Source organism: Chenopodium album, chromosome 18 (assembly GCF_948465745.1).
Source record: "Chenopodium album chromosome 18, dcCheAlbu1.1, whole genome shotgun sequence".
Taxonomy (NCBI): Eukaryota; Viridiplantae; Streptophyta; class Magnoliopsida; order Caryophyllales; family Amaranthaceae; genus Chenopodium; species Chenopodium album.
The window spans coordinates 50,356,319-50,428,407 of NC_137851.1; the positions used below are offsets into that span (position 1 = coordinate 50,356,319).

The 72,089-nt window shown below is 33.9% G+C and overlaps 3 protein-coding genes and 1 long non-coding RNA gene across 22 annotated transcripts; 3 read left to right on the plus strand and 1 right to left on the minus strand.

Moving 5' to 3' along the window:
• Positions 1-9,212: 9,212 nt before the first annotated feature.
• On the plus strand, positions 9,213-34,251 carry LOC145592527 (uncharacterized). Of its 18 annotated transcripts, none has more exons than XR_014102442.1 (14): positions 9,213-9,352; positions 9,847-9,948; positions 10,086-10,181; positions 10,279-10,353; positions 16,140-16,203; positions 17,459-17,617; positions 18,952-19,071; positions 23,579-23,638; positions 25,339-25,449; positions 25,522-25,595; positions 32,247-32,337; positions 32,419-32,456; positions 32,585-33,465; positions 33,571-34,251. XR_014102442.1 is itself a non-coding variant. In XM_081649027.1 (13 exons), exons 9-12 carry the CDS (start codon positions 25,592-25,594, stop codon positions 32,701-32,703), a joined length of 252 nt encoding a protein of 83 aa, XP_081505153.1. In that variant the 5' UTR covers positions 9,218-9,352; positions 9,847-9,948; positions 10,086-10,181; positions 10,279-10,353; positions 16,140-16,203; positions 18,952-19,071; positions 22,697-22,759; positions 25,339-25,439; positions 25,522-25,591; the 3' UTR covers positions 32,704-33,465; positions 33,571-34,251. The 18 variants fall into 18 exon arrangements, 4 of the variants coding, with proteins under 4 accessions (XP_081505151.1, XP_081505153.1, XP_081505152.1 ...); XR_014102437.1 differs by lacking the exon at positions 23,579-23,638 and adding an exon at positions 22,697-22,759 and having other exon boundaries at positions 18,938-19,071; positions 33,571-34,250; XR_014102439.1 differs by lacking the exon at positions 23,579-23,638 and adding an exon at positions 22,697-22,759 and having other exon boundaries at positions 33,571-34,250.
• An 80-nt stretch (positions 34,252-34,331) lies between these two features.
• On the minus strand, positions 34,332-36,002 carry LOC145592327 (uncharacterized). The gene has a single exon (XM_081648770.1). It carries the CDS (start codon positions 36,000-36,002, stop codon positions 34,332-34,334), a length of 1,671 nt encoding a protein of 556 aa, XP_081504896.1.
• Positions 36,003-39,285: 3,283 nt separating this feature from the next.
• On the plus strand, positions 39,286-42,055 carry LOC145591038 (uncharacterized). The gene is made up of 2 exons (XR_014102233.1): positions 39,286-40,033; positions 40,123-42,055. It is a non-coding gene; the product is annotated as an uncharacterized LOC145591038 (long non-coding RNA).
• A 17,105-nt stretch (positions 42,056-59,160) lies between these two features.
• LOC145591039 (uncharacterized) lies at positions 59,161-60,695 on the plus strand. 2 transcript variants are annotated; one of them, XM_081647427.1, is made up of 3 exons: positions 59,161-59,641; positions 60,171-60,248; positions 60,338-60,695. In XM_081647427.1, exons 1-3 carry the CDS (start codon positions 59,477-59,479, stop codon positions 60,353-60,355), a joined length of 261 nt encoding a protein of 86 aa, XP_081503553.1. In that variant the 5' UTR covers positions 59,161-59,476; the 3' UTR covers positions 60,356-60,695. The 2 variants fall into 2 exon arrangements, with proteins under 2 accessions (XP_081503553.1, XP_081503552.1); XM_081647426.1 differs by having other exon boundaries at positions 59,190-59,641; positions 60,343-60,695.
• The last annotated feature ends 11,394 nt before the right edge of the window (positions 60,696-72,089 follow it).

Consider the following 72,089-nt stretch of genomic DNA (forward strand, 5'->3'; position numbering starts at 1 on the left):
TTGCAATTATGTGAAAATATAAACCAATCTTTCAAGCACCAATTACTACCAAGTAACCATGCTTAAAAAGGTTTAATATTGTAGAAAAATTAAGGAAAGAACCAAATACATAACCATCATAAATATGCCATTAAGATTCAAGATTAGAAAGACTTAAAAGTTTTCGTCAAAACAAAAAATCCCTCGAAAAAGCATTTCTGGTCGGATTTTGGCCAAAAACACAGTTCTAAAAGGGAAAAACCATTTCCAGAACACCTTTCCACCCAAAATTCACTATTTTTGGGCGAAAATCTAGGTTCGAGGCTGAAGTCAGCTCTAATACGGGCTTAAAAATAATAAAACCGAGCTACTAATCTAATTAGCAACATAAAACAAGAAAAATTAAGCCATAAAAACACCTTGAAAATTATGATTATAAAAATAAATGAGCAAGGCTCTGATACCGCTGTTGGGTTTCGATGAGTCTAACTCACCGCGGAAGAAAAACCGAGCCAAGGCCACACTCACAATTAATATAATCACAAGACATAATTAACTTAAACAATAAGAATTAAGGAAAGATTAATACCTTTGACGCGTGCTTCTCTCACTATAAGAGCTCTTACTTCTGAAAGCTTTTAGCTTCGCTCGCACGAAGACCTCAAACGGAAGTCCACCCACAACACGACCCTGACAAAGGTCCAATGCTTAGAGGTTAGCTAAGCCTGACCTAAAACTCGAGTAATTATATGTGTTTAAAGGTTTTCTCAATGGAGATGCCTTTTCTAACACCTTACTTTAGTGAACAATCCCAAGGTATGCCTTGGCTATTTATAAGGAGTGCTTCCTTGTGAATTCCACTCATCTTTCAATGTGGGACTTTTTCACAAAATGATCCCACATAGAAAGAATGTTGAATTCAATCCTTAGTTAAATAAACCAAGTAATAACAAAGTAACAAGTGTCACATGGTTAGGTGAGGACCACTTCCTCACTTGCTCCCAAAGGCAACTCACATGCAATGTGAGCTAACCATGTGCCACCCAACCTTGAGCCCCAAGTTGAGTTTGGTTAGGCTGCCACTTTTAGGCCCGCGTCCATGACCCGTCACCGGGTCATTGCCACGTGTGCTGCCACATGGCATGCTGCCATGTGCGTTGCCACGTGACGCGCTTCCCTAGCCTTCGCGTGACCAAGGTTTTTATTTGTTACTTGAAGCATTTTCCCGTCTCGCCAATTCCTAAATTTTGGCTCAACTTTTAAGATTCGGTTCCGACGCTCTAAGCTCAGAATCCGACATCTTTGTTAGTTGCTTATTAATTACTTTCGGATTAATTCGTCGCGTCGGATCGTTAGTTGCTTGGGTGTGACCCGAAGGGTTCAATCAAGATTAAGCTGTAATATTAATTACTCATTAATATTACTGATCAGAAGCGGCCTCCACCTAGGCATTCCGATCACTTGACCTCACTGAATAATTAGCTTTTTAATTATTCCGAACCCTCTATCGGAATAATATACTTATTCGAAGGACATCATTCCTATCATATGGTGAATAAAAAAACAAAAAACAACTCAGGGTATTTGGTGAAAAATCCAAAATTTAAATTGTGGGTAAAATTGGATGTTCGTCTTCATTTTGTTCTTGATTTCTTCTTAAGAAAAAGTAACATATGTAATACATCAAGAAATGCTTCCTTGATTTATAGTATTTTATATTCCTCAAACCAATACCTTGTTATACTTATTGTGAGTGTGACCAATGTCGTTTATGACATTTTAGAGGCTCGGGCCAAATGTAAAATGAAGAGTCATTTAAATTATTAACTAACAAATTAATATCAGTTAATAAATGTAAATGATTTTGTAATAAATATATGATTTCACGTAATTTATTAATTTATAAATAATTTTAATGTAATTTGTTTCCTGTAAATCGTAAATAGTTTCATATAATCTGTTAATTTGTAAATAACTCTACCTAAGTTGAAGATGTCGACACCCTCTGAGGTTCGCCTCTTCAACAGTTGTTCGGGAGCTCTCCAACCAGCTGTGCCGCTTCCTATATAAAATTGAAGAGATGATGGGTTTAGGGAGAAAAAATAAAAAAAAACCAAGAGAAAATTATTAAAGCAGCTTACCAGAATGGGTCAGACTACCCCCCTATTATTAATTTGGAAATGTCTAGATCACTAATTTTCAAGACAAAGTCACCCCCCAACCTTCAGTATTAGGATATTCTGAGGCTTAAAATCCCTGTGTATGATTCCACGAGTATGCAGGTATCTTAAGCCGGATACATTACCTCTAATCAAATTAATCATCCGAGAAGTTGGAGTATTGGCAGGAGTCCACAAGTCTGATTGACGAAAATCTTTGTCTTTCTGTTGAAATTCAGTAGAGAAGATCGAATTTGTTTCCTTCGGTGACGTTAGTGACCATATATAAGGTCCGACAGATTACAAAAGCAACGTTCAAGGCATACATAAGCAAACCCGTGATCAAACTCTTTTCCAAAATAGCGCACTCTATGTAATGCATTGCCCTAGGTCATTGCATTACATGTTTTATGTAAAAAATGAATTAAGCGAATTGTTGAACTATGGAATAAGATAAGATATATAGTATTTGTTTTGGATCCATGAAAGTAAGCTACGAATTAAGCTAAGCCAATAGTTGGCCCCTCCCTTCAATCTTAAGAGGTTAAAAGTTGCACCTTACAACAATTATAACATACTACTATACCCTTGCTCATCATCATGTATATGGATGATAATTGTTTACCTTTTCACTCTTGCATTGGTTGTTTAGACTCTTCTTTTATTGCTCTCTATGCAATCTTTCACTCCATATATTAGTCGTTCTCTTCATGATCTCTCTCCTCCAACAGTGGAAGATGGCATGTCTATAGTAATATATAAAGAGAAAGACCTTTTTGGTTGATAAATTAGTCTTTTCCCAAAATATCCTTTTCAATTTGCAAAATTACCCTTCTTAAATTTCAAAACTTTTTTTTATTTTTTTTTATTTTTATTATTATCAGAAAAATTTCATCTATATTTACCAATTACACACCAGCGTAGTATACCACAACTGTTCCCAATCAAAATTTCCCCTTAACTACTTTTTTTTTATAAATTAACCTAAAAATAGGGTGCACTCCGTAACAGTTTAATCCTGAATCCCAAATAATGGGGTAACTACAAATTTAGCCAATCATCTCCATATCATCAACTATCACACGTAATTTCAAAAACATGCACAAGACTCATGAAAGAGAGAGAAGATGGAGAGAGCAGCATTGCAAAAGAGTTATAACCATCTATATATACCCATGGTCAAATTCTCCCAAAAATAAATTAATACACCAATTCAACCTGTATATGTTGGATAATAAAAAGTTCCTCTTAATTCTTTCTTATGAAAAAAAAATTGAATTTGTGGGTAGTTTGACAATTGACACTTGCTCTTCAAAAGCCAATATCAATTGATTTTATTTTGTGAGTCCACTATTCTTTCTCCAACTATTCTATAACCCCTGATTATGGAGTAGTAGTATGCCTTTTTTTTCTTTCTTTTTTTTTTTTTTTTTTTTGTTTTGAAGCATGTTACCCATGTTTTTGCTAATATGAGATTTTAGGTGTGAAGAACCATACAGACTACATTTTTTGTATCAAATATTATATGAGTATGATTAATGTTCATAAAATTGTGCCCGGAAATAAGTATTACATACGTCATTATACCTTCTTTTTTTTTTGGTTTGTTCAGTTTGACCGACTTCTGTATATGGGTAGTTTGCATAGGTAATTGTTTTGATTCCTGAATAAATTTCTTATATTGTACACGCATAGCGTGTGTCTCTTAACTTGTTCTATATTGGGGTGATTAGTAATGAAATATTTGATAGAAATGGAAGATTTATATAAAAGGGTTTAGTGACAGTAATGAAATAATTAATTGAGATTGGTACTTCGTATGAAGGTGAAAAGTTGAATATATTTTCAGATTTTATTCTTGGTCAGTTACAAACTTATTAATTAGTATGAAAATAATTAAAAATTAGCCACTCCATATATAAAAACTTAATTAGTATGAGAATAAATAATTGACTACTCCATCTATGATCATGAACTGAATTATTTAGCATAAATCAAGGTAAAAATTAAATTTATGATTGATGAATCAAGTAATGACTTGTTGGTGGTAAAAATTGCTATTGTTATCACACTGACAAATACTCACTTCGTTCCTCAATTAGATTCCTATTTCTCCCTATTATGTCAGGAATAAATGCTAGAAATAGAAATCTAATAAAGAGACGGATGGAGTAATTGCTTATGTGGCGCTTGCCAATTGATAGGGTGAAAAGTTTGATGACATGGCAATTTGATGATATGGCTAAATAAGGAAAAGAAAGTGACACATGGCGGATTAGAACTCCTTGCCTTTGAGTTTTAATAATAATATTGATTACATCAATTTTACATGTTTTTATAAAGATGGAATTTTTATATAAAGGTTATAATTATGTTTCTTGAAACGATTTTTAAGTATCCATTAACTGGGGATAAAAGTAAGGGTTTTAAATTAATTTTTAGCTTATTTTAGAGGGTTTATAAGTGATTTAAAGAGTGTATATATTGTTGAAAATTTATATTGAATAGGTATTAAAATCTCTTTTTAATTTTGGGTTGTAGAAAACTTCCAAGTGAGTGACTTTATTTAGTCGTGGCCAGTGACAGATCTTGACAATTTTTGTTTTGGGGGACCGAATTAAAGTTTAATTTCTAAATTTAAACCATAGTAGATACTAATAACAATATAAAATAGTTTAACCTTATTTTTTTAAAAGTAGCTATTAAAAAAACAAAAAGAATTATGAATAACAAATACAGTACATAAATATAATTGCTAATTGCCTAATTCTTTAAAAATGAATAACCTAGTATCTTATTATTGTTTATATAGAATTAGGTTCTTTTTTTTTTGGAAATAAAATTAAAAATTTGTACTTGACTGCCAATAATACTACCATCTATGTATTGAAAGATGGGCCAATTTGTCATATGTCAAACTCACATAGGAGTTTATGCCAAGTAAAAACATATAGAGGAATACCGAATACTACATGGTACATAAGGTGTTTCTGAATTTTAAGTCCAATGGGTTACAAATTAGGCTTTTTTTTTTTTTTCAATTTGCTTCTTAATAAATATTGGATTAGACCTAAGGGGAGCCAAGCCCAGGTCATCCCCTTAGAAGATCCGCCCCTGGTCGTGGCGATTTAGATATCATATTTGAGGTACATTCGCATACTCGGTAATTATTTAAGTGTATGAAAGCATGTTAGGCTTTGTGTAATTAATTCCATGGTAGTATCATGATAAGTATGGATTGGAATTGGTGATTGGATTGATGTTGGTGATCGATTTATGATGTATGAATTATTTATGATAGATTAATGATTGGAATTAATCATGTTGACGTGTTGAATATGAACACACTTTTATTATTGGTATGATTGAGAGCATATTTAATTAAACTAAATGTTTGAGTTGGTTTGGAATATAAAAAGGGAATTTTATTATAGTTCATATAATTTTAATTGATGCTTTTAAGCATGAGGATTGAGCTATCAAATGTCTTAGTACACAAGGATAAAATATATTGCGGTTCCTATGTGCACTTAATGTGTTCTAAACACCGAGGGAAAGGATTTTACGGTGCTTTATACATTTAGGGTGTTATTTAATGCCGAGGTAGTTTAAAAAGGGTTCAACATAAAATTTATGTGGTCACTAATTGTTCAAGAGTTAAATTGGTATGTTTGATTGCTTGAATGATGTATTATGATTGATTGTGTTACGGTTTAAGAAATTAAGAGTCATCACCAAGTGTAAAAATATGTAAGTAACTTAAAGTGAAAGAGATTACGCACCAAAACTCTTGAAACGTATATACCTTGAGTTTGAACATATGGGGGAGTTATGGGGTTTTAATTATATTTAACCATAGCTTCTAATGGGAGTACAGGACATTGTATTTTCATTTTTATTATATGCCCAGGACTTTCGTCACTTCATGTGACATTTGCCTACCCAATTGGCTCTTGGTGTAGTTTACCCCAATTCTTTGGGGCAGGAATTTGGTGGGAAACCCATTCGATGCGTAATCAAATTAAATAAGCAATTTATTTATCTATATAATGGTTGGTTGTGTTGTGTGCTTGTAAACAGGTTCAATAAGGTAAGTCATGTGTTGATAGGTTTAAAGTTGTTAGTGTGTACTATTTACGCTTATGTACTCAGCGTTGCTGATTGTGTGTTGTATGTTTGTTTGACTTTGTCTTTATCTTGGCCCTACGACGACCCATTTCTAAGGGCGAGTAGTGGGGACAAAGTGAAGAGAGAACCTTTTCAGGTGATGAAGCATATTCATGATGGGCATGAGTGAAGAAAGAATCATGTTTAGTTTCCATAAGAATATGATGTGGTTTATTGCTTTGATTATCGTATATTTTGCTTGTGAGACTAATGCAAAGGTTTTAACTATTTAATTCGGTCTTATTAAGGGCCTATAATGGTTCCAAGTTATAGGTTGACTTTGTTTGACTTTGGTTTGACTTTACTTTCGTTTGGTTTGACTTTACAAGTTGACTTATTTTGAATGGTTTTTAAAGATAGTCTTGCGTTGTGTGTGTTAACACCGCAATAATTCTCCCTTTTCCAAACCATTTACTTTAAATAAAAATAGAGGAGAACCATTGGCATGTTACCGCCACGTGTTAAAACGTTAAGGCTTTATCAAAGTATCGCAGCGGAAAATCCAACTTAAATATTAAATTAATATAGTAAAGAAAATCAGTAAGTCAAAGCTTACAAACTGGAACCATAAAGGTCCTTATTTAAAATCAAACCAATATTCAAAATTCCAAAACATAAATGAAATAGTAAAACATAAATAAGTTCAACACAAAGAACGAATACTCTCAATCACACCAATCCATTGACAATGCGTATATCAAATCCCCGAACTTCACATCATCAAGCTAACCTGTGCAATACTACTCCCCAATAATACAAGTGTAATAATTGGATCATCATTGGGTCATTGAAAGGCGAAGACCATGACCAAAAGAAACACACACAAAAGCACGCACTGAGCAAAGATGAGTACATACAAGCTACTACGTACCAAACCTAGCATGCTCAATTAATTAAAGATAAATAAACATACAACACGAATTCATTAGTCAAGACTCCACACTTAAACAATTTAATTGCCTCAACTTATATACTTACTAACCAATTCCAAACACTTGACTCTTTATATTTAATTTGATTAATTTAATTTGGAGTAAGCAATAGACGAGGTTGTCCAACCCACCAAATCATTTTGGTCCCAAAAGACCATTTAAAATAAAAGTTTAGCGCAATACAAGAATGGGCGCGACTCCATTCTCACAAAGTTAGTCTAGGATCCCATCTAACTTTCTTATAAAATAAAATGTAAATAAATACCAAAAGAAAAGAGGACATGTTGATAGAACAAGCCTCGAAAAGCCACGGGCTACCACGTGTACCCCAACCCATAATTGTCAATACTCTAGAAGTGCACGCTTTCCAGAGTTTTATTGCCCATCCATGTTTCACTTTACGTGATTACCAATTTAATTAATAGCCGGCTCATTCAAGTAGACCATTCATAATAATCATAAATATAATTCACTTTTAATCTTATTTAGGACAACAATGATCACATCACAAATTGACCTTTAATTCCATTAGATTCCAAATTATCCAAAATTGTTGAACCTAGCCATTTCGACTTAATCCACTTTTACTCAATATACTAACAAGTCATGCTTGAGTAATAAATAACATAATAATAACCTTGTGGAATAATTAATAAATTCATTCCACTTAAACCATTTAATTCCAATCCTTCAATAATCAAAATATGGTTAACAAATCAGTCCAATAAAAATATGCTTGTATCAACATTCCATACAAACAATTAATCCAATATAATTCAATATGCTTGCATCCATAATTCCATACAAACATAATCAATTCACCAAACACATGTCTCATAAACATTAGCACATGAATTAATTAAATGTATAACCAAACAATTTCCATCTAAGTGTTCTCTAAACATGAAACTAAGTTCTTTCCTTTTTGTACCTAAACTTGATACTATTTACAACGAAGTAGACATGTACGTACCTCGTATAAACAATCATTTGTGCCACTTTTAATCACTTAAAAGTCTCCTAGGGAGTAATCACTTCCTAGAAAACAACCAACAATCATAAATTAATGCTTAAAAAAATTTTCAGCAATATAAATTTGATTGAAACTCCTTAAAACTTCCTTTAAAACATGTTTTTATGCTTAATTAATCAATAGAAATTGAATAGGAACAAAAGCCCCAATTTAATTGCTCATTAGAACCTTAAAATCCCAATTTAAATAAATTGAAACCCTAGGTTTTAAAATCACCAAATCTGAAAATTAAAACAACATTATATAATTTGAAAATGTAAATTTAAACACCAAAAATATAATTTTTCTCACTAATAAAACTAATTTCAAACAATTAAATCAAAAACCCAAAACAAATTAATTAAGTACTAAGCAAAAGAAAACAAAGGAGGAGGAAGGAGAGGGAGCCACGGCTGGGCTGCCTGGTGGTCGCCCGCGGTCAGAGGGGTGGCGGCAGGGAGGCGCGCCGATGGTGGCTGGCGGCAATGAGTTTAACTCACGTAGGAAAGGAAAAAGGAAAAAGAAAATAAAGGAAAAATAAAAGAAAAATAAAAATAAAGGAGAAAGAGAATAAGACTAACCTTTTGTGTGGGTAAAATTTTGGGGATTTATGGGGTATTTATAGGAGAGAGAGTTGTACGGTAAGTAGGAATATTGGGCCTCATGAAAATAATGAGCCAATTAAATAAATGATATGGACTAGGCTTTGTGTGTATGGGCATAAATTATAGAAGGAAGGTTCATAAAAATTTCTTTATAATTTGAAGCTTTTGAAATTAAATTCCAGAAAAATACAAATAAATATTATAAATAAAGTAAAATTTCATTTATAAAATCTGCACTCTTTAAAAAGAGAGAAGATATGCGGAACTATTCATTATGAACAGTAGGACAGTGTGACACCGAATATACCCTTGCTTTGTTCAGTTATTTACGGTCTTGCCATTGTATGCTGACTTTTATTGCTGTCCACCTCATCTCTGTCCTTTTTTTCCTTTTCTTTTTCCCTGAAATCACTTGTCATCACTCATTTTTCCCATCTTCTTTTCTCTTTCCTTTTTTTTTTCCTGTTTTGTCTCCATTGAAGTGTTTCCGAGCATCTGGTGAGTTTTGATTGTAGATTTGTTTACTTTTTTGGGTTGAGCTAATATATAATTTCGTGTAGATTTGTTTAATTTTTTGGGTTGGTTCTTAAGTTTAGTTTGGCTACTTCGATCTTTGGGTTTTTGTTCGATTTCGTGTTCACTCATTTTTTCCATTTTCTTTTCTCTTTCCTTTTTTTTTTCTTTTTTCTGTTTGGTCTCCATTGAAGTGTTTTTCGAGCTTCATCTGGTGAGTTTTGATTGTAGATTTGTTTACTTTTTTGGTTGAGCTAATATATAATTTCGTGTAAATTTGTTTAATTTTTTGGGTTAGTTCTTAAGTTTAGTTTGGCTACTTCGATCTTTGGGTTTTTGTTCATTTTATTCATTTTTAAGTAGTACAAATTTCAAGTCAAGTGAAGAGTTGGTTGTTTTAAATTACAGGACGCTGATTTGTGTTGTTGTTTAGAGATTTCCGAATCGTTTCTGATAATTGTGTTCTATGTTGCATGCAGTTGATCGGTTTGTCTTTGGTGAAGGTGTTAGTCATCTGGATTAAAAAAGAAAAAAAAAATTGTGGTGCAGATCAAAATCTCTTTTGTTTGCTAATAATACAGGTATCACGAAATCCAAACAAAACCCATTTTAATTTTGCTAATTAATTCTTTCATTTATTTAGTATTACATTTGATTTTTTTTTGTTTGTTAAATTTTGCTGTTTTTTTTTTTATTATTTTTTTTTAAACTACAACAGCTCAAGTTGGAAGCCTGTTAGATCTATCTAGCAACTTTGAGAAATTTATGATTTCTTCTCATTTTCTAGTGAAATTCAACACATTGAGATCCAACGGTTTGTTATTACTCTTCTAAATTTGGATACTTATTTATCAACTAATTAATTAGTTAATGGTTATTTCTGGTTTAACTCCATTAATCTCTGGGTGCAGTGAAGCAGTTATTTCAAAGAGTGCATTGTTACTTTTAAAGAAGAGAACACTCTGGAAATCGCCTTGGTATTATTGGTATGTTATATTTCCTTCTTTGCATATTAATTTTGAATTCCATTTAATATCTGTTGTGGCACTTGTTGATGGGTAAGTTAAATTTTTTTTTTTTCAATACAAGACAGTTATTCTTGTCAATGTCACCACTCCTAAACCTTTGAATTGTTGTTTAATGATGAAAATATGTTTATGAATTAGCTGCTCAGTGGTTCTTATTCCTCCATATGCCAATATATCTTAATTTAGCAATGTTTTGCTGCCAGTAAAACTTCTTTTTAGAGTAGATTATTTTCTCTGCATTTGAATATTTGATAGCTCCCTTACGATAGTTTCTGCAAGTTATCAATGTTAAAAACAGTCTTGGATTAGCAGATTAGTGAGTGTACTCAAGTTTATATCTGTTGATTCATCCTTCCTTTCTCTTCAATTTGGTGAATTTTTACAGAATTTTGAATGAAAATTGAATAATTGTTTGGGTTTTGTGAAATTCTTGTCATTTTCCCCTTTAATTTAGGTTCAGAGTTCTCCCATTGAGCATGATAAATTTGGTTTTTCATTTATTATTTTTTTATTGGTCAAACCGTAAAATTGCCTTTCAGTTCTTTTCCATTTCTTTACATATATCTGCTTGGTTACACAATACAGTTATGGAATTTAGGATTCCCCCAAGTTTGTAATACTTATATGGGCATTAAATTTAGTCAGTGTATATGTCGAATTGCCCATACTTGCTCAAAGGCTCAATCTTTATGGAATTTAAGTTCAATCTTGATGGTTTATATTCTAATGTGTGAACCCAAGCTTAGCTATTGAAAAACTCTGTAGGTCAAAGTTTTATCTTTATACAGATTCACAATGTGTAATGTGTGCTTAATTGTGGGGTTTGTTCTTTCTGCTTAATATTTTTCCCAACTTGCTATGTTGAGTCTCCATTGTTTCAAACTTTCAATGAAGAAGGTTTTAACTACAGATATTTTTTACTCAGAGTTCTTTTATCTCTGTATATAGATGTCTCTACCTCTTGCATTCACTGCCAAGTTATGATATTAGCTTAATTCTTGATCTTCTATGGTAAAATATGGTCTTTGGTTTCGATTGAGTTGAATGCACAAAGGGTAGTCAACTCTTTCTTCCTTCAACTATTGTCATCGATAAACTACCATAATTTAGATTTTTTTTAATTACGAATTTGGTATTTGGGATGTAGAATAGATCAGTTGCAGGAGTAAAGGACCAAGGAGATAGCTTTTGGGATTTCCTATCTTACCTTTTATAATTTGTTGTCTCTTAATAGTGGAAAGGTTTGTCTTTCCAATTCGACCTTTTTTTCTTTTTTTTTTTTTTGGGACAATAAGATTATGGGAGCAAATTTGTCCATTCTCTTTGATATTTAGTTTCACAATGAATTTTCCCCGTCTTCCCAATTTAAAGCCATGATGTTGAGGTTTATCTCAACTCCGCCAGTGGGTTTCCCGCTGCCAGTCCCAAGCCTGGATAAAGAAGGAGGGTTACGGTAGGCCAGTGACAGCCAGTATAAAACTTCGTCACATCCCATGACATGAGCCAAACAGATATTTTCGTGGGGGCGTTCCCTACTCAGCGACGCGCTGCACTTCCTAGACCCGGGTGTAGTGATAAGTATGCAAGGGTTGCTAGGTCGTCGCCCAGAAGCGACGCGCCACATTGCCCGAGTGTGGTGTCAAATGAGCAAGGGCGTGCCATTGGGGCGTTCCCTACTGAGCGACGCGCTGCACTTCCCAGACCCGGGTGCAGTGATAAGTATGTAAGGGTTGCTAGGTCGTCGCCCAGAAGCGACGCGCCATATTGCCCAATTGTGGTGTCAAATAATCAAGGGCTTGGAGTTGGGATCAGGAGGGAGCGTGGGAGAAAAGAATTTAGTTTGCGGATTGGTTCTTGGAATGTGGGGTCTCTTACGGGAAAATCAGCAGAATTGGTAGAAGTAATGAAAAGACGACGCGTGAACATCATGTGCCTCCAAGAGACAAGATGGACAGGAGAAGGAGCTCGAGGCTTGGTTTTGGGGTATAAGGTATGGTATGTTGGGCAAGAAACGAGCCACAGAACAAGGAATGGTGGAGCTAGGAACGGAGTTGGTGTGGTTCTCGATGAGAGGTTGGCAAAAGAGGTGATCGAGGTCTATCGGAAGAACGATAGGTTGATAAGGCTGAAGTTGCTATGTGGCAAGGAGATTGTGAATGTTATCAGTGCTTATGCTCCCCAAGTGGGTTTAGATGCAGAAGAGAAACGACAATTTTGGGAGGACCTAGACGAGGTGGTGCAGGGTGTCCACCACTCAGAGAAGTTATATATTGGAGGGGATCTAAATGGGCACGTTGGGGCGAGCCGAGATGGCTATGAGAGTGTCCATGGAGGCTTTGGGTATGGGCAGAGGGACGCCGGTGGTGAAGCTATTATGGATTTTGCCCAATCATATGATTTAATTTTGGCTAATACTTGGTTTAAGAAGAGGGATTCACACTTGATAACTTTTCGGAATGGAGCAAATGCAACTCAAATAGACTTCCTGCTCACAAGGAGCATAGATAGACAAAGTTGCATAAACTGTAAGGTTATCCCAGGGGAGAGTGTGGTCACCCAACACCGGCTATTGGTAATGACTATTCGTCTGAAAGAGAAGGCGAAGAAAAAAGTTAGACAAGAAGAACCAAGGATAAGATGGTGGACCCTAAGGGATGCAAAAGCTAAGGTTTTTACAGAAAAGGTAATTGAAGAAGCGGATTGGGATGGAGAGGTGGATCCGGACATGACTTGGGTACGAATGAAGAACTGTTTCCTAAGAGTGGCCAAAGAGGTCTGAGGGGAAGTAAGGGGAAGAACTTCGGTACAGAGAGATACTTCGTGGTGGAATGAAGAGGTGAAAGCAGTAATTAAGCAAAAAAGGGAATGCTATCAAGCCTTAGGAAAATGTAGGAGTGATGAAACCTTTGCAGCGTATAAGGAGGCTAAGAGTAAGGCAAAGGCAGCTGTTCGCCAAGCAAAAGAAAAGGCATATCAGGAGGTTTATGAAAAGCTTGATTCCAAGGAGGGAGAAAGGATCATTTATAAGATGGCAAAGAGAAGACAAGAGGCAAGGAAGGATATTGGCATGGTGAAGTGTGTCAAAGATAAGAACCAAATGGTCCTAGTGCAAGAGGAGGGCATCAAGGACAGGTGGAAGGGGTACTTCGATGAATTATTTAATGGAAGTAATGGAGTTGTGATAGGAGATACCTCTATGAGTGATGAAGAAATCAACATGGAGTATGTGCGAAGGATTAGGAGAGTAGAGGTGGAGATTGCACTGAGGAAGATGAAACCTAAGAAGGCGGTTGGCCCTGATGGGGTACCGATAGAGGTGTGGAGGTGTTTGGGTAAGATTGGTATTGATTGGTTAACAAACCTTTTCAACAAGATATGGACGGCTACAAGGATCCCACAAGATTGGAGGAAGAGCACCTTGGTCCCGGTTTATAAAAACAAAGGAGACGCTCAAGATTGTTCTAACTATCGAGGAATTAAGCTTATGAGCCATACTATGAAGTTGTGGGAAAGGGTGATTGAACAAAGGTTGAGGGCATGCACAAGCATTTCAGATAACCAATTTGGTTTTATGCCTGGGAGATCTACTATGGAGGCAATCCATTTGATAAGACAAATGATGGAGTTTTATAGGGTAAAGAAGAAAGATCTTCATATGGTCTTTATTGATTTAGAGAAGGCATATGACAAGGTGCCAAGAGAGATACTTTGGTGGGCAATGTTGAAGAAAGGTATCCCACGAAGGTATGTAGACCTAGTTAAGGATATGTATCGGGATGTGTCAACAAATGTGAGGACATGCGGAGGGTTGACAAAAGATTTCCCTATTACAATCGGATTGCATCAAGGGTCTGCATTAAGCCCTTTTCTTTTTGCAACGGTTCTAGATGAATTAACTAGACCAATTCAAGATGAGGTTCCATGGTGTATGCTGTTCGCAGATGATATCGTTTTGGTGGATGAGACTAAGGATGGGGTTAATGCCAAGTTGGAGCAATGGAGGCAAAGGTTGGAATCTAGAGGGTTTAAGCTAAGTCGGAGTAAGACTGAATATTTGGTATGTCGTTTTGGCACTCAGAGGGGGACAAGCAATGAAGTGGTGAGTTTGGATGGAAAGGATTTGACCATGAGTGAATGTTTTAAGTACCTAGGGTCGATCATCCAGAAGAATGGTGACATTGATCAAGACGTGACCCACAGGATTAAGTCAGGGTGGCTTAAATGGAGAGCGGCCACGGGAGTGTTATGCGACCGCAGCATTCCCTTAAAGTTGAAGGGAAAATTCTACAGGACTGCCATAAGACCAGTGTTGCTCTATGGTACAGAATGTTGGGCTTCTAAGAAAGAGCATATTAAAAAGATGGAGGTTACGGAAATGCGCATGTTAAGGTGGATGTGTGGAAACACTTTAAGAGATAGAATCAGAAATGAGGTTATTCGCAAGAAAGTAGGTGTGGCGGGCATTGTAGATAAATTAAGGGAAAATCGTCTGCGTTGGTTTGGACATGTAAGACGGAGACCCGAGGGTGCACCGGTGCGAAGAGTGGAAGAGTGGGACCATGGAGGGATTAAACGAGGAAGAGGGAGACCAAAGATGACTTGGTTGGAAGGAGTGAGGAAGGATATGAAGTGCATGGATTTACGTGAGGATGAAGTTTTGGATCGTAAGGGATGGAGGAGAAAGATTTATGTTGATGACTACACGGAATAATCAAATTTGGTTCATGTTAGCCGACCCCACTTTTGGGATTAAGGCTTTGATTGATTGATTGATTGATTGATTGATGTTGAGGTTTATCTCCATTGTTGTTCTCTATCTTCCTTGAATGGAGAATCAGGAATTAAGTGATAACTGTCATTTAGTGCTTGTTATCGGGGGAGAGAATCAGAGGGAGTTGCCTTCTTGAAATGGTGGATTGATGGAGGCAGCAGCTAAGGTGAGGTGTGGTCTATAGGTTGGATTGGTGGTTTTGGAAGAGGTAATGAAGGCGTTGAGGAGGCTTTAATGATTTTGTAAAATAGAAGTAATAGTAGAACATTATTATTTTTGTAAAGAATAAATATGTAAATAACATGTAGGGGTGGTGATTTTTTTTTTATTTTTTTTTTGGCGAAGAGAGTAGTGATATTGTGATATGATTGTATATTTTTGTTTTGAGAAGCCTATTATCATTTTTTTGTTTGTCTTAAAAATTATAGGTGAGGAGCTAATATGTTATTGCTTAATGAGGGTGCACTTGTTTGTTGCGTGGCGTCTATTTAAACAAAGTGAATATTGTAGTTAGTATAGTTACTCGTGTGTTTGTTGGGTAGGAAAATGAAAAGTGCAAATCAAGAGTATGTAAATTTGCACTTGCTTATAACAAAAGGTTAATTCGTTAACTTGTTCATCTTGAGTTAGCAATGTAATCAAGGCTATTTCCTATAAGGATCTTCCCCGAGAAGCATGGTTAGAAGCTAGGACCTGTTTCTCTGTGCCCTGAAATATGCAGATAGGGATGAGGAGATCTCGCTAAGTTGTTCTTCATGGTTGATGTGAGAACTATATTGTAGACAGAATTTAATACGTTACCACCTTGGTATTTATGATATGATTTATGAAAATTGCTTGTCACGTGTTATGTCAGCAGTGGTCATGGTGTCAGTCTACCAAGCAAAAATTCCTGGTCGCATAAAATTTCTAATTTTACTTAATCTTTGAAATTTTACATTATGTATCTTGATTTTTTTTTTCATTAATTTAGGTCCTAAGCAAAGAGCAAGTAGATGCTTTATCAGCAGAATTGCGGGAACGTGCTTCGATCCCAGGTTCACTCTTTCACTAATGATACATTTTTTAAGTCAACCTATCTTTTTGCAGTATTGGAGTCTAATTTGTAGGTGCACTATGCTATATCTCTATGCATGTACACTATTCTGTGCTTCTTAAGCAATTTTTTTTTTCCCTAAACTGCATTTGTGTTTAATTTTTTCTTTTTGATTTTCATTAACTGATATAAGAGTTGTTTTTTACATCTTTAAAACTAGCAGTGAACAGGTTGCCAATTACTCGTATCTTTTTCCTATGCTTTGCCTTTCTTATCCATAGGATGTGTTATCAATACTTCATCAATTTCTTTTTAGTTGCATCACTTCTCTCTCTCTCTCTCTCTCTCTCTTTTTTTTTTTTTTTTTTTTTTTTTGAAATTTCATATTAGTTGCAAAAAGTGCAACTAATCTGTAATAAGTAACTTTGGATCTGGAAAATTATTACCTTTCCCTTACTTCACATTTACACTTGAATACCTTTAGTGTCTTCCTTAATACTGCTTGCTATTTGAAGCTGATGTGGTATTGGTAATGCTTTGTTTCAATTTTATGCTTGTGCGTACCACCATATTTAGTACACAACACCCATGCTGCACATGGAAATCATATCAAAATGAAGTACTACTAGAAGAGTTGTTCAGTGAGAGAACAACAAGAACATTTGATCTGTATATCAATTGGAAACCAATCCATATTCAAATTGAATGACAGAATTACTAGCAAATAGATTAAATTGTTAATTGACTAATCAATTAGGACTATTTTATTGGTGACTAATGACCTCAACTATATTTGCAATATTTAGTGCTAGACTAGAAGATAACTTATTGCACCCTAAAATGTGGTTGCTTTGTAGGAAGTAACTCGAAGCATTCTAAATTACTTGTGTTGAAAGAAGATCTTTTTTCGTGAACATTGTCAGTGCTGCGTGATAACTATTAGTTGCAAAGAAGTTCTTCCCTTCATTGCCATTTTTTGATCTTTTCTTAGGTGGTGGAGTTGCTTTTTCTCTATATTGTCGTAGCATCTGATTCAATGACACCTTTTGCCTTCCTCCCCCGCTCCCTCCTCTGCCTTCACCAATGCTTTCTTCCTGCCTGCCAACTTGTAAATCATTCCTCATAACAAGATTCTTGCTCTAAATGTTTTTGATAAAATCTTTGGGTATATTGTCGTAGCATTTCAATAGAGTATTAGTTTCTCCTCAGATTCTTCTTCTATTCTTTTGAAAGCATTCATCTGTCAATTACTGCAGAATACTATACAAATGACTGGATTTTGTTGAATTTTGTAACAATCGAATGCTCTGCTTTCATTGCTCGATAAAGCTTTGATCTCAGCAAATGTAACAGATTTGGCTGTCCTAGTAGTATCCTCGAGTTTCTTGGCTACAATTCACCTCATTTCTGTCACTGTAAGTCTTGTTTTCGTCTGTTCTACATCCGAGATTACCTTTAGAACTTTTGATCTAGTTGCTTTTCATGTCTCCATAAACTGGTCGGCTTCCTAATTTAACTCTCGTAGCTTTCTTGATATTGCTAACGGAGTCAATGATCCAATTTCTTTTCTGTTTTGCTTCATTGACGATATGCGAATTTTGCAATACCACCGAGGCCTTTCTTTGCCCATTTTCTTTCTGAGACCCTAAACAAAAATGCGGGGTTCAACAAGATCATTGGTGTTCTGATAATGGGCTTGGTTTTTGCTTGAATTGTTCTTCGTTCTTGACTGCTGAATTTTAAATGGAATCAACAAGATACTTCTTCACATATTTGACATTTCAAATGGATACTTGCCTTTCAAAAGCAATACTTTAGTTTTGAACAACCAAAAGAGCTTTAAAACCGTACACCTAACAAGAAAATCTAGATCATAGAAAAAGAGGGAGAAATTTCAGATGTAGCAGAGATAATTCATCATTACCTTGACACTTGTTAGTTCTACTTTTAAAACCAATTACAACAAAAATAATCAATAAATCAAGTGAATCGCTTCTTTATCCCATATTTACATAGTCCTTGGTTCATCAATATTGAAAATTTATTCTCTTCTATAACTAATAGTCTGACGTGCATTGATCATGAGTTTCGTCTTTCCTTATGACATGAAAAATTATAGCAAGTATTTATACATTAGGTAGTTATGAATTTACTTAAGGATAACTTAAGTATTCAATTTTTGAGTTATGTATATATGTATGTTCATTTTACGTATATGTTTATACTTTTATATTCTTTATTCATGTATTTGAATCTCATCGCTGTTGCGGGATTTAGGTATTTGGTTTTAGTGTGGGTCTTTGATATTGTTACCTTGACAAAAACATGATCTTGTTTTACGTGTTTTACCTTAGTTGCTCTACAATATGCAAGAAATGGTGAATTCTGCTTTTATAGATGGCTAAAATTAATTGATTTATTTAAAAATGGGTTTGGGTGCTACTCCATTCGTGTCATAACTGTAATATACACAATTATATTTAGACTCTTCTATTGTTGGCCACTCATATATGACATCAATGCTAGCTTGTGTTTTTGTAAAGGCTTTTCTTTCCCTTCTACTGTAAATTGGATTGTATGACTTTTCTTCTAGATATCTTTATTTATAATTTAGAAAAATAGATGAGTAACGTGATTTAAATATGTAATTTGTTGGATAAATTCAGAAAAGAGAGTACATTATGATGTGCATGCTTAGTTTTATATTCCTGGTAAAAACTGTAACAGTTCAGCAGCTTTTTCTTTGCAGACCATTTTTTCAAGGCTAAGAGTTGACCACAGTGTCTCAGATGGAGCTATAATTGAGTTAAGAGTTGAGCATGGTGTCTTAGGTGAAGCTGTAATTGAGTTGGGTGTACCTATTTTCAAGGTACTTGCTTCACTGATTGACTATTGCTATTATCTTCCTTTTAGTGCTGGATTTTTGTTGCTATTTTGTGTTGTTTCTGGTTATTTGAAGTGGTGTTGATTGTAAATGGGTGGTTTTAGACAGTATATGTTATAGGTGAGTAGAGGGTTCGAAAGTTGTGTTTAGCCATAGGAATGTGTGTTTCTTTTGTTGGATAAAAAGCTCTGTATTTAAAAGTGGAGATCAGGGCTATGCTAGGTGTTTAAAAGGAAAGATCAAGGCTTTAGTTTGGAATGGCCATTTAAATAGATATGTTTATACCAAGACTCAACATATCTCAAAATGACACGCATTTCCTTTTATTATGTTACTATAAGAATTTATATTCTCTTTATATAGGCAGTTAGGTTTAAAAAAAAATTTAACTTATTTGTTTTCATTGTATTATAGGATTCGTTACGTGCGTAGTTGTTCATTATATATAGGGATGGAAAATGCAAAGGAAATTGAAATTGCAATTGCGCATTATAAGAGTTTTTGTAGAGTTCATAAGCGTATCATGGAGGTTCTGAAACTGGGAGTTTTGGGGATGGAACAAGAGATTTATCAGAGGAAGGCTATCGTTGATTTGGTGTTGAAAAATGCAGCAAATGGAGTGCAGAGTGCAATTGCTTAAGCACCTATTGTGGTGGAAGACCTTGTTAGATACCTAAATTAGGTGGAGCGGGTTACTAATGAAGGTAGTTCGCAGTTTAAAAGATTAGAAGAAGATAAGAAGAAAGAAAAGGAGACACTTGATTCAGTTCTAATGAAGTATAACAACAGGGCAATTTATAGGAGTCAATGAACTATTTTGGATAAGTGGTTTGTTGTGGTAGTAGACAGCGTAGTAAATGTTCCAATTATAGTTTTTTAAAGGAAGTAATGTATTTTGTATTTTGAATGCTGTATATAGGAAGCTGGGAGTTAGTTATTTTGAAGGTGGTTGCTATTTAGATATTGGTAGGAGGTTAAATAGATTGCAACTTGTGTAATCTCCTGAATTTTGTTGTGTTTTTTAATGATAATTATGATATCAATGAAATCGTTATGGTTTCTGAAATTTGTAGTTGGATTGAAGTAAATCTTTTGATTGGTTTGTTAATAGAAGATACAAATTCCTTTTCTCTCTTTTCTTTATTCTGTAAAGAGTGGTAAATAATTACTAGAATGATATAATATAATAGATTAATAGATGCCGTTTAATTTTCAACTACCCGTATTGATATTACAACTGCCAATCTATTTTTGTTCTAGGATGAATGGTGTTATGGTACTCTAATTATAAATAGTGTTGATATTACGATATTCTGATTTATTTTTGCAATTTGATCTGAAATAAACTTCTATTTGTGCAGTTTGGAATGGCCATTTCCTTTTATTGTGCAATTTGATATTTCCATTGAATGAACTTCTGAGCTTTTCCTACATTGATGTAGCTAGCAAGGTCTTGTCTTGCAGCAAATGTTGCTCGAGAAATTTAGTCATGCATTTTCATGTGCTCATAATTTCTCACAATGCTACTGTCTTTGTTATTAGTTTCCTATTTATTCCAAACACCTGTTTGTCAGTTTGTCTGATGTAGGGGATTATACTTAGTAATAAGATCAGCTTAGAGCAGGATAAAAGCTGATAAACAGATCAGATTAGAGCAAGATAAAAGCTGATAAACGAGAGTTTTATAAACTGTTTTCATCAATCAAGTCAATCAAGTGGCAGATACCTCTTTCTACTTGATTGACTTGGTTGATGAACTATTTTAGAAACTATTAGTTATGAAATAGTTTATAAGTTAAAACCATATTAGTTAAGGTCATAGCAACACAATTTATAATCTTTTAAAATTTGTTCTGCCCCTTCACAGATACCCCTTGCTAGGTTACCCCTTTGCAAATACCCTTTCTTCAATTATCTCTTCACAGAATACCGTAATATATATGATGATAATTGTCCTTCACAGAATATTGTAACGTATACTTCCACTTATACAATAAGTAATCAAATACCCTTCTCCTTTATTGATTTTACCATTGACGGTGTTCATGAGTTTGATCATCTTTTTGCTCCAATCTCTATTGAAGCAGTTATGATGCTTCTTTTCTAACAAAATCAATTAATAAGGTTCTCTTTAGGTTACCCTTCCACCGATACCCTTTTGCAAGTTACTGCGTTGTTTTGCTCCTTCGTTGTTTGGATCTACGTGTTGAGTGATGTAGGTTACATTTAATGTAATAGATCTTATGTTACATTTTGCTTCGGGCTTTTAAATTATGATACATGTAATACCCCGTATTTTTATACGTATTTTCCTAAATTAATTAATTAATTATTATTTTCTAAAAAGGGTATTTTAGTAATTTAACTTACTATTTAAATCTTGGAGCCAAAACGATATTTGAATTTTGGCGCCAAAAGTATTTTAAAAACAAATTATTATTTTGGATAAGATTTATTATCCATTTATCCTATTTTAAAAATCGGATTATTTATATATTTTGGATATTTTAATTAAGGCAAAAGCTATATTTTATTATTATTTTAATAAATCCGAAAATCCCATTTATTTGGCTAATAAATTTCGGATTTTCCTAAAAGAAAATCTGATTTTATTAGTTAAATTATTTGGTGAATATTTGGTATTTTATTATTTATTACAATAAATATTATTTACACAATTATTTTAATTCCTTAAAACTAGCAAAATAATTTCCTAAAGTACTAAATAGGAGGGCCGAAAATATGAGCTTAGGATAGCTCAAAAATTTCGGCCATTCCATGTAGATTTTGGGAAAAATATTTTTGGTAAATTGTATTTTTAATTATCTCCTTAAAATCTCCTATTTTCCTTAAATCTAATTCTCCATCTTTTTAGTATCCAATCATTATATTTTCTTGCCATCTATTTTTCTTAATTATTCCCCAAGTAATTCCAATTTCCTTAATATTTTTCATGACAATCATACCTTCCATATTCAATTATACACAATCTCTTCAATATCAAAACTTTCCTTAAATCTTTACTCACTTCTCCAAGTAATCCCTTAAACCCTACTTACCATAATTCTTCCCAAATTCTCTTACCATAATTCTTGCATGAGCTAGCCTATAAATACCCCTCCATACCTCTCACATTCTTCACACCAATTCTCTTCTTTTCTTCTCCTCTTTTTACACAAATCATCCCGTTTATCTTTGAAGCCAATTTTCGGGCACTTCTGGTCAGTTTGGGGTATTGCTGTTTCACAGAATATTGTTCCTCTCGAAAAATCCTTGAGGTTAGGCTCAAGAATCACCCAATTCGGAGTTATATCGAAGGAGTTATAGCCTCTGCAAGTTCTGCCTATTCTTTCCAACGAAAATCCAATTCTTCTCTTTTCCTTGGTTTCTTATCTTTTCTCTTTCTCTTCTTTTATTCAATTATTATTATTATTATTATGGGGGATTTATAAAAATTATTATGAGTAGTTTTAATTATATAAATTAGATTTTTAATGATGTTTATGAAAATTAATTTAAAAGGTTCATGAACATATAGTTAGGGGTTTTTAATTTCATTGTTGTGATTATTTGTTAACCTTATATTAGTTAAGGTTATATTTATTTGTAGGGTGTTTTTGATCAAGCTACTTGAGAGTTCTTTTGAAGTGATTTTGGCTAAGCAAAGATCAAGGTACGTTTAGGTGGTTAGATACCTTTGAAAGTGATTGATTTGAATAACATGTTTTACATGAGTTGATTGGTGATTAAATTAAATTGATTTGAATTATGATTTTGAAATAAATTATGTTTGAAGGTATTGATTTTAATAAAAGTATTTTGAATGATTGATTTTTAAATCATGTTTTGAATGGTTTGGATTATGTATCATGTTTAAATAAAGGATTTGATTTTAAAAGGTTTGTTGAATTAAATAAAAGGTTTTTCAAGGAAGAGTTATTGATTTTGAAAAGTTATTAATATGAGATTTTATTCTCAAGTATCTATTTAAAAGGTTTTGATTTTGAAAGTATGTGGAATTATTAAAAAGGAGTTTGAATTATATTGGAACTATTGGATATTAAAAGGATTTATTGAACCATTGAATTATTGTTATTAATGCTTTATAAGCATGTTGGTAATCCCACTATGCGGATTTGGTTTATTGATAAGGCCTTGGACTTTGTATGACCGGGTCTTTTCTCAAGGATAGCCTTGTAACATAAGGAGACTAGCCTGGGGGTGTGCACACTTGGGAGAGGAATTGGTTAAATTGGTTTAATTGGTTTTAAAATAATTGGAATTGGTTTTATTGATTATTGGGATTTGAATATTGAGAATTGGTTTTGAATCATGAGATTGGAATTATTGGAATAATTATTGGAATTGATTTCAAAAGCATGTTTGCAAATAAATTGAATTTAATTATCTTGCACTTACCGTACTTAGCATATTTGCTAACCCGTACTTCTTATTTGTTTTGGTTCGCCCTGTTTACCGTAATGGTAAGCAGTGTTATTTCAGGTGGAGTGAATAAATTGATGCATTGGAGTCCCGGGATTGGTTTCACCAAGTTGGGAATCTTGGTCTTTGTATCTATTTTTGAGTACTTATAACATTGGTTTCTATTCATAGTTATTATTAATAAAGGAGAGTTTTGAAGTTTCCGCTGCAAAGTATGGTTTTGTTAGTAAGTTGAGTAGCCTTGCGTAATCACGCGGCGGTAATACGCCTAAGTCTATCTCTACGGTATAATTATATGTATTATACTAGTATTTCCGTAGAGGGAGATTTGGGGGTGTTACAATACATTTGTTAGTAAGTGTAGTTAATCTTGTTTAATTGGAAAATTTTTAAAGCTGAAATGGACTGATAAGTACATCATTTCCTAAATACAGGTTACGGACTCTAAATCAATGAGGATAGCTATTAGATTTCAGTCTTTGATAGAACGGATCACTAATCATCCCCATCTTCAAAATCCGGTGTATGGCTATATAGATGGAACCAAGAATAGTGCATCTTTATCGATTAAGTTATATGACAGTTCTAAGGAATTTTTCTTCATTGGCGATGAAGCTGATACAATAGAATAGTCACGTGAAGTTGTAGCTAAAAAGAGTGTACTAGAATTGATGACGTATTATAAATTTACGGTTGATGATGTTAGTTATGGAAAGGTTAAGATGCATCGCACGTGTGAAAATTTATACAGGCGTAAACTTGTTGAGATGGGTTGCACTGTTCCTCTTAAGGAAGAACTTGACGAAAAACAAGTTATGGATGTAGGACTTCTTGGGAATAGCAAATCCATAATGATAGATTTTATTGAGCTACTTTAAACTATTATTCTCAAGACAGGTGCTATTGTAAGTCCTATAGAGAGTGTTTGGGACAGAGAATTAGGTTATATGTCTTGGGTTGTTGTAGAATGTCATCATCATGGTGGTAAAATAGGATGTATTTTTTAGCAACCTTCTCCTCAATTGAATGAGGTTGAACAAAAATTAGCAAGGAGAACGATCAATTTCCTGTCGTTACAATATGGTTTTGAAATTATAGATGTTAATTTTGATGCGGCGTTGGCTAGCAATAAGAGGTGTTCTTTGGTTCGTGATAATTTTATGCTATTAAGGAAGTGTCGAGCTAAACAATCTCACCATCTGCACACTGATTTAGTAGATGCAGCCAAAATTAATAGTAGCAAATTTGAGGTCGACAGCATTCAGAGATTGGACACCACATCTAATACTGTTTTATTTAACCGAAGATCGGGGGGTAGTGGAGATAGTTCAAGTTCTGGTGTTCCTAAAACCAGTACACGCTTGGTTAGTGGTTTACAAGAGCTCAAAACTGTTGGCAAAAGACAAAAATTCAGCTGATGTAATTATTGCTGTAATCTGGGATCAATAGACATAGAACCTGTTTTGTTTATATAATTAGATTAAAATTAATATTAAGCCTTTTATTAGGTACTGATGTTTTTGTACTATGTATGTAAGAGATTATAGGCATGAATTGTTCTATTGTAAGAATATAATATTATTTGTCTATATGAAAACAAAAACACTTTTCAAGTAAATTTAATCTACCATGTATATTTGTTCATTTTAAATATTGATTTGCTATATTATGATATTGTATATTTTAAACTCAGTTGATCTTTTGTTTACGAGAGTTTGGAATTATTATTGTTAGTTTACGTTTGACAGTGTCACAACAAAATAAAAGATATATTTTTATTCTTAAAAGGGATCTTGACGATATATGCAGAATGAAGCGTCATTTAGAAGCACCTTTGAACACTCAGATCGAGGACTGCATGAATTGGAAATAATTACTCGATAGTTCTTCACAAGTATCTACACAAGAACGTGATGCACTGTAAGTCTCTATGTTAAGCTAACTTGTGTTAAAGATTATTTCTTTCTTATATATGTAATTTATTATACACAGAACCAGTTCCAGTAAGCGCAGGAAGAGGGAGAATCGCTGGCAGAATTCTCAAGTATACAGTGGGAATACTATGGGTAAGTAATTTCATTTGAATATGATAGTATCAAAAAAAAATATATCAAGGAGCTGTTACACATGATCAAAGAAAGTGTGATGATCAGGGATTAGTGTGTGTTTCTAATTGTTTTTCTATGACCGATTCTTTTAACAGTATGTTTGGTATAATGTGTGCTTGTGTGGTGGAAATGCAAATTATATATGTATTTTTATTTGAATTTTATTTCGGACGCTTCAAGTTCTATATCCAAATTATAGAACAATTGCCATGCGATCCTTTCAGTAAGTAGATACTTATTGGATAAATGAAAGGAAAAATAAGGATAAAAAATTGGAACTTTAATTACAACAGCATAAACAGAGATGCTTAAAAAAAAAAACAATATTAGAGTACTTTCATAGACAAAGTAGAGCCATTGATGTAGTAAGCTTATAGTGGATTCTACATCAATTTATTAGTTTATTTGTTTGACATAACACCAAATAGAATTGACATAATTTTAATCAACTTATAGAATTGAGACAGGTTTGATATACATAAAATTCTAATTCTTATTTTGTTATAAAAATTTGATTTATACTTAATTTAACTTAGAAATTTAATACATAGATAATTTCGAGCTTGTAATTTCAAAATGTGATCAACCATTATAAATTGCGAAGACCTATTTTTGGGGAAAAAAAAAGCCCTAGCTGACGTAACATCTTCAACAACAATAATTATATTATGGTTGTTAAAAAATAGATCACATCACACAATAATCTATGAGCTATGTTTGTACATCGTTCTGAAAATTGGAATTTTAAAACGATGTACTTAAGTAAATACTTTTTAGTAGAATAAATATTATTGCAAAAAGTATTCACTTAAACCGGCACATGTCATACTACTGGCCTAACTCTTATAATAGAGTGGCAGTATAGGAAATTTGGCGGAGGCTAGCGTCAACTTCACAGTCGACTTTAGCCACTAGCATCAACTTCACCGTCGGTTTGTAATTAAGAATAGTGATAAAGATATATCTATTAGTATCTTCAACACTCTATTTAATTGGAAAGTAAAATAATTGAATCTGGATTCATTTATGTGTTTTTGGCGATTAAAATAGGTTAAAAACAGAAAACTTTGAGGTAATATACATAAAATACCCATGAAACGGACATTAAATGTGTAGAATGATTACTTAAAATTTATAAGGAATGAAAATTAATAGAAGCTATAGATTGTATGAAACTAGATAGGAAAAACTCAATTATTTTAAGCTGATAGTAAAGAGGTAATTGAAATAATGCAAACCATGCACCGTTATTTCCTTTTATAAACTCTTGAAACATACTGCAAATATATTTTCTGTAGCAAAGAATCTTATACAGTAAATAGTATACTGGACTTGTGAAGATGTCATGTTTAAAAATCAATTCTGATTAAAGCATTTGAATGGGGTGAAATGTCAGAATATATATCATTTTATGATTAAAGCACCCTTATTCAAATAGCAGAAATACAGCGTATGATTAAAGTTTCTCTTTAAAAAGTTGTAATGTATATAATTCAGGCATGGCAAGCTATAAAGACCAATAAAAATCAGAACCATTGCACTGAAAAAAAAACTTATAATATCGATTCAATGAATCAATGTAAGATTTGGGTATACAATCCGATCTCTATAATGATATCAGCTAAACTCAAATTTTAAAATTCAACAATAGACAATTCTACTTTTCCAAAATCAAAGCAAACTTTAAACAATGTGAACTAACCCATTGTTTCAGAAACTAAGTAAGCATTTCAATTCCTATGGCATGGGAAGATATAAGCTTTTTAAAATAAAATAATAAACCTGATTATGAGGTGATTATAAAAGAGTACAGATTCATTTTATTATAAATACAAACAAAAAAATTCCAAAATAATAAATACTCGGGAGTATAGCATAGACACAGTATGATTCTCCTTCACAAATGGGACAATCATATGCAAAAAAAAGGCTTGGTCAAACAATGAAATCATCTGATTTCATCACTACATTACAAATTTAATTCACAGCCTTCTACCAAAGGAAAAACGAAAAAAAAAAAAAAAAAAGAGCTAACCAACAAAGCATACACAGATTCAATATAGACCTTACATTGATAAATAAACTTTTCCAAACCACACACTGAGCACAGTCTACAAAAATCTATACAAAATACAATAAATCAGAAAAATGAAGCTTTACTCCACCATTCAATGTAATCTACAACACTTAAAAGTGAAAAAATATTTATAAATTTGTACCATTATTACGTATATACATTAAAATATATAGATAAAAACTTATTAAACACTTGTGATATTTTGCCTATAAATAAACAGCTTCATATCCCCCCCAATGTACACACCATCAACCATTATTTCAGCTCATATCATATACTTCTAATTACCTAACTTGCAAAATGTCTGAAAACTCAAATCAAAATACCAAAAGCTCCCACCTTCCTCTTATCAACCAAAGAACAATATTAGCTTATCTTAAAATACCATTACAAATTACCCATACCTATATACTTAGCATCAAAGTTATTGCTAAAACGGGAAATTAGCATCAAAGTTTTTGCTAATGTATCCCTATAGTAATAACTTTAATACAAATATGTAGCTTGCGGTTGAATTCACTGCGTAAGAAACATATCTGTATTAGAGTTTTCTAATAATAATTTAGGTGTATTGTCAATATAAAGTATCATATGAATATTGGCAATCAAACACCTAAATAACACCCAAGTTTGGCATTGAAGCAAATGGAGTTGGTGTTTACATGAAAAGAATGGAATCAATATCTTACAAAAGACGCCGACTCCTATCGAACAACTTGGGAAAAGTATTCCAACGTGAACAAGTTGGGATTTTGGAGGATTTTGCATGTTGGTTGAAAATTAAATACAATTTTGTTCTAAAGTTTACCACAAGAGAAAACAGTGAATTTAATGTAAAAAAATCAAATTGTTATGTATATGTGAAAAGAAAGATGTGTTTTGATTAGAAAAATCAATGATCAATGTAAATTATACATGACCACAATTACTATTTAGAATACATCAAAGACAAGAATTATCTCATGGTATTCCATTTTTTTTTTTTTTGCTGTATTTTGATATTTAATTTTATTTGCAACAAAATCGATAGAAAATTGCTTATTATGTTTCCAATAAAATAATACTTTTGATTGAATTTCTGTAGATTTTTCATGTACACTACTGAATATCCTACATCTTTCATAAATATTTTGTATTATAGATTGCAAAATGCTTGCAAAATCCTCAAAGTGTACAAAAGGTCAGAGTGTGACACAAAAAAAAAGGTAGAAATACTGTCAAACGAGTACATGATATATCTGCTACATAGGATTTACATCAAAAATAGAGTTAGGAAAAAAAAAAACTTTGATCACAGAGCCATCATGTAGTAAAAAAAATTTAATTAGTGAAAACCAAATTATATAATTAAGTTTAATTATGCAACATATAAAAATAATTCAAATTTTACTGTCCCCAAGACTGAACATTGCTCTCTTGCGTTTTGGAATCTCAACTTCTACCGGCTTCCAGTTGATTGAACTTGGAAGAACCTCATCCACCATCATTTTCGTCGTCGTTCTTTTCCCAGCATGGCTCTTTAGACTGTCCCCGAGTCACAACCAGACCTTTTATGACTTTTACCTTAGATTTTCCTTGTCTCGCACAATCTTGTTCATTTGCACTATCATTAGTCCATTTGCCCGAACTTCTTTGATCAGCCTTCTTCGAAGGATTGCCAACAATTTATCCCATGTAGACTTCTTAACACCAACATTACTAGCAATATTCCAAACCTGTTCATTGCCTTTTTCTACTCGATAATCCAGGCCAATAGAATCCTTTTTCTTCTCTCCCTTAACAGCCCAGTCATTACTTTCGAGCTCGGCATCCTTTCTTCCAGTAGAATTCCAGCCTTTAGAACTTGTACACTGATACTGTTCTGAATGTGATTTGTTTTCCCTGATCAATTTATCATTCCAGCCACTTATTCCTGACGAATTTCCAAAATCTCCTTGACGATCATTTTTCTTCCAACCAGCACCATCAGTTTATTTTGCTGGTTTACCCAGGTTTTACAGGATTCTTTTGAATTAAAATTACTCCAAGACTTTGATGCATCCCAGTCATTTGCCTTTGATGAACTTTCAGGCTGCGGAAGATCCTTCTTTGGTCCCCAAGCTGACCAACCACCAACTTCTCCGGAGCCAGAAGCAAGATCTTTTTTGGAATCACTTTCCTTTCACCCTACATTTTTACCTGCCTCTTTAACTATACCCCACACGGGTGAAGGTTGTTTTGGTTTAGACCCAGCCCAAGACTTTGAAGATTCCCAACCACCAGTTCTTGGCGAATCTTCTTGCTTGGACAAATCTTTCTTTCACTCACCATCTTTTGCTGAGCCATAGCTCTTAAAATGCTAATTATTATACAAGTAAATCTAAATAAAATCTATTTCAAAAACAAACTTTTTCATATTCTTATCTCAGCCTTAATCTTATCAATCTTGTATACACTAAGTGACATTAAACTGGCCTCATTAACAAAAAAATCCAAGTCCAATCTAAGCAGCATACCTAAACTCACAGTCCAATTTTCTGATTCGCTCTTCCTTAACCATACAAGAGCTGCCTACCACATAGACCTTCAAATTTTCTTTGCCTACTCCTAGAGTATCCAAATATAAGTAAATTGTATTATATATCATCCTGCTTAAAACACCATATGTCAGACATCCGGAACAAAATTCAAGTAATGATCACAGTTTGAATCATCAACCATGACATTATAATAATATTCCAGCAGATAGGAACTATGAATCTCCATGATTAAATGCTAATTGTAAATGACAACATTACATAAAGATTTAAATCACAAAATTAATTATACAAACATAAACTTATAAACTTATAATTGGTTCATCAAAGCCTTAATTTTTTTTTTCCTTCATCTTTTACAAAACATACATTATTGAAAATCACACATGACTCCTTTAAGCTCAAGCACACAAAAAAAAAAATTAAGGAAGGGAAAAAGATCTTCTGCTTTAACACCTTAATCCCATGAGGGGAAAAGATATTAAAAGATAATTCTTTACACATGAGATGCTAAAAGTGAATTCTTGGTACTACTTAGACTGTTAATATTTTTAATTGGTTACGTCTTCCTCTTTCCCTTCTTCCTTTTCTGTACATTGTCTACATCACCCATGGGTGCGTCCAACTCATTACCTTTTACAAAACATTCCAATCCAATACTTTAGTAAATTCTTGGGAGCATTACTTACCAATAATAATCACGAACACAATAATCTATTGATAAATCATGCCATGAATGAAGGGTAATGGGAAGCAAGATCAATTTGATCGCTCCTGGTCTTCTATGTTCTCGAGACACATAAAATAGGTCAATGGCTAACTATGGTGTTAATGTTAAGCAGATAACAATTTCTAGCCTCCATTGACCAGATGTACTATGTGCTATTTTGGAAATCATTGCATCTATCACATACCTAGCAAATTTGAAAATTCAATTGAATAATCAATGGAAAACATATTTAACAGCTGAACCAAAAACTCAAATAATATTGTACCATTAATAAACAGGGGAGCTTCCAAGCTCTCGAACTTATTAATCTATAAAGAAATAAAGCAAAGCATAATAAGTTAAAACCCCAAAAAGGGTTCTATGTTCTCTAAATGCTAAATAAATGGATAACAAATAAATATTGCTTACTGATTTTGTTTAGGTTAAAGCCATATGGATAATTCTTTTCTGAACCCCTAAAGCTGGAGACTTTGTTTCTTGGAATTTTAGATGAAGTACAATATCAAGCCTATGCTAAGTGTGAAACTTTGATATGTCTGAGTTCAAATGCCATGTGTTTTTCTCCTTTATACCGATCTGGTTTTTTCAGTTTAGAACCAACCTAGCCCAAATTGAGTATATGTGAAGCTAATCGCCCAAATGCTATCTGTTACAATTGTAACTAAAGCCATTTTAAAAATAATTTAACCTAGATGATGATGTAGTCAACGCCGTATGCCCCAAATTTGGAAAAGAAGTAGCAGTAGACTGGACCCAAAAGTATAACAGAAAGATAATAAGATCCTACCCTAAAGAAAAAAAAGCGTATAAAATAACATGAATTAATGCACAAAAAACTAGTCTTTAACATATAGTGACATAACTTCTATTTACATACACTTATCAAATGATCAATTTTCTAATCATAGATATAGCTTAAAAATTTGTAAGTATCAAGTATTTTATAATTTCAATAACAAAAAAATATGTGTACTGCATACTTAAAATAACCTTTTCTCCTTTTCCATTATCCGTGCTTTGAGATGGAGTGGGAAGTTATTCACATAAATGTCATATACTTAACTAAACCCTTTGAAAACAAAAGATAACTAAACTTTTTTTTTTTTATTGTGAGATCACTTAAGAAAATTAGATCAACATACCTTTTCTCTTATGAAATCAGTATATTGTTACATGATCTCTTACCTTTTAATCATCATTAGCTATCTTTTCTCTTATACAGCTACATCAAAATTACTTATGAGATCAGTATGTTGTTTTTAATATTAACTGTTATAACTTGTCAGATGAAATCGGAGGTTCTTCACGTACATGTCAGCGAAGTTCAACAAAGCGTAAATGTTTTTTTGAAGGTTCCTCAGCCATGAATACACAAAGGTATTCACTAGGTTAATGAGATTATGTAACGTCTTAAAGATACAATAGGTTTACTTTAACTAATTATCATTTCTCGTGTAGGGTTAATCGAGAACGACGTAAAAACCCCCGTCGAGAAGGTAAATATAATTATCGTAGATTATGATTTATAAATTCAGTAAATTTAGCATTTTTTTCTAACAAATGAAACTTATTATATGCACATGTTATTGTTAAATATATTTTGTTTTCTCTTTACAATCCGCAGTCTTACCAGCTGCTATCATTGGGCAACCTTTACCAGAAGGTCCTCTCAACCTTGGGAATATACACTACTGTTTGCATTGTAATGCAAAGAAGTTCAAGTATGAAACTTTACACTTTTGATGTTGCAATGGAGAGGTTAATATTGCAACAAATGAATTTCCTGATGAGTTATGCCGCTTATTTATGTCACAAGAAGAAGATGCTAGGCATTTCAAACAATATAGCCGGATGTACAACAACCTCTTTGCTTATAGTTCTATAGGCGGCAAGACTGAATCATCAACATATAAAGGAATATATGTGTTCAAAATGCACGGGCAAATATATCACTCTGTTCTAGATCTACTTCCTAATGATAATCAGCCTAAATCCTTTCAGCTTTATTTTTATGACGGACAGCACGAGATTCAAAATCGAGTTAAATGTTTTCCACAAGTATGAGAAGATATTGTTTGTATATTGATGAAAGTTAGTGAGAAGAATCCTTATGCAAGATTTTTTAGATCATTGAGGGAACTAAAGATAGATGAAAATACGCAAATTGTCTTAAACCAATCGACGATTCTAGATCAGCGTGTCTATAATGCACCGTTCTCAGATGAAGTTGTTGTGGTGTGGCTAGATAATATCTCTTCTAACCAGATCACCACTCCACATGTTCTTGTGTATGGAAAGTCTGCAGAACCTCATCGTATATGCCATTATTATGGGTGCTATGACCCGCTACAATATCCGCTGTTATTCCCCCATGGTGAATGTGGTTGGACACAAAATCTTAAGAAGCGAGTTACTGTTGGGACCCGTCAAACACGTCGGTTGCAGATCCTTTAAATTCCTGTGCAGTTCATACCATACAAGATTTTTTGGATGAAGAAGCATCATGTAAGTTCATGCTATACACATTTGCAAAGCTTTAAACCAAAAAAAAAAAAAAAAAAAAGTGTGTTGTGCATCTTGATTAATTGCTATTTCTTTTTCAACATGTAGGTGCTATTCAACGCAGAACAAGAGCCGATAAGTGTATCTCTCCACGAGAATATTATGCTTACAAATTGCAAATTCGACCACAAATATGCTTCTAAGAGCAGGTAGATGCTTCCAACAGTTTATCGTGGACATGTATGTAAAAATAGAAAACACAAGGCTCGATTTCCTTAGAAACAATCAGGATACAATAAGAGCTGATCTCTATCAAGGTATTCTTGATAGTGTAACAAGTGGAGAAACGGATGCTTCAAAGATTGGACATCTTGTTATTTTGCATCCATCGTTCATCGGTTGTCCTAGAGATCTTAGATGCCGATATTTAAATGCTATGGCATTAGTTTAGAGCAACGTTGCACGGAACGTGGAACGTTTTGGAACGTGGTACGGGGACGGGAACGCGGAACGTGAGGTCTAAAGTTCCTGGAACGTTGGGCTATTTTTGGGGAACTATTTTAGGTAGATTATTTCAGCATGAATGTTCTTTTTTTTTTTTTTTTTTTTCTGAAATAACACTCTGATTCTATTAACAATAGCAACCAAGAATGAAAATTAAAGGTTCAAACATCAAACTTCAAACTTAAATTAAAAACAACACTACAGCAGTACAGCAATCTAATATTTCTAGACTCTAAAGAGTCTAAACTCCAAATTGCATAAAAAAAACTACATTTAACAAAAAAAAAAAAAAAAAAAAAAAAAAAAAAAAAACCAAAGAACAGAACTACAGAAGATAAACTGATTAAGTATGACTAGCAGCTATGTCAACTTCTTTTTCTCTTATTAGTTGCATTATCCTCAATGAGCACCCACCTTATGTCATCCATTCTTAAGGTTGAATCTTCAATATAAGAGCTCTCGGGGTCGATATCCCACATCCTATAAGGGCCATTTGTGTAGCTTTTTGTGAAGCGTGAGATAAGTCTCAAGTTAGAGTGGATAAACACCAACTTATCGGCACGGAGAGCATTGAGTCTATTTCTCTTAATATTGTGGATGTAAGAATAGGTACTCCAAACTCTTTCGGCAGAAGAACTTGTAATTGGCTGTGATAAAACTTTAACAGCTATCTCTGCCAACTCCGGAGTTTCGGAACCATATGTAGACCACCATGAGATTGGTGACATAGTCACAGCATCTATCTTAGATGCATTTGTCCCAAAATTTCCTTCTTTTTGCTGAAATTTGGCCATCTGTTCACGCAATAATTTTTTTTCATGCACATCCTCTCCGATTTTATCAAATGCTTCAAGAACACCCGAAACCACTTCTCTATCAAGATTAGGAGCCCTTCTCTCAACTCCACCAGGGGCAGCAGAAGTCAAATAATTTGAATCATAATAGAAAGGATTGAGGGCAAAACCTAAGCAATGCATAGGAATGTTCATTTTTTCCCAACGAGCAATCAAAATTTCTTGCATTTTATCTCTATATTCTACATGTTTATTATTTTTCATGATATCACCAATTTCCCCTATCATACAATCCATTTTTTCATAAACTTCACCCATTTTTTGTCCCTCACCATCAGCAAATTTTATCATTAAATAAATAGGCTTAGTAATAGCAAGAATATTATCAACCTCATCCCAAAATTCCTCATCAGCTATTGTCAAAGCAACTTCTGCCCCTAAATTCCTTATACGTTCATCTCCTTTCCCTACCCAATCTTTCCAACTCCTAAGGACAGTAGTGGTTGCTAGGGCTTCCCTACATTCTCGTAATCGACTCAACAAAATATAATGTGAGGCAAATCGTGTTTTAGCAACTTTTAATAACTCAAGTCCGGATTGGGCTCTAAAAATAGCATGTGCTTGATCATGATTTAGAAAGAATTTTACTATGTTTTTCCCCTTTTTATAAGTGTTCAACATCCATGGGAAAACATTAGCAAAATCTTTATATATAAGATTCAAAGTATGCACAGTACATGGACTCCAAAATATATGCTTGTGTACCTTCTCAATTTCCTTCCCTGCTGCTTTACAATTTGCTGCATTATCGGTGACTACTTGAAGGACATTTGAAGGCCCAACTTCATCAATTGATTTGAGAAGATAGTCTGCAATTTCCTTCCCCGTCTTTTCTACGCCTGAAAAATTATCAGCATACATAAACATGGAGCCCCTGCTATTGGATGCCACAACATTAATGAGAGGTTGATGCTTAACATTTGTCCACCCATCGGATATTATAGAAATCCCTTGACTGGTCCAAGTATCCTTCACCGGAGCCAATTCCTTTTCAACTTCCCGGTAACAATCATCCAATAAAGTAGTCCTTGCTCTGTCATACGGAGGTGGAGAATAGTCACTTGGAGCATGATTAATTGCCTTCACCATGGCAATGAAATCTGGGTTTCTCAACACATTGAATGGAATTCCATTTGAACACAAAGCTTTAGTAATTGCAAGATCAACTTGATGTCTCTCCATAGTACCAAAAGCTTCCACTATGGGCTTAACGGTTGCTGCTGCACCTTTATTACTAATAGTGGATTTAGTAATTGATGGTGATAAACCTGCTTTCTCATCATCTTCTATTCTCTTTCTCAATTTTTGAAGTTTTTCCCGGCTTGATGAAATCACTGGGCATCGAGTGATTCCTGCTGGTTTTCCAGGTGGAGGGCCAAAAAAATGGTTGAAAATTCTAGTATATGAACCAGAAAATGATTTTTGATTTTTTTGATTTTTTTGTTTTTTTTTTAATTGGTAGTGATGGAGATGGGTATTATAATTATTCTTCTGTAAAAACATGATTTTATAGGAAGCAAGAGGAAGAATTGATTGAATTTGGATGGATTTTGTGAGGTGTTGTGACTCTTCGTTTCTTTACATTGAAAGAGATGAACTGATGAATGTTTACTTGTAAATGATGAATATTGAATACATGAGTGATATGTACGATGTATATTTTAATAAACAAATAAAAATAATAATGGGATAATGGAGAGTAAGTAACGGCTTCTAACTTTCAATGATGATGTACATGCACTTTCAATCTATTTTTTTTTTTTTTTTTTATTTTTTTTTTTTTTTTTATTTTTTTACAAGTATCTCTAATAAGAATAATAAAAAATAAAATAATGGGTAATAATATAATGATGTACAATTATCATAATAGTTTATTGTATCACTTTATAGTTTATACTTGGATAGCTAAATGTTATAATTTTAATTAATCACTAGATCATATTTTAGTACACGGGTCTATTTATCTATCAATCGTACTACATCATAATAATCTCGTAAATAGGTCGTCTATTGATTAATCAATTATAGAATACTTAATATGATCTTATTTTTTATATGGATAATACTTTCGTACATAGATCGTCTATTGACCAATCAATCATAGAATAGTTAATTTGATTTTATTCTTTAGGGATAATATTGTCGTACATAGGTCGTATAATGAACAATCATTCATAGAATTGTTAATTTGAAGCTATTACTTAGAGATTATACTTTATTATCGTATGGAGGTCATCTATTAATCAATCAATCATATAATATATAGTTAATTTGATTTTATTCTTTAGGGATAATATTGTCGTACATAAGTCGTATAATGAACAATCATTCATAGAATAGTTAATTTGAAGCTATTACTTAGAGATTATACTTTATTATCGTACGGAGGTCATCTATTAATCAATCAATCATATAATGTAAGTTGATTTGATTTTTATTCTTTATGGATAATATTATCGTACATAGGTCTTATAATGAACAATCATTCATAGAATAGTTAATTTGATCTAATTCCTTAGAGATTATACTTTATTATCGTACGGAGGTCATCTATTAATCAATCAATCATATAATGTAAGTTGATTTGATTTTTATTCTTTATGGATAATAATTTGGTACATAAGTCATCAATTGATCAATCAATCATAAAATAGTTCATTTGATCTTTTTCTTTAGAGATAACACTCAACTTTCGTACATAGTTCGTCTAGTGATCAATGAACGACAAAATAGTTAATTTGATCTTATTCTGCATAATACTTTACTATCGTATGGAGGTCATCTATTAATCAATCAATCATATAATATATAGTTGGTTTAGGATATCAATTTAACTTCGTACATAGTTTGATTTAGAGTTTAGGGTTTGGGGTATAAGATTTCTAATTTAATTCTTTACTAGATGTAAGCCCGTGCGTTGCACGGTTCTACAAAATCATTTTTTTTATTTAAAAATTTGTAAATTTATGAAGATCATTTATTAGATATATAATAAAATTTCTAATATCATAAGATAATTTTTTAATTTTAACACTCAAATTATCTTTTGTTGTTTTATTTATTTTACGTGACGCTTGAATTAAAATCCCAAACTAACCTTATTCATTAATTTTTCTTATGCGACAATTTAAATTTTTAATTAAAAAAAAAGTGATAAATCTCGTTTTTTTATTAATCAAAATAAGTCTTTTGCCTATGCGTTTATTTAATAAACTCGTTCTGTTTAAATGTTAGGCTCATTTATAATTTTTTAATTATTAAAAATTATGGGGAATTAGTCATATGAGATTTAGTTTTATTAATCAAACTTTTATAATATTTGATTGGGAGGGATTAAAGATATTTGCGATCAAAAATTTGCATCCATATATGTAAAAAAAAGATAATTATTACTTAGTTTTTTTTAAAAAAATAATTTAAATTATAATTATTCACTATTCATTGTTTTTACCTATGTGTCAAAATTCTTAAATCTTATTTGTCACTTTTGCTTTGATGGCAAGTAAAATTTTTAATTCTAAAATAAATTATTAATCTAATTTTTCATTAGACAAAATAATACCTTTTCTTATGTACTATACTCCCATATTGTGATACTAGTTTATTATAATATTTGATATTTCGATAAGTGTGCTTATGTTTATATTTTGATTAATTATTAATTCATCTTCATGCAAAATTAATTAATAGAGAAAATTGATCAATAATTCTTTATTAAGTATTATTATAGTAGTATCGGTTAAAAAAAAAGTATTATTACATTAGTATGTATTTTATCTTCGTAATATTTACTACTGTAGTATTAGCTTTAATTTGTATATTCCTAAAAACATAATAATTTGTAAGACTACATAATTATCCATGACTTCTTTCCCAATGAGACAACCAAATATAAAAAAGTAAAGTTATAAATACATTGAACAAAGCCAATTTATGTACGATGTTTGGTATTCGACTATTCAATAGTACAAGTTACAATACTAAAGCATAGACTACTCCGTAAACTCTTAAAAAAAGTAGTACCACTTGCTGTCAAAAAATAAAATAAAATAAAATAAAGTAGTACCACTACTACCATTACATAACATTAAACAATTAAAAATAACAAGAAAAGATAATAAGGTGGTTTCAAAAAAAAAGAAAAGATTATAAGGTAGGGTCCACAACTTTTTAGCAGTGCATGTGACTTTTCAGCTACATCTTCTTCCTTCTACCCTTTCTTATCTTCTTCCATTAATGTAAATCTTAAAAGCTCCGATTAAACCTGAAATTTTAGACAAAATACAGTTGCTAGTCCTTGCTACTCAAGAAAATTGAAGGTTCTTGCACCCACAAATGGGTACTCCATCAACGACGTTCCAAATCGCGCACCACAACGAACCGGGACGAGTCCGTACCGCGTTTTGGGACATACGACCCAGTACGGGGAACGCGCTGCCGTCCCGCGTTCCGTGCAACGTTGGTTTAGAGATATGGCAAACCAGATCTTTTCATTACCATGACGTGCAATGCAAATTGGCCAGAAATAAAGGCTGAACTACAACATGGTGAAAAAGCGCAGGATACACCAGATATTGTAGCCCGGATATTCCGTGTTAAACTATTAGCGCTTAAGAAGCAGATTATGAAGAAAAACGTGTTGGGTGAGGTGGCAGCAATGATCTACGTTGTTGAATTCCAAAAAGGGGTCTGCCACATGCACATTTCTTGATTATGCTGAAATCTAACTTCAAGATAAGAGGGCTGACAGACTATGACAAATTTGTTTCGGCTGAAATACCCTCATTTGATAATCCTTTGCTTCGTAAAGTTGTCTTGACTCATATGATGCATGGACCATGTGGCAAGCCAAATCTGAAATGCCCTTGCATGCAAATGAATGGGAAAAAACTTGCGTGTAAGAATGGGTACCCAAAAGAATATGTGGCAGAGACATCAAACAACAAAGATGGATATCCTATATATAGGAGAAGAGAAATAGGTGAAAAGGTGAAAATTAGAACTACACAGCTAGACAATCGATGGGTGGTACCTTACAATCCGTATTTACTACTCATGTTTGAGTATCACCTAAATGTTGAGGTATGCTCAACTATCAAAGCAGTGAAGTATCTGTACAAGTACGTTTATAAAGGGCATGATCGAATTTCATACAAGATATCTGCCACAACTGATAACAAATTCGATGAAATTGAACAATTTCAATCTGGCAGGTCGGTAATAACTATTCAATTTACATAATTTTGTTCTATCTTTGTAATTTCAAATATATCAATGAAATTGAAATGTAACAATTTTGCAGGTGGGTATCCCCATGTGAAGCAGCATGACGAATTTTTGGGGTTCGATTTGTACGAAATCTATCCTCCTGTCATGCCATTGCCTATACACTTACCGAATATGCAGTCCATTGCTATAAGACCACATGAAAATCTTAATTCAGTCGTGAGAGATCCAAAACATTCACGGACTTCGTTAACAGAATATTTCTCAATGAATGCAAAAACATAAGGTGGCACTGAACTTTTATACGGTGAATTCCCAGAGCACTACAGATGGGATGCACGTACAAAAACATGGATTCTGAGGCAAAAAAAGCTCACTGTTATTGGACAAATGGCATTTGTCCTACTTGCCGAAGGTGAACGTTTTTTCCTCCGACTTTTGCTGCTCAATGTTAGAAATGCAGGGTCTTTTTTAGACCTGCGTACAGTTGAAAATTATGTCTGTGCTACATTCCAAGAAACTGCTCAACAACTTGGTCTTTTAGAGGATGATGATGCTGCATCTATATGCTTAGCCGAAGCTTCTGAAGTGCAATTAAAAGATGCTTTTCGAAGGCTTTTTGCAACAGTCTTGATCTTCTGTCAACCAAGTGATCCATCTGCTTTATGGAATAAGTTTTACACAGCAATGTCAGAAGATTTCAGTCACAAATTTAAGGGTGATACTAATAAAATCAAGCAGCTAATTGTTAGTGTGCTTGAACAACATCTTGAATCAATGGGTAAATCACTCAAAACTTTTGGCCTAGATCATCTGAGCTACATTGTTGCTGATGAATTCAGAAAAAACAAGAGATATAGCAGATGCTCTAGATACAGCTATTCCCGAGGAATTCATAAATTCAAAAGAACGTTTGAACACAACTCAATTTGAAGCATTCCAGTGTATAATGAAACACATACATGAAGGAAAAGGAGGTGCTATTTCTATTGATGGACCGGGTGGAACTGGGAAGACCTTTTTATGCAATTGCTTATATGCAGAAGTCAGAATGATGAATAAAATTGTACTACCAACTGCAACATCCGGAATAGCAGCATCAAATCTTCCTTCAGGGAGAACAGCTCACTCAAGATTCAAAATACCGGTTGACCATGAGAACTCTTTGACATGTGATGTGCCTAAACAAGGTAGTTTGGTATATTTGATAAAAGAGACAGCTCTGATTATATGGGATGAGGCTTCTATGGCCAACAAGGCAATTTACATGCTCTGGATTTGCTACTCCAAGATTTATGTGAAAATACCTCGCTATTTGGTGGCAAGCTCATTATTCTTGGCGGAGACTTTAGACAAGTTCTACCATTTGTACCTCACAAGTCACATAGACAAGCTGTTGAAGCAAGCATAGTGACTTCGTACATCTGGACAGCTTTGATAATATTTAAACTAACAGAAAATCAGAGAGCTTGTGAAGACCCATCATTTAGTTCATTCTTGCTGTCTCTTGGAAATGGTGAATTACAAAAAAGTGAGAGTGATTATGTCAGACTACCCGATGGAATGATTCAACACTTGCTGATGGAAGAAGATCCCGTTTTGAAGATTATAAATGCAACATATCCAGAAGTTGAGAAGGGAACAATAACATCAGAAATCTTTGCAGATAGGGAAATTTTAACACCTATGAATGATGATGTTGATTTGGTGAATACAATCTTAATAGACCAATTTCCGGGAGAATCAGTAACTTACAAGAGTTTTGATGTAATGCTCAATGATACATGAAACATCTATACGACAGAGTTTATAAATAAACTTTGTCCAGGAGGAATGAGTCCCCATGAGCTTGTCCTTAAGAAGAATTGTCCGGTAATTTTGTTACGAAACATATTGCCTTCTCAAGGACTCTGTAATGGTACGAGATTAATCTGTAAGACCTTTCTACCCAACGTTATTGTTTGTGAGATTTCTGTTGGACAATACAAGGGTAAACCTGTTTTTGTGCATCGAGCAAATTTGTGACCTCCGGCGAATAGCAGCTATCCTTTTGCTTTTGAAAGAAAGCAATTTCCAATTAAACTATGTTTTGCCATGACAATTAATAAGTCACAAGGGCAAACATTGAATCGAGTATCAATATATCTTCCCCGACCATGCTTTTCACATGGTCAGTTGTATGTGGCACTATCTCGGGCTAAAAAGGCTAAAAATGTTGTGGTATATACCACAAAAACACCAAAAGGGTATCTTCTAAACTCAATTAAATATGTAGTATCTTACGATATTCTAAAGTAATCGGGGATAATTTAGCACATAACATTTAATATTTTGTTCTATGTTCTGGGTACAATATTAGCTTTTGAACTTTGTTATATAAGTGATTAGTATTAATGAAAATAAGTTACAATAAATATCGTATTATTACATTTTTTTGATAATCACATTAAGCTAATATTCATATATAGACATCATTGCCTCCGATTTTGTATGTATCTTCTTAAGTCTTTTAAAGTTATCTTTTTTCAGATTAAAATTTGACATCTAAAATTTAACAGCTATTTCATCAAATGCCACTAAGCAATTTAAAAATTCACCAAATGTCATCGGACTTTTCAGAATTCACCAAATGCCACTGAATTTTTAAAAAAATTCACCGAGTGCCATTAATGACTAACGGCAGTTAACTCCGTTAGTCATTTAGGCTAATTATGTCACGTGGTGGCTTATGATTGGTTGATTATTAAATTAGTAAATTAATAACTTAATAAAAAACTTAAAAAAAAAACACCCACCATGACCCAGCCCCAACCACCGTCTGTCACTGCCACAGTGCCACCACCCTATCCCCACCGCGGCGACCCAGCCCTAAACAACCACGCCGGCGACCCAGCTTAGCCAGCCCGCACCGACGACGCAACCCAGCCACCCTTCCCGCAATTCGCAACCTTCTCTTTCTCCATCGAAAATCCCTCAATTCCCCTCCCCACCGCAGGATGACCAAAGCACCCTCCACTCCCCACTGTTGGTGACCAATAAACCCTCCCCGCTCCGGCGAACCCAAACCGCCCCCTCCCCTTCCCATCTCCACCCCCTGAACCACCTCACTTAAACCTCAAAATTGAAAACCTTAAAATCGCATTAGGGTTAAGATTTTGGATATTTCAATTTTGGGGTTTTAGTGTGTCGGAGATGGTGGTTTAAGGGAGGAAAGTTGATGGAGATTGTAGGGGGATGGGTGAATTAGCTTCGCCGACATGGCGACGTAGGTGATGGGGCTAGACGACGGTGGGAGGGGAGAATGGTGTTTTAAAAGTGGAGGGAAGGGTCGCCGCCGATGTCGAACAGAATGTTGGTCTGGTCGCCGGTGGGGGTGGGAGCAAGGGGTTGGGCTGGCGTTGGGGCGGTGGTGCGGTGGGAGTGGCTGGGGTTAAGGTTTTTTTTTTTGTTTTTTTATTTTTTTTATTTTAATTTTTTAATAAATATAATAATAATAAAATGAACCAATAAGAATATGACACGTGGCATAATTAGCCTAAATGACTAATGGAGTTAACTATTGTTAGTCATTAATGGCACTCTGTGAATTTTTTAAAAACTCGGTAGCATTTGGTGAATTCTGAAAAGTCCAATGGCATTTGGTGAATTTTTAAATTGCTCAGTGGCATTTGATGAAATAGCCGAAAATTTAAACATATGAACTTTATAATATAAGTTGAATTGATTAAAAGGTTTATGCATTTCTTTCTACAGGTTTTCCAATTCAGTAGATAAAAAATAAAGCAACAAGGGTAAAGTCTCAGTCTAATAGGTACTATCTCCATCTACATTTATTACTTTTTACAATAAGTATAATTAAAATCATTGTTTCACATCAATTATAAATTATTAGTCATGCTATAGTAAACAGTAAATAATTTGGACTTCATTTTTTATATATTCGATTTGCAAATTTAACATTTACATGTAGAATAAGGTTAGTAACAATTTAGTTCAATAATTAATTATTATTAATGTGTATATTATCATTTAATTCCTTCAAAAATTTTGTCATTTTTACGTGTGAAAAAATAATAATAATTGTTACAATGTTTTCGGAGAAAAAAAAAGGAAAATGTCATTTATCTTTTATTTTTTTATTTAGTGAATCAAAAATATTTACTGTGTACCTTTCTAAAAAAGAAAATATAAAAAATGGCTCCTACTGAATTCTACGTAGTAAAACATTACAACAAAATTAAAATATTAAAAAAATAAAATGAAATAAAAAAACGAGAAGTGTCAATCCTCTTCAGTCACTATTGTACATAATAAAAAAATTATTTCTTTATATTTAAAAGCCAAAAAGAAAAAAAAAAGATGAAAAGAGATAAAATACTATTTTTTTTTCAAGAAAAATTACTTCATGATATCTAAATTTAGACTACAACTCACGGTAAGACATCTGCAATAACCTTACCTATTATTATTAAGGACTCACTAAGTAAAGTTTAAAATATTAAAGTAGTCTTAATAATGATTAATTAAAAACCCCTCTTCAGCAACAATGGTTCTGCAATGGTTTTCTTTTTTTTTGCAAAAAAAAAAGTACCGACTTAATTTCATTATACCAAGGTGAGATGATTCAATGGTAAATATGCAATTAATATACATGTTAATAATTATTTGGCCATAATTCATGAAGGATCAATGATGTCATGTCTTATCAAATCTTATACTGAAATATTCAACCGTTGATATATATGGGCTACCAAATAATATTATATACTTCCCTCAAAAAAAACAATATTATATATTTTTTTTAAAAAAAAAGGTTAGTTGTTTTATATTATCTGATGAACAAATGACCCTACTTGATTTAGATCCCCATGCTTTATTGATCCTTCTAATTAATTATTAGAAGGATAGTTTACACATCGGACAAATGTAGCATGATCAATAATTAGTAAGTTTATTGATTTGTTAGACTATTGATTGCTTTGTTTCAATTCTAAATTCATGGCACAATTTAACCTATTAATTAGAACTAACCAAATTAATGCCACCAAGTTTCCAAATTAACGACACATGCGAACACATCTATTACTGATTGTTTTTCTTTAGTCAAAATACATAAAAACAAACTCACACTTTAGAAATAATCTCATTGTAGAAGTATGTAGAGCAAAGGAAGTTGAGTAGGTAATGTACTGCCAAAAAAAAACAAAAAGAAACAGTCAACATTAGTGGAAATACATCATACTTTGCTTGTCAAACTAGAAAAACTTAAAGTAGAGAAAGTATGGCCTCTTGTACTATTATGGAAACATTAGTGGTTAACATACTACTCTAAAATTCCATATCATTATTATCTCTTTTCAACACAAAAATAAATATCAGAATAACAAGTTAAAAAAAAACAATTATATATACGATAAATTTAATTCTGGCAAATCACCAATTTATGCAAAAATATAGATAATTTAATAATAATGTACTTAATCCAGTCTTTATATTATCCTTTTTATTTTTAAAAAAATGTAGCCACAATTTTTTTTTTTTACTAGCTATAACAACAATTCTATCCAACGCCAATATTTAATGAAGTACTCTCCAATCTTTACTATTCTTAAAATAAAATAAAATAAAATAAAATAAAATAGGATAAAATCTAATAAAGATATAATTTTATTAGTTTCATGAACGTTCTTTTCAAAACATTCTTTACCACATAATAATTTAATTTTATAATTTCATACTCAATTCAATCTTTACCATTTAATAATTATTAAAATAATTTACTACTATTCATCAAGCTAAGACTTCCTTTTTTTCATAGACCTATTTTGTACACTTTATAAGGAAATCAGATCTTTTATCACTTACTTACACTCTTTTACTCAACAAAACCCTACTATAACAACAAGTAGTCATTCAAAGTTTTTCAAACAAATCTAAGCAAAATCTCATTGTGTTGATAAAAAATCACAAGGTAAGAAATCTAAATATTCTTTATTTTTTCTTGTTAAATTAATTCAGATAAATAGTTATTTTCTTTATAAAATATGTATACATCTCAGAAAATGTAAATATGGTTCTTGTAATTTCAGTTAAAAAACAATAAAAAGAACAAAAAACAATCTTATTTCAAGGAAAAAAAAAACTTAGCTTCTCTGTTTTAACAGATTTTAATATTGTTATTGATTACAAATACAAGTTATATTATCTAATCATAATTTTTTTTTCTTGTTCCGAATGAAAACAGAACGCATGTATCTTAATGAGCTTAATCCTAGCTCCATGAATTTCACAGTCAAAGTTAGAGTCGTTGAAAAAGCAAGACAAAAGATATCTTCCAATGCTAGAGCAACAGTCTTTCAAACCTTATATCTACTTGATGAAAAGGTATTTTTTGTCTTTTTGGATTGTATTAATATACTATATGTTAGCTTTTTTAAATGCATTTAATTAAATGGTTTTTTTTTTCTTCTTCTTTTTTTTTTATACCAGGTGCATTTATTAGTTAGATCTGCTTTTAGTTTATAAAAACAAAAAAAAAAAAAAAAAATAAAAAAAAAATTGAATTTTGCATGGATTTTATGGTTTGACGTAATATCTAATTGCCTAAAAACAAACAACTAGGGTTTCATAGAAAAATTTACATGCAATTCTTAGTATATTAAATTTACTTGTCAACATTATTTAGATTCTACCTTAATGTTTATTACTACCGAGAGAATTCTATACTAAAAGTGCTCTTTATTAAAATTTAATTAGTAATACCATTGTTCAGACTATATCTCAGTAGAGATCTATCTATATTGTGCTAAAAGTTTGTAATATGATATGTAATTGTTATTTCTCTTCTCATGATCCTCCTGCAAATACACTCCTTTGCTAAGATATGCGAATTATTTTATAGATGTGTAGGTCCGAAACTCACAATTTTTTTCATGACCTAATTAAAGAATTACTTCTAAATACATCATACATGTCTTCTATTTTTTTCTTACTAGTTTGAACATGCACTCTTAGATTGGTTCTGTGAATATTTTGCATGAACAGCTCTCTTTAATACTTGGTAGTTTGAGACAATTAATTTTCTTTTCAAATAGTTTTGTTGGAAAAGCAGTTTTCATGGCTTTGTTATTGAGCAATCGTCGAGTTCATTATGGATTTGTTATTGAGCAGTTGTCAAGTTCATTCTTATGGCTTTGTTATTCAAAAGTCTTTAAGTTCAATCATACTCTGCCTTGCACTCTTTCAAGCCTGTCAGAGTGTAAGGAGTTTACCGCTTCTTTTATAGCTTAATAGTAATAACTTAAGCAACAGAGGGAATTTCATTATTCCCCTACTTCATTCCCAGGCTTAGCTGATTGCAAAACTGAAAAACAACTCAACAGGGCACAGGTTGCCATTGATTTACTTACTCTTTAAAATCCTGATGTTATCTTGACTATATAATCATTGGATTGCATTATAAACCATTGCTAAGACACCAACTTAATAGAATAAGTAGATAAGAGAAAAAACAAGCATAGTTACTTTTCATAGAACTTATTTTAAAAACAATAAGCCATTCCTACTTATCATCACAAATTCCTGATTAACATTATTTCAGTAATGCATTTTAGATGAGCTGCTATGGTATAATAGACTAATATAGAATCAAAGGGAGTAGATGTTAGAAGATAGCAAAGTATGGGGTATGAACCATCTCATTTAAGCTCCACTACAACAAAAAAAAAAAAAAAAAAAAAAAAAAAAAAAAAAAAAAGAGAGAGAAAAGAATAACACATACCTCAGATTCAACTTTCTACAGATCAGAACACTTCTTTTCCGGCCTTTCTTTGTATATGAAACCTGTCCGTCGGAGCACATTAACTTTGGGATTTAGAGATTGTAACTAAAAGGTTAAATACCCCAACCTACGCAAAGATTAAATTAATCATTATTTTTTAGTGATAACTAACTACAAAGAAACATTTGAAAATATGCAAAACTAATATAAACATTACATATCCCTGCCTTATTTCCAAAACAACTGATGTTCATTCATAGGTTTACAGTAGATTTCCCTCATTATTTCTTCTAATCATACTCGAATTTATTTCAGAATAACAAGATGCGTGTTACTCTATTTGGAGATCAAATTAAAGCATATGACGAAGCTATTGCATACAATGGAGAGTATGAAATTTCTAATGCAACTGTGAAACCACTTCATGATCAATACCGTACTGTCCATGATCAGTTACCATTCCAGCTACATTTCAGTCACAGGACAGTAGTTCAGCCAGTTTGCCCTGATACAGGCTATGTAGTACCACAATATCATTCAATAGCTTCAATTCCAAGAGTGCAAGATGCTGATGAAAGATATGGTAATATCGTATTTTTACACTATTACTTATATCTAACTACATATGTACATATCAGTCATTAAAGATTTGTTAATACCACAGATTTTCAGCCAATTGATACAATTTTCTATGAATTTGACGAAGATGGTGAATATGGTATACACAATATATTACTATGTACACTTTCTATGCACCTAGCTTATTTCTAATTATTTTATAGTTTATTGATCTCAAAATTTATTCACATTATACAGATGTATTAGGAGTGGTGCTATTTGTAGAAGAAGAAGCACGGCAAGTCAACTCCAAATATAACAACCAAAGCTATGTCAAAGAGATTGTCATCACAGATCAAACGTAAAAATAAAAGCTTAACTAATTCTTAACATAATTCTATTACCTGAACAACTACTTAACTAACTGGTATTATTTTTCCTGCAGCCATAATCAGACTTTAACCATCTCCGCCTAGAATGACCTTTCAGGAACTGCAAGTGATGGCTGAAAGATTTGACATAGTTGGCTTCACAGCACTTAAACACAATCCTCGCAGAGGTTAAATCACGAAATATAACTGTAGACACCCATTTGTGTCTCCCCAAAACCAAACCCAGTGATGAATGCCTTGCGCGTTGTGTTATTATCGAATTAGGTGAAAGTGATTCGAAGGTCAAATGTTGCGGTTTAGTTTTAATTAATTTCTTTTCTCTCTGTTTTTGAAAATGACTTTATTTATTTGGAAATGTCCATTTCAGTTTATTTTGGTCCATGATAAGGGTCCAATAGTGGTGTAGTTGGATGGGCCTTGAAAATGAAAAGACCTTTCCAACGATATATTATAAGCCCAATTCCGATGAATATTGAGGAAGTTATGGCCAAAATACTAAACTGGGCCCGGTGCTTTATTTTAATACGGCCCAATGATCTAGAGGAGGGCCCAATATTAATTGTTATTCCTAAAGTTATTAGGATTAATTATGGTTTTCTAGAAGTTTCTAGAAAGTTCTTTTTAATTCTAATATTGATAGGATTAATAATTAATTATCTTTAAAGGTTTTTATTTGGAATAAAATATTGTTTTATTATCTTAAATACGTATTTTATCTTCTGTACGGATTCCGTAGATCAAGTTGATTAAAGATCGGATTCCGTGTAAAGATAAAAACGCGCTTATACAGGCTGTCGCCAGACGACAAGTCTGTCGCCGCGCGACAGACCCTGTCGCCGCGCGACAGACCCTGTCGCCGCGCGACAGACCCTGTCGCCGCGCGACAGACATTGTCGCGTCGCGACAGAGTCCATTCCTGGCGACAGCGTGGAGTTTTATTCCTTATCAAATTCCGTGTTTTTCCGGATTATTTTCATTATAAATAGCGTCCGGATTCCTGTTTTCAGAATGAACTCTCATCATCATCAATCATCAATTATCAACAATTAATTCTCTTTTTTCTCTCTTGAGCACTTAATGCTTTCTTTCTTTCTTTTCTAGTTTTTACAATATTCCGCATACATTAGACTTAGAGTCTCTTAGCCAAGTTCGAAGTTGCCTTCGCCCTAGACGTGCAAGGTTTGATATATTCTGAGGGTTTGGTCCAAAACTAGTCAAAACTTTGTTTAATTTGATTTCAATTTAATTCTTTAACTATTGTTTATTATTTTCATTGAAGTTTACTAACTTGTGTATTTTGTTATTAGAAAGAGGTACGAGGCTTCGAAGTAAGTAGATTAGCTTACTCCCTATTTCTTTCAATGTAGAAAGCATGCTTATTATTGTTTTATGATTCCTAGTATCATGTTAGGATGTTATTTTATGCTTTCTAGTATCATGTTTAGGGTGCCTCTTATCTTTTCTTATATCATAATATCATGTTAGTATCATGTTAGATTTAAAGCTTTGATCTTTATTGCTTAGTGACATGCTAGGATTTGTTATTAATCTTGTTGGTATCATGCCTAGGATCTTGCTATTATTATTTAAGCTTTATTATACCTTATCATGTTATCATGGTTATTATATATTGTTTATTATTATGTTGCTTGATTTATTTTATTGTTATTGCTTGATTACACCTTTTATGATTGTTAAAGGGAATTTGTACTTGAAATCATGCTTAATAAGATAATTATTAATTTGGTTTAGGCTAATGTGATTTTAATTCAAGTGATCGCCAATAATAGTATTATTTGTGCATTAATTTCAACCAACATAGATAAACAGGGTAGGTTTAATATAATGTTTGTATGTTATTCGAAAAGCGCACATGAATACGAGCAGAACAAAGTAGAGGCCTATTTTATAGGGCGGGTCCTTTCTTTTGTAGCTTGGATTCGTACCCTCATCCCCGGACCCTGTTTGGTTCAAGACCTTATGGAGTAGTTGATGGTCCTTTTGGATTGTCTTTTGGGTACAAGTTCCTTAAAACTTGTTGGCGACTCTTTTTGCTCTTTGTCTTTCCCTTTGGAACGCCACCGTACTTTAGTGTATGATCACAGTGGGGTTCAAGTTTGGGGTTATCATAATGCTTGAAATATTCCCTACAATAACTAATGTATGAGAAATCTTACATATTGCACAAATAAAAAGGCTAACATGTCATCTATTATGCAGCATTTGCCTTATCAACTAGCATGTCTACAAGGATTATTCATAACCCGAAAGGAGATAGGGCAAATGTCTTACGTGAATGGTAATAAAACTCATTACAGCTACTAATTGATAGCAAATTATAACTCTAGCTTCTTAAATTCTGATTCCAAAAAACATAATTATTTTTTTTTATGTATATATATATATAGGACAGTTGCACGAAAGCAGCTACTACAAGATAGACAAGCAAGAGTTTTACAAATTCAAGATCCTACACAAGAACAATCTATGAAAACAATTGAAGAACTAAATGACAAGAAGGTATAACAATTATAGTTAATATCTTTGTTAAGAAATACGATAATACAATATTAATATTATTTTCATACAATCATGTAGGCTGCAAATGCGCTTATGGAAGAACGTCATTGGATTCAGGCTATCATTCCAAATGTTACTTTGGATGATGTATTTGTTTACATAAGTTGTTCTGGTTGTGGAAAAAGATACAGTGTTCCTGAAGGGAGGCAATTCACATGCATCGTCTATGATAATAAAGACTGCATCTCAACTCCAAGGTTTATTTAAATCCAATTTTCACCACAAGTTTGTACTTTGCTATAGGTCTTAAAATAGTGAACTACTGATGAAAGTTTTCATGGGTTTTCTGTTGACTAATAGCTTTACGTAGTAAATTATTGTTTGTTCAAATCATATCTACGGTACCACATACTATTTACTTATTTAGATTTCATAAGTAGTTGAATTCTAGATCTAGAATAGTTGAAATATGATACTTAATTTCCAAATTGGAATCATTCTAAAGTTTTGCCTTTTGTTATGATCTCTCTAAGATAATTCTGATTATGATCTTAGGAGTGCACTATACATAAAAACGCCTTGTTCGGTTTTTCTAAGTCACTAAAACTGAGTGGGACTTATAGCTACTTTTATCTTCAACAGCTGATGTGATTAAATATAGGCTTGCACCATGATTTCATTTCAGCTGGGTAGAGAGATTCTAAACTCCAAATTTATATGTCTTGTGCTCCTTTGAACCTTATTACTCAGTAGTTTGCGTTAAACTTTATTCATTAAAACTCTTACTTTATTAATCTATAAAGTGAAAAATGCAATTACCATACAATTAATTATATTTTTCTCATTTTTTTTTCTACAGGGTTGCTTTTAAATTCGAGGCAGCTGATGTGACGGGTTCAATAATATTGACATCATTCAACAATGACACCGAAAAATTGTTTCGCAAGACCGCAGCTGAAATCAAAACTATGAAAGATCTTGTATGACTCCTTTGCATAATAATTCGTTAACTAAACACTTAACTTATAAGAAATTCCAAACATTGTATTTATAACGAATATTGTTAATAATATATATATCCTTGTTAGTGTTCTATTTCCATTAAAACTCTTAATACATATACTAATTACAAGTATATTGTGCAGGTTGATCTGATGTGGTTGCCTTCCAAACAATTGAAGAAAGACTCAGGAAAAAGACAACTTTTTTCAAACTTGGTCCATCTAATTCACTGGGTTCAAGCAGTGTTTTAGAATGGTCACTCAAAAATATTGAGACTGCTGAAGATGCATCTAAAAAGGATTTATCAAAGTCGACTATAGCATGAGACGATGAAATTAAATTCTCAGATTTTAATATGAATGTGGATTATACATCAAACAAATCTGGTGGATGTGCTTCAGTTGGTGTGGAACAAGATGCTGCAGCTATAGGTGAAGATACACCTGATTCAAAAGCCAAAGACAAAGGGAAAGGAAAGCTGTCAGACACATCTACCCTTAAATTCCCATTGCCCCACAACGGTAAGAATCCTAACACATGTTTATAATAAACAAGTCTTCTAAATTATGAATAGTGCATTCACGAACATTAATACACCTATATGCCAATTTACAGGAATTGTTATAGCTGATGAAGGCCATGGAAAAATCACTCAAAGTCCCAAGAATGCAACTCCTAAAGACTTTAGTTCTGTTGCTGACAGCAACTTGATAATCAAACCCTTGGAAAATTCAACTGCTGAAACACCTGTTCCTGTGAAATCTCAAAAGATTTCACCTAATGAATGGGCCCAACTATGTCGCACACGCATGAGTGGAAACAAACAATCTCTAGACACTCTAGCACAGAATGAAGATAAGCGAACTGACTCAATTTGTGTCAAAACTGTTGCACGAAAGAAGCTCCGTTTCACAACATCACCTTCTGATGAAAATGCAGATCATGACTCCGCCAACAGAGAACCAACTACTTTAGCAACATCTGCTACTGGAAAATCTGATACATCAGCCAATGATGCAAACACAGCTACACCAGGAATGGATGATCATATCACAGCCACCTCAACCGACTCTCTCGCCAAAGGAAATTAGCAGTATGTCTTTCAACAATGAACATAATATAGCTAAGTAAACAAATTACTATAAACCACTTATAAGGTGTGATATAGTCACCTCCTCTATTTTAAAATCTTTTGCTTACATGGTAATTACATCAGTGACATCTACTAAGCATGGGGGTAATAACAAAACTAAATATTTTGATGTATTGAACGAACGTGGTTCAGACTACGTATTTCGTTCAAAACCCCTTTGTTTCTTAGTATTGCTCCAGTATTGCGTTAAATAAGTTTAGATTAAGGTAGAAAATCTAATGTAAATAAGGTTGCAATGCTGTTGAGTTAAATCTTTTGAGGAGTTTTTTAGGAACATGTACAATAATAGTTCATGTTCCTGGAAAACACTATGAAAGTTAGTATTCTATGTTGTTCAAAAAAACTTGCACTGATGTAATGTTTATTTATAAATCATGATATATATAAGATCTATAAATTATGATAAGTCAAAAATTGCTTTATTAAAGAGATTGTTGTCACTAGAAAAATGTTCAAAGTACATTTTCGGAGCTAATCACTTCAGACTTACGAGTTTGATAAGGAATTGATGACAAATGTTTTTTCATACATATTCTATTGCCTATAGCTGCTTTTTGGGGGCTAAAATATGCTACAATTACAGAAATTATATACATCAGCAAACTTATATTAGCAAAGTTATTATTTACTTTTTCGATTTTTTTTCCTTTTTTTTAAGGTAATACCACCAAACAAGTGTAAACTCACCTATCTATAGTAAAATCTTAGATTGACCTCTATCTGATCAGATGATCAATGTCCTACTAATTCATCATTTCATCAAAGTTCATTTTTAATTTTTAGTTTTCTATTTTCTATAATCATATTTGGAAAGTACTAACAATATTTAAGTTAATATTTTGCCTAGAATTTGAACTAACTTGTTATATTTGAGATCATAACATCAATTTAGACATAACATTATATATATGTTCTGATATTTCACCCCATTCAAATGCTTTAATCAGAATAATATAATTAACGGTATATAAGCCAATTGCCTTAATAATATAAAAAGTTACCAATTTGATATTATAAAGTTAATTATAAAAGTTAATTAGAATAATATCAAATTGGTAAATAGCACCTTTATAAAAGTTAATTATAAAAGTTAATTTTCTCTAATTTTCTCTAAGCCAATTGCCTTGTCTAATTTGTTATGTTACCAAGTACTAACAATTAAGGCCAAGCTTACTTAAATGTGAACTAACTTGTTATATTTTGGATCATAACATCAAAGCAAAATAGGTTATATCAAAACAAAGAATATCAATTTGCTTTGATTTCAAAACAAAGATTAATATGAATAATGATTTAATCCTATTGAAGAGATTGTGCTTTTATTGTTAGATATTTTTAAAAAGTTATAATGAAGAGGTTATGGATATGAATAGTAGTGGGTTTGCTATCATTTAGAATGAGACACAACTGTAACCAAATCTAACTAAAAATTTAAACTAATTATAGTCAATATGATATAAAAAATAAAACTATTTATACTGCTTATTGTAACCAAGTCTTTTAACCCCACACTAAAAACATTTCTTCTTTTAAACACGATAATTTAAATTACTTCTTTCCAATGAATAAATTTATGTTACATCTTTCTCATGTAATAACTTTAACGGCAATATTTCTCTCTTAAATTGGCCTAATATTTAGAATTTATACAACATTCAAACACCACGCAAAAAAAAATTTCGTGTAACAAAACCACCGGATACATTACTTACCAATAATAATCACCACCATTGGGGGACCGCGCGCGAAGCGCGCGGTGCCACAACTAGTATTTAAAAATACGGGGGATTACAGTGTGTCTTTGATAATTGCTTTAGCCGTTGTCACGGTGGTGGTAACGTTTTAGAATTTCCTATTTCGTATTTAAAAAGAGCAAAATAGGTATTTTAAAGGAAAGGAATTTCTAGGGTGTAATCGGTTGGTGAAAGGAGCTACTCATTTGACAGATTTAGATGTTGTTCTATGTGATGCAATGAACTTGGGTTCAACTTTCGAATGAGTGAGCTGGTCACATGTTTGAAGGGAAGGGAACAAAGTGGCTCACAACCTTGCAAGATTTATTCCATATGATGTAGAGCAAATTTGAGTGAATAGTGTTCCCTTAAAGATCCCCCCTTATGTACTCGTGGATACTCTTATTTTGAATGATTAATATTTGCTCACCCTTTCAAAAAAAAAAAAAAAAAAAAAAAAAATCAGTTTTTAGGCCTGGGCGATGCCCTGAGTTACTGCATTATTTCCATAATAAATATCTTTATTAAATGCCATGTAATATGACAATAGCTTAATGGCTAACACCTTTTAGTTTAAAATTAAGGTGGTGGGTTCAAATCAACCGATCCAATCCAATCCAACCCGATTCGACCCGACTCAAATGACTCTGAAACCATACAAATTTTTACCTACACCCCACGACTGGGAACACTGCCTGCACCCCCCCACCCTCCGCGCTTGTTATGCCCCCGCCCCTTTTCATTTATGAATTTTCTGCAAATTTTTATAAAATGTTCATTTATGTATTGGTAAATGTTCATTTGTGTATCATAAGATGTTCATTTTTATAACAATGAGTTTTTTGTTCAAATTAATATATATTTTGAATTGAATTTTAAGAATTTTCTATAAATAAAAATGAGAGCAAAGTTATTTATAAGGATTTTTGCATTCTAATCATTTTTATTATAAGAAGTATTGCATCATCCAATTTTCATTTTTGTTTATTCGTGTTTTAACATATGTTAATTTTTGTATCATCAAATGTTCATTTTAAGAGTTATGTGTAAGTTTCATAGTAAGATGTATGCAAATACATACGTCTTAGATTTCTATTTATTTAAATAAAATGTTGTTAACAAATAATTTCCAATATAAAATAAATTTAGTTTAATTACAATAATTACACATTTCTATACAACTATACTATTACATGTAATTGTTCCATAAACATGAAATTGAACCAAATGTACATATGTGTCTTGCTAAATGGACAATATTTGTTATATTTGATATAATAAAGTGTGTGTGTGTGTGTGTGTGTAATATATATATATATATATATATATATATATATATATATATATATATATATATATATATATATATATATATATATATATATCCTCCTTGTTGCAACTCTAATCATATACTTCCTTACTTGATTATCCTGTACAATGAGAGATCGATCAAGTTTTTCAAAAAATAAAAAAATAACAACACATTCCAAACAAAAGTATGTGAAATATAAGGATTATATTCAAAATTGAACATTTACTCATGAATAACAATTAGAATCTAGAAATAAACACACTACAAAGATATAAAAAACTTTCAAATATATGAGAATGAAAATGTATAAAATCTAAATGAACATGTATTGTATTCTAAATGAACATTTAAATCTTTTCCACTAAACAAAATATGACAATTAAATCATTCACAAAAATAAATTTGAACACATTACTAGAAAATGAACAAATATTCTAAATGAACATAAACCAAAAGTCAAATGAACATTTTCAATACGAGAATGAACAAATAAAAAAATTTGATTAAGCATTTTTTTTAATATAAAATAACAAACAAGTATTAAAAATTGAAACAAATATCTTTTATATGAGAATGAAAAAGTATAAAACTAATGAATATGGTTAGATATAAAAATAAATATTGTATTATGCAAATGAACATCTTTCCATATAAGAACGAACATGTAATGCAAAGAGAATGAACATGTATCAAATTTAAATGAACATATATTAATATGAAAATGATCCTAAATGAATATGAATTTCATTTAAAATGTTTTTTTTTCCATCTAAAAGGATCATTTATGATAGATACTAAACTCATCTAATAACACTTTTTAGTGATAAAATAAGTAATATTAAATAATAATTGACGCTTCCCTCGTGTAGGGCCGTTCTAAGTCCCTCGTGTAGGGTTGTCGTTGCCGCGGCTCAGGGGCGTGTGGGGTTCGGGCTTCTCAAGTGGGCCTCGGCGGTCCGTGCGTTTCTTTCCGGCGGTTCGTGGGCTGGGTCGGTGAATCCCGGAGCGTTGGTGGTGGGGCTCGGTTTGGCGGCGGGGTGGGATGTTAGGGTTTCGTTTTTTGTTTTAGGTTTTAGTTTTCTTTCTGTTTTTCCTTTTAGAAGTCGTTGTGTGCTATTTAGTTTTATTATTTTTTCTGTTTGTGTGGTGTGTTGGGGTGATATGGGGCTTGCAGATCGGTGTACCGATCTTCTGGTGCAGGATTTAAGCCGGGTTTTTTTGCTATGGGGCTTCGGTTTGATCTTCTGTTGGTTTGGCCTAAAGGGTTTTGCTTCCATGCCGATATCCGTGTTTGAATCGGAGTTTGCCTTGTCTATGGTGAAGTGTACGACACCAATTTTGATTTCAGGTCGAGGAGTACGGGATTCTGAGCTAATGAAGGTTCTCGTCAGAAATTACATCATATTGCCAGACTCCCTTGCAAGAGGCTGCATAGGACAACGTTATATGAGCCAAGGGTACTTAAGAAAGTCATTTTGCGCGAGCAATTGTAGTTTCTTTTATTTCGAACTTGTAATTGGTTCGGTTGTCTTTGTATTGTTCGATTACGATCTCTTATGTAAGTGCCGTATGGCTTTTTATTAATGAATTTAATCTCCCCCCTTCAAAAAAAAATAATAATAATTGACGCTTCAATTTCATAAATCAAATTGATAATTTGTTTTTAATTTTAGTTATTATAAATTTATAATATGTATATTTTTTTTATTTATTTTTTGTAATTATAATTTGAATATTAATCCTTCTACAAATGAACATAAAGTCCATCTAAAATGAACATTTACGATAGAATAAATGTAATAGTCAAAATTCACCGAATAACAGTTTTAATTAAATTATAATATAATTATGGAAAATTCTTATAACATAATTCAGTTATTATAATAAGAATCACTTTCATTAAGAGAAATCACAAAATCTAATTGAAATTCTTATTAGATATGTGAAGAATTCTAATGATTATTTAATAATAAGTAAATGACCATATAGTAGTATATAAATGAACATTTACTAAAAAAAAAAAAAAAAAAAAAAATCCACTACGAACTAAATTTACATTTCTATAAATAAATCGAATTATTCATTATACTACGTATATATTGGAGCAATTGAACTCTATTTTTAATTTTTTGTCCAGTAATTGTATAAGCTAATAATACACACCACATTTTAAATCAATTTAAAATAGAGTACATAAAACATCATTCTACTATAATCTTAAGAAATCATTATTACCAAGTAAAATTATAAGAAATCATAAACTACTACTATTGAAATTTCATATTATTGAAGAATAAGGCAAATAAAAAGTTGGGTTTGATCTTTTTTTTTTGAAAAATAAATAAAATCATCAACTTACAATTTGATTAATGGTCGTTCTTTTGTAGAAATTTTCTTCGATTTCTTGATATATATATATATATATATATATATATTACCAGTAGAGATCTAAGAGCATTTTGATTTCGAAAAATATTTAGAAGATTTTGGTAGTTTAGGAGAGAGAAAATGGTAAAATTATGAGGAGAGAGAAAATGTAGAAAACTAAAGAGGAGGAATTGCAAGTAGGCAATGATGTCTAAAAGGGGGTGTAGGTAACAACAACTACTGATACCAGATAGCCTTAGTTAAGCAGAGGCCAAAGCCCATAAACAATGGTGAAAACAAAGCAGCCCACACTCCACACTTCCGTGTTCCACAGTAGTATGTAAACGTGGCCAGTTTATGGATCACCAAATACTTTTTGGTTTCTAACTATATCAAGTTTCGGTTTCCTTCTTGTTCTTCACGGTATTCTACAACTTAGTTACAGTTATCACTGATTTAATATTAATCCAACCATTTTCTTACAATCCCAGAAATAATCGGAATCTGCTCACAAATAATCTGGTTTGCTGGAAATTTGGAGGGGTTTGTGAATGATCAAAAAATAATTTGATTTGGGGAAATAATCCAATTTAAAAAATTGGAAATCGAAGAAATGAGGAATGAATGGAGAAGAAGATTGGGAAATGTGAGGTCTTTCGTGGGAAATGCAACGGGAGGTTTACGAGGTGGTTCTAATTTTGCAGCTTGGATAGTAGCTGGTACCATGGCTTATTTTCTCTGGATTAAACCTTCTCAAGAACTCAAGCGTCAACAGGAGGTATTACTCTCTTTACTATTTGATAATCACGCTTCGATTAGTGTAATTCATTGTCTTGTAATCATTTTTTGGTATTTTGTCTAATAAGAAGATATTCGTGGTAAAATCACACGTCGATCAGTGTTGTGGACATGTAGCAAGATATTCGTGACAGAATCATGTGTTCATTGGTGTTAAGGATGAACCCATAAGATATCCTTGATAAAATCGGTGTCAATTAGTGTTATTGATGGAACCGTAATCAATTTTGTGGGTATTTTTTGTCTAATAAGAAGATATTCATGGTAAAATCATGTGTCAATTAGTGTTATTGATGGACATGTAGTAAGATATTGGTGACAAAATCATGTGTTGATTAGTGTTATTGATGAACCCTTGATGGACATGTAGTAAGGTATTCGTGACAAAATCATACGTTGATTAGTGTTATCGATGAGCTCATAAGATATCCGTGATAAAATCATCTTGCGCCAATTAGTGTTATTAATGGACCCGTAATCATTTTTATTTTGGGTAATTTGTCGACTAGGAAAAGGCTGCACTTGCTGCTGCTACGCCAGATCCTTACAGGTACATTGAGAAACGCAAACCCATTCCTGATCCTCAGGTAATTCTTCTGATTTTTGCCCTTCCATTTTTCTCCATTTATTTGGCAGTAAAATTAGTGTTGATTATGGTTTTTTGGTGGTAAATTAGTGCAGGAAACTGGGTTAAGATACGGCAACAAGAATAAAGCCAAGGATTCTGTGAATGAGGATTGATACTGTTTACAAAATGATAGTAACTTTTGCTGGTGTTCTTAGGTTAGCCAGTTAAATTTTGTGAGTCTATACACGTTGCTTTACTGAGTGGATTATGCATATTCGATATCTAATTTTCAATGTAGCTTATAGAGGTCGTTGGTGTTTTACTAATTAAATTTATTTTATGTGTGAAAGTTGTCTTCGGTTTCCTGATGGGGAGAATCGTGAGATTTAATTTATACATCATGGAATAGAATAATGAAAAAAACTGACATTTTATTCACACTATTATGATAATTTTGTTAACATCTTGTGTATGTTTCCATGTAAGATTGTACGATTCCACATGTTATAAGTTGCCAAATGCAGTAATCAGGCTTGGGTTGTGTGGAGAGAAACATTTTTGGCGCTATTACATGAAATTCGGACTCATTAGATGTAGTGGTTGTGTTGTTCATTAGTTGGTTTTACTCTTATATTTCAGTTATTGGGCTTGTTTGAGGTGTTGCATGTGTGTTGGGCACAAACTATGGCAACATATTGGAGTGCTGTTGTAATATAGTTTTGGTATAGTGTGCTCCTTTAACAATGGACTTTCTATCCTTCAGCATGAAGCTAAATTATTAGTAGTCACCTTTGAACAATGAAGTAGGGCTCTAATTATTTTTCTACTGAGTGTAGAAATTTGACTACACAACTCAGCAATTATTATGGAGAGCCATGATAGTCACATTTTAACTGTATGTTTTTCAGCTGACCTAAGTAATGAAGTGGGCTTATACATTCCAATTGGAATGTCTCCATATCATTTCTGTGAGGAGTTTACATATCTTTGGAATAACTAATGCGGGGTTAATCTGTGTTTATTTCATAATATCTCTAAGACTACAAGTCTTTTATGTAAGTTTTGGGAGAACAAGAAGAATAGCAATTTATGGTGATAGGCATACTTCCTTGATTTTTATGGTTTGAGAGAAATAATAGAATTTTCTGCTATGGATTTTAGCTTTATAGGTCAGGACTATTGAGGCTTTTGCTGCCTTAATTAAGAATCAAATTGTTGTCCCAAAAAAAAAAAAAAAAAGAAAGAAAAAAGAATCGAGTTAGCTATGAAAAACCAATTTTGATGCTCTCTCAAAAGTATTTTTTCTTGGTGGTGTTTGTGTTGGATCGGACACTAAAACCTATATGTTGCAAGGGCAATTGCATACTTGTTAATAATAAAAAAAGTTTAATAGGATAATAGGTGCTAAGAAATTGGCTCCACTGATTAGTCGTCATAAAACTACCTGGTAGAGGGGTAAGATTCTTTTGTGATTGATTAAAAAAGTTGCTAAAGCCATATCTGTTTTGGCAAAGAAGCTTAACTATCCCAGCGCCTTTTACCCAGCATTATTGCTATGTGCCTGATTGAAAAACTAGATATTTTCTAACAGTAGTTAGACTTAGTTGCTATGATGGCAAGCTAAAGTATTTTTCTTGCAAATAGTTTGAATCTACTTACTATTACGGAACAATTTGTGTGTAGTTTGCTGAAAAAATTCTATCTGTATTTGTTCTTCAATTGATCGGAATAATGAAGTGGGCTTATACATTTGGGATGCTGGGATGGTTTCATGGCACTTACAATATTATGAGCTGCTTACATATCTTTGGAAAAATTTGTTTGGAGGGAATACCAATCAATCAATCAATCAATCAAAGCCTTAATCCCAAAAGTGGGGTCGGCTAACATGAACCAAATTTGATTATTCCGTGTAGTCATCAACATAAATCTTTCTCCTCCATCCCTTACGATCCAAAACTTCATCCTCACGTAAATCCATGCACTTCATATCCTTCCTCACTCCTTCCAACCAAGTCATCTTTGGTCTCCCTCTTCCTCGTTTAATCCCTCCATGGTCCCACTCTTCCACTCTTCGCACCGGTGCACCCTCGGGTCTCCGTCTTACATGTCCAAACCAACGCAGACGATTTTCCCTTAATTTATCTACAATGCCCGCCACACCTACTTTCTTGCGAATAACCTCATTTCTGATTCTATCTCTTAAAGTGTTTCCACACATCCACCTTAACATGCGCATTTCCGTAACCTCCATCTTTTTAATATGCTCTTTCTTAGAAGCCCAACATTCTGTACCATAGAGCAACACTGGTCTTATGGCAGTCCTGTAGAATTTTCCCTTCAACTTTAAGGGAATGCTGCGGTCGCATAACACTCCCGTGGCCGCTCTCCATTTAAGCCACCCTGACTTAATCCTGTGGGTCACGTCTTGATCAATGTCACCATTCTTCTGGATGATCGACCCTAGGTACTTAAAACATTCACTCATGGTCAAATCCTTTCCATCCAAACTCACCACTTCATTGCTTGTCCCCCTCTGAGTGCCAAAACGACATACCAAATATTCAGTCTTACTCCGACTTAGCTTAAACCCTCTAGATTCCAACCTTTGCCTCCATTGCTCCAACTTGACATTAACCCCATCCTTAGTCTCATCCACCAAAACGATATCATCTGCGAACAGCATACACCATGGAACCTCATCTTGAATTGGTCTAGTTAATTCATCTAGAACCGTTGCAAAAAGAAAAGGGCTTAATGCAGACCCTTGATGCAATCCGATTGTAATAGGGAAATCTTTTGTCAACCCTCCGCATGTCCTCACATTTGTTGACACATCCCGATACATATCCTTAACTAGGTCTACATACCTTCGTGGGATACCTTTCTTCAACATTGCCCACCAAAGTATCTCTCTTGGCACCTTGTCATATGCCTTCTCTAAATCAATAAAGACCATATGAAGATCTTTCTTCTTTACCCTATAAAACTCCATCATTTGTCTTATCAAATGGATTGCCTCCATAGTAGATCTCCCAGGCATAAAACCAAATTGGTTATCTGAAATGCTTGTGCATGCCCTCAACCTTTGTTCAATCACCCTTTCCCACAACTTCATAGTATGGCTCATAAGCTTAATTCCTCGATAGTTAGAACAATCTTGAGCGTCTCCTTTGTTTTTATAAACCGGGACCAAGGTGCTCTTCCTCCAATCTTGTGGGATCCTTGTAGCCGTCCATATCTTGTTGAAAAGGTTTGTTAACCAATCAATACCAATCTTACCCAAACACCTCCACACCTCTATCGGTACCCCATCAGGGCCAACCGCCTTCTTAGGTTTCATCTTCCTCAGTGCAATCTCCACCTCTACTCTCCTAATCCTTCGCACATACTCCATGTTGATTTCTTCATCACTCATAGAGGTATCTCCTATCACAACTCCATTACTTCCATTAAATAATTCATCGAAGTACCCCTTCCACCTGTCCTTGATGCCCTCCTCTTGCACTAGGACCATTTGGTTCTTATCTTTGACACACTTCACCATGCCAATATCCTTCCTTGCCTCTTGTCTTCTCTTTGCCATCTTATAAATGATCCTTTCTCCCTCCTTGGAATCAAGCTTTTCATAAACCTCCTGATATGCCTTTTCTTTTGCTTGGCGAACAGCTGCCTTTGCCTTACTCTTAGCCTCCTTATACGCTGCAAAGGTTTCATCACTCCTACATTTTCCTAAGGCTTGATAGCATTCCCTTTTTTGCTTAATTACTGCTTTCACCTCTTCATTCCACCACGAAGTATCTCTCTGTACCGAAGTTCTTCCCCTTACTTCCCCTCAGACCTCTTTGGCCACTCTTAGGAAACAGTTCTTCATTCGTACCCAAGTCATGTCCGGATCCACCTCTCCATCCCAATCCGCTTCTTCAATTACCTTTTCTGTAAAAACCTTAGCTTTTGCATCCCTTAGGGTCCACCATCTTATCCTTGGTTCTTCTTGTCTAACTTTTTTCTTCGCCTTCTCTTTCAGACGAATAGTCATTACCAATAGCCGGTGTTGGGTGACCACACTCTCCCCTGGGATAACCTTACAGTTTATGCAACTTTGTCTATCTATGCTCCTTGTGAGCAGGAAGTCTATTTGAGTTGCATTTGCTCCATTCCGAAAAGTTATCAAGTGTGAATCCCTCTTCTTAAACCAAGTATTAGCCAAAATTAAATCATATGATTGGGCAAAATCCATAATAGCTTCACCACCGGCGTCCCTCTGCCCATACCCAAAGCCTCCATGGACACTCTCATAGCCATCTCGGCTCGCCCCAACGTGCCCATTTAGATCCCCTCCAATATATAACTTCTCTGAGTGGTGGACACCCTGCACCACCTCGTCTAGGTCCTCCCAAAATTGTCGTTTCTCTTCTGCATCTAAACCCACTTGGGGAGCATAAGCACTGATAACATTCACAATCTCCTTGCCACATAGCAACTTCAGCCTTATCAACCTATCGTTCTTCCGATAGACCTCGATCACCTCTTTTGCCAACCTCTCATCGAGAACCACACCAACTCCGTTCCTAGCTCCACCATTCCTTGTTCTGTGGCTCGTTTCTTGCCCAACATACCATACCTTATACCCCAAAACCAAGCCTCGAGCTCCTTCTCCTGTCCATCTTGTCTCTTGGAGGCACATGATGTTCACGCGTCGTCTTTTCATTACTTCTACCAATTCTGTTGATTTTCCCGTAAGAGACCCCACATTCCAAGAACCAATCCGCAAACTAAATTCTTTTCTCCCACGCTCCCTCCTGATCCCAACTCCAAGCCCTTGATTATTTGACACCACAATTGGGCAATATGGCGCGTCGCTTCTGGGCGACGACCTAGCAACCCTTACATACTTATCACTGCACCCGGGTCTGGGAAGTGCAGCGCGTCGCTCAGTAGGGAACGCCCCAATGGCACGCCCTTGCTCATTTGACACCACACTCGGGCAATGTGGCGCGTCGCTTCTGGGCGACGACCTAGCAACCCTTGCATACTTATCACTACACCCGGGTCTAGGAAGTGCAGCGCGTCGCTGAGTAGGGAACGCCCCCACGAAAATATCTGTTTGGCTCATGTCATGGGATGTGACGAAGTTTTATACTGGCTGTCACTGGCCTACCGTAACCCTCCTCCTTTATCCAGGCTTGGGACTGGCAGCGGGAAACCCACTGGCGGAGTTTTTTGGAGGGAATACCGTGGATCATTATTTTTATTTTTATTTTTTTGGTTATACGTATATGAATGGCTATAAGTCTTTTATGTAAGTTTTAGGAGGAATAAGGGAAGATAATTTGTGGTGATAGCGAGAAATGGTAAGATTTTCGGTGTGCTATTTTTGGTTTTGTGGTAAGAGAGAAATGAACTCCGCCAGTGGGTTTCCCGCTGCCAGTCCCAAGCCTGGATAAAGGAGGAGGGTTACGGTAGGCCAGTGACAGCCAGTATAAAACTTCGTCACATCCCATGACATGAGCCAAACAGATATTTTCGTGGGGGCGTTCCCTACTCAGCGACGCGCTGCACTTCCTAGACCCGGGTGTAGTGATAAGTATGCAAGGGTTGCTAGGTCGTCGCCCAGAAGCGACGCGCCACATTGCCCGAGTGTGGTGTCAAATGAGCAAGGGCGTGCCATTGGGGCGTTCCCTACTGAGCGACGCGCTGCACTTCCCAGACCCGGGTGCAGTGATAAGTATGTAAGGGTTGCTAGGTCGTCGCCCAGAAGCGACGCGCCATATTGCCCAATTGTGGTGTCAAATAATCAAGGGCTTGGAGTTGGGATCAGGAGGGAGCGTGGGAGAAAAGAATTTAGTTTGCGGATTGGTTCTTGGAATGTGGGGTCTCTTACGGGAAAATCAGCAGAATTGGTAGAAGTAATGAAAAGACGACGCGTGAACATCATGTGCCTCCAAGAGACAAGATGGACAGGAGAAGGAGCTCGAGGCTTGGTTTTGGGGTATAAGGTATGGTATGTTGGCAAGAAACGAGCCACAGAACAAGGAATGGTGGAGCTAGGAACGGAGTTGGTGTGGTTCTCGATGAGAGGTTGGCAAAAGAGGTGATCGAGGTCTATCGGAAGAACGATAGGTTGATAAGGCTGAAGTTGCTATGTGGCAAGGAGATTGTGAATGTTATCAGTGCTTATGCTCCCCAAGTGGGTTTAGATGCAGAAGAGAAACGACAATTTTGGGAGGACCTAGACGAGGTGGTGCAGGGTGTCCACCACTCAGAGAAGTTATATATTGGAGGGGATCTAAATGGGCACGTTGGGGCGAGCCGAGATGGCTATGAGAGTGTCCATGGAGGCTTTGGGTATGGGCAGAGGGACGCCGGTGGTGAAGCTATTATGGATTTTGCCCAATCATATGATTTAATTTTGGCTAATACTTGGTTTAAGAAGAGGGATTCACACTTGATAACTTTTCGGAATGGAGCAAATGCAACTCAAATAGACTTCCTGCTCACAAGGAGCATAGATAGACAAAGTTGCATAAACTGTAAGGTTATCCCAGGGGAGAGTGTGGTCACCCAACACCGGCTATTGGTAATGACTATTCGTCTGAAAGAGAAGGCGAAGAAAAAAGTTAGACAAGAAGAACCAAGGATAAGATGGTGGACCCTAAGGGATGCAAAAGCTAAGGTTTTTACAGAAAAGGTAATTGAAGAAGCGGATTGGGATGGAGAGGTGGATCCGGACATGACTTGGTTACGAATGAAGAACTGTTTCCTAAGAGTGGCCAAAGAGGTCTTAGGGGAAGTAAGGGGAAGAACTTCGGTACAGAGAGATATTTCGTGGTGGAATGAAGAGGTTAAAGCAGTAATTAAGCAAAAAAGGGAATGCTATCAAGCCTTAGGAAAATGTAGGAGTGATGAAACCTTTGCAGCGTATAAGGAGGCTAAGAGTAAGGCAAAGGCAGCTGTTCGCCAAGCAAAAGAAAAGGCATATCAGGAGGTTTATGAAAAGCTTGATTCCAAGGAGGGAGAAAGGATCATTTATAAGATGGCAAAGAGAAGACAAGAGGCAAGGAAGGATATTGGCATGGTGAAGTGTGTCAAAGATAAGAACCAAATGGTCCTAGTGCAAGAGGAGGGCATCAAGGACAGGTGGAAGGGGTACTTCGATGAATTATTTAATGGAAGTAATGGAGTTGTGATAGGAGATACCTCTATGAGTGATGAAGAAATCAACATGGAGTATGTGCGAAGGATTAGGAGAGTAGAGGTGGAGATTGCACTGAGGAAGATGAAACCTAAGAAGGCGGTTGGCCCTGATGGGGTACCGATAGAGGTGTGGAGGTGTTTGGGTAAGATTGGTATTGATTGGTTAACAAACCTTTTCAACAAGATATGGACGGCTACAAGGATCCCACAAGATTGGAGGAAGAGCACCTTGGTCCCGGTTTATAAAAACAAAGGAGACGCTCAAGATTGTTCTAACTATCGAGGAATTAAGCTTATGAGCCATACTATGAAGTTGTGGGAAAGGGTGATTGAACAAAGGTTGAGGGCATGCACAAGCATTTCAGATAACCAATTTGGTTTTATGCCTGGGAGATCTACTATGGAGGCAATCCATTTGATAAGACAAATGATGGAGTTTTATAGGGTAAAGAAGAAAGATCTTCATATGGTCTTTATTGATTTAGAGAAGGCATATGACAAGGTGCCAAGAGAGATACTTTGGTGGGCAATGTTGAAGAAAGGTATCCCACGAAGGTATGTAGACCTAGTTAAGGATATGTATCGGGATGTGTCAACAAATGTGAGGACATGCGGAGGGTTGACAAAAGATTTCCCTATTACAATCGGATTGCATCAAGGGTCTGCATTAAGCCCTTTTCTTTTTGCAACGGTTCTAGATGAATTAACTAGACCAATTCAAGATGAGGTTCCATGGTGTATGCTGTTCGCAGATGATATCGTTTTGGTGGATGAGACTAAGGATGGGGTTAATGTCAAGTTGGAGCAATGGAGGCAAAGGTTGGAATCTAGAGGGTTTAAGCTAAGTCGGAGTAAGACTGAATATTTGGTATGTCGTTTTGGCACTCAGAGGGGGACAAGCAATGAAGTGGTGAGTTTGGATGGAAAGGATTTGACCATGAGTGAATGTTTTAAGTACCTAGGGTCGATCATCCAGAAGAATGGTGACATTGATCAAGACGTGACCCACAGGATTAAGTCAGGGTGGCTTAAATGGAGAGCGGCCACGGGAGTGTTATGCGACCGCAGCATTCCCTTAAAGTTGAAGGGAAAATTCTACAGGACTGCCATAAGACCAGTGTTGCTCTATGGTACAGAATGTTGGGCTTCTAAGAAAGAGCATATTAAAAAGATGGAGGTTACGGAAATGCGCATGTTAAGGTGGATGTGTGGAAACACTTTAAGAGATAGAATCAGAAATGAGGTTATTCGCAAGAAAGTAGGTGTGGCGGGCATTGTAGATAAATTAAGGGAAAATCGTCTGCGTTGGTTTGGACATGTAAGACGGAGACCCGAGGGTGCACCGGTGCGAAGAGTGGAAGAGTGGGACCATGGAGGGATTAAACGAGGAAGAGGGAGACCAAAGATGACTTGGTTGGAAGGATATGAAGTGCATGGATTTACGTGAGGATGAAGTTTTGGATCGTAAGGGATGGAGGAGAAAGATTTATGTTGATGACTACACGGAATAATCAAATTTGGTTCATGTTAGCCGACCCCACTTTTGGGATTAAGGCTTTGATTGATTGATTGATTGATTGAATATTGGTAAGAGAGAAATGGTAAGATTTTTGGCTATGGTCCTATGGAGTTATAGCCTATTAGATCGGTCTGAAGGCTTAAAGGGACAATGTGGCACAATTTGTGTTGCTGATATTGTATGAGACGAGGTTCTTTTTGTGGTTGCTTTTTTGAACCGAAACAATATTTTCTCCTTAGGGGTGATGTGATGTAAAATGTGAGTATGTGAATGCCATGCTATATTTTTGATTCAGTTTCTTCTAAACAGCCCTTGCCCCATGTTTTTTTTTTTTTTTTTTTTACCCTGTTTCTTCCAACTGTTTAAGAGTTTCTGGATAGTGCAAGAAAGCAAAGGTTTTATAGAGAATGGGTTTCTGCCTTTCATCCTTTGAAAGATAGCATAGAGCAGCTGAACTTTTCAGTGATTGATTAAACAAAAGTTGCTGAACCTTTAAGTTACTTTGACTACTATTCCAAAAAAGAAAAAAAAAAAAGTTACTTTGACCAAGTAACTAATCTGTCTAGCAACGTTTTTTATATAAAAGAAAAAAATTAGCAACTTAGTCAGAGAACCTAAACTATTTAGCTTATATCTGTCTGCCTTACTGTAAAAATTAGCTACTTTCCAACAGTAGCTAAAGTCAAATATGATTGCTGAAATGTCTAGCCTCCGTTTTCCAAAAGTAGCCAAAAGTTCCAGCAACTTTGCTTTGCACCTTTAGAAAAAAGGCCTATTTCTATGGACCATAATAAAAAGATGTAATACATCTGGTGGAGCACCAAAGTGGGATTTAAAAAGATTTTCTTAACCCTTTTGTGTGACTTTGGGGCTTATTTTGAAGATACTTCGACTCTAGATACAGTTATGGGACAATTGTGTGTGAACTCATTGGATAATGACCAGGTTTAAATAGCCCCTCTGGTACAGGATAATGTGCATGTTTGTACTCGCTTCTATTACAATAGGGGTTGTTTTGTTGAATTATTTATTAGGAGTTAGAATCACATGCTGTTCAAGATGTCTAGACTACAATACTACATTGCTCTTGATGGTTGAAAATTCACACATACTTTGAATGTAACTTGTACGTAGAAATGGGCCTTGTGCTTAGTATTACAAAATTCTGGAAAGTTTTAAACTGAGAAGGTTTTGCTGAGGTTGAGAGCAGTTTGCTGTGTTTATCTGTGCATCGGTTTATGCTTAGATGGAATGATTAGGTATAATGGACTGATTTTCAGATTTGTATACTATATGGAATATGAGATGAAAGCTTGGAATTTTGATTAATAATGGCAGGATTTGGATACAAAAGGATAGATTAATAGCTTAAGGCTATCACTCTCTTGATAACTGTAGGTTATCACTCTCCTAGTAACTTGAGGTTACAACTCAACATATTTCCTCACAATTCACATGACATCCTACAACATATACTATCCCCTATTTATACTAACCCTAAAGTATTAGACTTCCAATTGCCCCTCCTAAGATTAATCTATAACATTAGTATGGCTCGGTTGTCATTGTGGGGTGGGAGGATAAACACTACTGTGTTACAAGATCTGACTTAAAAGTTGAAACTTAAAAGTTGCTGTATGATGTTGGTTCAAGTTTTAACAAGTTTTATGCAAGCTTTAATCAAGCTCTTTATGAAGTATATTTTGACATTACTAGGTCATGTATGGAAATATAATATCTGAACATTGCATTGTTCAACACTTGTGTATTAATCCATCTTGTAGATCTATTGAAGTTGATTTGTTTACGTGGTGAATATGTTTTCATTTTTTATTTTTTTTATTTTCCAGTCAGCTACTTTTCTTGAGTGCCAGACTACTTGAAATTGAAATTAGTGCTGGTGACTCTAGCTACCAAGTATACAATTTTTATATGCTTTAGTAGTGAAATACATTTGGATGAGGTTTATTATCTTTGGGAAATACTGTGGTTGTCTTTTGTGTTTGATCCAATTCATTTGAGAAATTTAATAGTGGAAGATTAAGGAAAGAATAATTTCAAGTGGCTTGCTTTTTCCATGCTTTGGTGTATGAGCAACAGGATTTTCAAGGCCAAGTGTGTGCCAGAAGGGTTTGTCTGGAACTAAGTTGTCCTCTTATCTTAGGCAAGTCAGGTCTAGAATTCTCCTAGAATTCATTGAGATGTTTCTTTGGCAGATATTAAAGGTTGGAAACTTGGAAGGCTGTATTTTACTCGTATGTTTAGGACACCTTATTCCATTGCTACATATTTCGGGGTTAAAGTAAAGGTGTTGGATAGATTATTATTGAAGATCTGATGTGAAACTTTGATGGGTTATTATTTGGGAAGGCCAAGCCAAGGCATTACAAGGCATCTTAAGACATGATAACTAAGAGTGAGGCAAGGCATGAATGAGATAGTTTGGGACACCAAGTAGGTCCAAGGAACCTGAGAATCATCTTGATGCATAATCTGGTCGGGTCCCCAAATGATCTCTGAAAGTCAAATTTGAAGACTATAAATACACAATATCAATCAATCAATCAAAGCCTTAATTCCATAAATGGGGGTCGACTTCCACAAAAATCATCCTCCTCCATCCCTTAAGAACTATAAATACACGATATCAAGCCAATTTTGGAGGATTTTGATCTGATGTCAAAAAAATTTGAGATGGTATATAATGCTATTTGCCTATTTGGATTCATATACATCTACTAAAAGCCTATGGTGACCTTAAGTTTATGAGTGGAGGCATATACGTATATGGCTAAATAGACAATTCCAACCTTGTGGGGCCATGGGAAATACCTTGACTTCTTTTCTTTTCGGGGTCAAAAAAGTAAAAAATTGTCCAGAACTATAGGCTAATACAAGCAACCAAACCCATTTCAAAGGTTTCAAAACCTAGTGTTGAAAACTATTAGGATTGTAGGGGATGCAATGGATGCATCTTAGGGTCATATAGTGTTGTATGGAACCATATAAGACCACTAGTCGGTCATATAAAGTCCGTGGCCTTGAGTTAATGAAGGTAGATGTAAGTTGTAAACACTCAAACTGGTTTAGTGAGTTCAGTGAGTTTAGTGAGTTCAGTGTTCACTTCTATGTACTTTTTTTTTT

Bases quoted from the DNA above. Each gene is read 5' to 3' on its own strand.
- LOC145591039 (XM_081647426.1), top strand. From the start codon at position 59,477: ATGAGGAATGAATGGAGAAGAAGATTGGGAAATGTGAGGTCTTTCGTG. The intron at 59,642-60,170 runs GTATTACTCTCT...TTTGTCGACTAG, and splicing joins AACTCAAGCGTCAACAGGAG to GAAAAGGCTGCACTTGCTGC. The intron at 60,249-60,342 runs GTAATTCTTCTG...AAATTAGTGCAG, and splicing joins AACCCATTCCTGATCCTCAG to GAAACTGGGTTAAGATACGG.
- LOC145592527 (XM_081649025.1), top strand. From the start codon at position 16,162: ATGCTTTATCAGCAGAATTGCGGGAACGTGCTTCGATCCCAG. The intron at 16,204-18,951 runs GTTCACTCTTTC...TTTTCTTTGCAG, and splicing joins GGAACGTGCTTCGATCCCAG to ACCATTTTTTCAAGGCTAAG. The intron at 19,072-23,963 runs GTACTTGCTTCA...TCCTAAATACAG, and splicing joins TGGGTGTACCTATTTTCAAG to GTTACGGACTCTAAATCAAT.
- LOC145592327 (XM_081648770.1), bottom strand. From the start codon at position 36,002: ATGGAGAGACATCAAGTTGATCTTGCAATTACTAAAGCTTTGTGTTCA.